The 72,089-nt window shown below is 36.0% G+C and overlaps 3 protein-coding genes across 9 annotated transcripts; 2 read left to right on the top strand and 1 right to left on the bottom strand.

Moving 5' to 3' along the window:
- Window positions 1–3,760: 3,760 nt before the first annotated feature.
- On the top strand, window positions 3,761–4,198 carry LOC116015867 (protein WUSCHEL-like). The gene has a single exon (XM_031256035.1). The coding sequence runs from the start codon at window positions 3,761–3,763 to the stop codon at window positions 4,196–4,198; it is 438 nt and encodes a 145-aa protein (XP_031111895.1).
- Window positions 4,199–9,647: 5,449 nt separating this feature from the next.
- On the bottom strand, window positions 9,648–12,675 carry LOC116017030 (nudix hydrolase 25-like). Its single transcript, XM_031257535.1, has 6 exons — window positions 12,569–12,675; window positions 12,108–12,158; window positions 11,604–11,711; window positions 11,187–11,281; window positions 10,112–10,223; window positions 9,648–10,005 (listed from the first exon to the last, which is right to left on the bottom strand). The coding sequence occupies exons 1-6, from the start codon at window positions 12,638–12,640 to the stop codon at window positions 9,922–9,924; spliced, it is 522 nt and encodes a 173-aa protein (XP_031113395.1). The 5' UTR covers window positions 12,641–12,675; the 3' UTR covers window positions 9,648–9,921.
- A 23,829-nt stretch (window positions 12,676–36,504) lies between these two features.
- On the top strand, window positions 36,505–59,260 carry LOC116015635. 7 transcript variants are annotated; one of them, XM_031255762.1, is made up of 26 exons: window positions 36,506–36,796; window positions 37,204–37,316; window positions 37,567–37,693; window positions 37,969–38,067; window positions 38,141–38,209; window positions 38,290–38,424; window positions 38,515–38,583; window positions 39,708–39,763; window positions 39,877–40,036; window positions 41,126–41,290; window positions 42,762–42,846; window positions 44,238–44,480; window positions 44,569–44,669; window positions 44,782–44,824; window positions 47,208–47,362; window positions 48,761–48,871; window positions 49,065–49,133; window positions 49,257–49,400; window positions 50,059–50,133; window positions 50,211–50,384; window positions 50,509–50,594; window positions 51,419–51,473; window positions 57,805–57,930; window positions 58,018–58,131; window positions 58,725–58,841; window positions 58,959–59,260. In XM_031255762.1, exons 1-26 carry the CDS (start codon window positions 36,680–36,682, stop codon window positions 59,022–59,024), a joined length of 2,874 nt encoding a protein of 957 aa, XP_031111622.1. In that variant the 5' UTR covers window positions 36,506–36,679; the 3' UTR covers window positions 59,025–59,260. The 7 variants fall into 7 exon arrangements, 5 of the variants coding, with proteins under 5 accessions (XP_031111622.1, XP_031111623.1, XP_031111624.1 ...); XM_031255763.1 differs by having other exon boundaries at window positions 36,507–36,796; window positions 44,575–44,669; XM_031255764.1 differs by having other exon boundaries at window positions 36,780–36,796; window positions 37,572–37,693.
- The last annotated feature ends 12,829 nt before the right edge of the window (window positions 59,261–72,089 follow it).

Below are 72,089 nucleotides of genomic sequence, written 5' to 3' on the forward strand. Positions count from 1 at the left end.
CCAAAGACAAGACCTTTCCCGTCAATTTTCCTGTTCCCCTCCTCAATTCTGAGTCGCTGGATCAAGTCCTCCAGGTTCATCTCCTTTCGCTTGTGCTTAAGGTAGTTTTTGAAGTCCTTCCATCCTAGAGGCAGCAAGTGGGTCATTGATGCCACTAGAAAGGACTCACTAATTTGCATGCCCTCGTCACGGATTTCATCAAAGATTAACTGTAAATCTTCAACCTGACTTAGCACGGTCTTGGAGATTAACTGTAAATCTTCAACCTGACTTAGCACGGTCTTGGAATCAACCATTTTAAAGTCGAGGAATCTTAGCACGGTCTTGGAATCAACCATTTTAAAGTCGAGGAATCGGCCAACCACAAATTTCTTTGCCATTTTAAAGTCGAGGAATCGGCCAACCACAAATTTCTTTGTGCCGGCATCCTCGCTTTTGTACTTATGATCCAAGGCTTCCCACAGCGCTTTTGCTATGCCAATTTTACGATATACATCGTAAAGACCATCACACAGTCCGTTCAGGATATAGTTGTGGCAAAGGAAGTCTAAATCCTTCCAAAACCCAACCGCCATCACGGATTGTGGATCATCTTGCTTCAACTCAGGCACTTTCTCGGTCAAGAACCTTGCCAGGCTGAGTGTAGCCAGGTAGAACAGCATCTTTTGCTGCCACCTCTTGAAGTTCGAACCAGTGAACTTCTCAGGCCTTTCGGCCAAACCACTTGGTACAGAATGTACCCGCATCGTAGGGATATACCCCTCAATGCCCACACCATTTTGTGAACCAACGTTCACTGGTGCCTGGGAATGTGCAACTTCGTTGCCGTTCCCACCACTATTGTTCTCAACAACATTCTCACCCTCATAAACTGGAAGTGCAGGATTCTCCATTTTTTCAAGATAAACAGAGAAATAAGGTTTTAAGCTTGTTAGGAAATATATTACGAAAATAATATTTCCAGAAAAAATAACAAGCACAAAAGCGAAAGGAATTTTTGGACAAGGGTAAGCTTGAGTCGTGTACTCACTACACTGTCCTTAAAACCTTATTTGCTACCTCTCACGGTGCTAGGAGCGTTGTAGCCTAGGTTTCCCAGGATAAAACAAGCTCCGATTTCTAGTTTGAGCACTCAAACTTCGAAACCCAGCGAACAAGAACAAAGGGCAAAACACAGTATGCTAAAAAGGGAGTAGAAGCAGATTTTCGAGAGAGAAAAAAAGATATTTCGTTGTGTGTAAATCTGCTGCTTTTACCATTAACTTATATAGGAGTTGCTGGAATTAATAGCATTTAATCATGGTAGTTAATCTGATCATAAACTCAGCCTTGTAACCCTTGTAACGGTTGACCACTACATGAGAATTGATTCAGATAATAAAAATTGGAATTAACCCGGTATTAATTCCGTAACAGATGATCACCACCCGAGGCGAGGAGTTACACCGAGGTGTACAGATTACACGACTAGACTAAGATTCGGCCGAGTCGTCCGAACGAGTCCTCACCGAGGACTAGAGATCACGGAGGCCGAATCCTGCTTTGTGTTGGAAAAAGTCTCGAAAATTTGGCATAACTTATGCTCGCAGGTGCCGGCGCACACGATTTCAGGCTTTTTCGAACTCATTTTGGGATTTGATTTGCACCCCCCCCCTGCGCGCGAAAGAGAGCCTCTATGCTATACAATTCACTAAGCCTAAGAAAGGCTCTTGTATAAATAGTGGTGCAAACCCACTTCCCAAACCAATGTGGGACAAAGCTTTATTCTAAAGCTTTCTCACAATTTTTTCCAACTCAAATGGGTCAACTTTGAGAACCAATTTCTCATTCACCCATTATCCGTTTTGTACGTACAATATATCAATCTCTTCGTCTAACTACGAAGAACCCGAATCCACTTTGACCCGACCAAAATCGGAAGTGGACCCCACATTTATTTGTACCACAAAATAGCCACTTAAATTGCCATTTTCATGCTATTTTCCAACAATGGGTTCCCTAGCCCAACTTCAAAGCTTTTATTGTTCACCCCAACCCTCCGACCCCACTTTTTTTTGTTAATTTATTTATTTTTAAAATTTTCACATTTTACTTTTTCTTTTTCAATTTCCAAAGCGTTGGCCAATAGCTTACAGCGAGGCATGGCGGTTTGGATGTTTTAGCGGCATGGTGGTTTGGATGTTTCGGCGGCAGGGTGGTTTGGATGTTTCAGTTGCAGGGTGGTTTAGAGGTTTCTTGGCCAACTAAAATTGAAGGTTGTGAACTAGCCCATTCCACTTGCCCGTTTTAATAATACTGCCTACATTATTACAACTCATATCGAAATTTCAGCTACCACCGTTGTAGATTGCCAGTTACCCCAACCGCCTTTGTTATAGATTGTAAGGTGCACATCACTTCATAGATTTAAATTAAAAGAACAAAAAATTTGCGAGCTCGAATTCCAACGTAACAACCCACCTCCCAAATTGACCAATAATATCCTTCATAGTGGCCACGTTGCAAATATTGCTCATCGAATCATCCGCCACCTTCATAGTGGCCACGTTGCAAATATTACTCATCGAATCATCCGCCACCATCTCCTATATATTACTACTACTCATATCAAAACCCAACACACCATTGTTGGTAGGCAATTGGTTTTTACTTCTTCCTCCATTGTTGTTTAGATTTTAACCTATAAGATTCATATTTGAGACGCCGAGAGTAAGAACTTCATGTCCCTAATGTACTTATAGTCTTCTCCATAATGCATAGCTTTTAAATCTCCAACCTTGTTCTATCAACTATCTCCTATATTATTATAGCTCACATTAGAAGTTGGCCAGTTGCTCTTCACCTCATTCATCCATTGTCATCAACTAGTATAATATAAGGTATATATCTTGCTTTTTATATGAATTTAACAAATTTAAATTTTTTTTAATGCTTGTGCTATATGTTTATGATTTAATTGAAGTTTCTAACTTGAGACTTTTTTTTGCGTTTATACTTGCTCTATTTTTCATTCATTTTTGTTAATTATTTATTTTGCATATGGATTCTAACATTTGAAATTTAGCCTTATGTACATGCATCAGACCAACTTCTAATTTTCTTTTACATTTTGTATATGAATGATTTTTTTTTAATTTCATTTTTTTACAAAAGCTTAATTTCTTAGATTCTCTAGAGAGACTGCAATAGTCATTTCTCAGTGTTTTTTAAAAATAATTTTACAAGTATTCCCCACCCCCACCCCAACCCCCCTCCCACCCCACCCCCCTTTCCTTTGTTCTCTCTCTTTGTTGGCGATTTTTAACGTTTGGGTTTGCTCTAAGTAGCTAGCTTTAGTTCTGATATTACTTCTTTAGTAAGTTAATAAGTTTTAGTTGATTTTGTCATTTTTGACTTCAACTCAAAAAATTTCAGCTTTTGCCCCTAATTTTTTTTGAAGATTTATTTCTTTCACAAGCTTTTATCTTCACCTCATACAAATTATAAGTTTGTTAGACTCTTTTGTTCTGCCACTGTTCATGACCATTTGTTATAGAATAATGGTCGTTTATGGAGAGTTACAAAGAATATTACTGTCATAGTTAATCTATAAATGTTAGCAATATTGTTTTTCTAATGGCTAAGCATGATGACTACTATGACCAAACCATTACGATGCAAGTGTTAGCAAGAAAGTTACAGTATTATCTCTATTTTAATTTGTAACTAATCATCATTATTCTCTAGCTCTTTTTCTCTCCCTTTATGTAGGTAACATAACATGGATGCTGAGTATACATATGTTAGTACAAGGTGGAACCCAACACAGGAGCAATTACAAATCTTGAGAGACTTATATTATAATAATGGGATGAGGAACCCATCTCCACAGGAGATAAGGGGTATAACACAAAGGTTAAGCCAGTATGGAAATATTGAGGAGAAGAATGTCTTCTACTGGTTTCAAAACCAGAGGGGTCGAGAGAAGCAGACAAAACGCCTGGCTAAACTTGCAACTGATGCAGCTGCCCCCCAGGATTTGCAACAACAAGCTACAGCAAGAGGGTTAGGTGGGCGTGATACAAAGCATCCAATGTTGGAAACCCTCCCTCTTTTTCCAATGCATAGCGACAGGGCGGACAAATCCAAGGCCGATATGAATAGCTCTCATCAACCTTCTCTTGAGCTTACCCTCCGTCCTTACTCTCCTACACCTTAGTTCATCCATGGTATTTGTTACCATGTCAGTGGGGCCGCAACAGTTATATATCTTTCGTGAAGATGCTAGGTCGAAATGTTGCGTTTGAGGGCTATAAGAAGGTGAAAGGAATAAGGAACAAGAAAGTGCAATAAAGGACTTATATTTCTGAAGGTTTAATGCTTGTATTTCTTAGTTGGATTCTATGTTTTTTATTTTTCAGTCTTTTATTTAATCAATTTTCTAATATTCATTCTCTATTTCTCTGATTTTTCATTTCTCCAAATTTCTTATTTCAGTTTCCAAATTTAATTTTTACATTGTATTTGAACTTCACTTTTTATCAAAAGGAATCATCATTATCTTAGGGGGATATTTCGTTACAAATTTTTACCCAACGCTTGGTGTGCATATCTGACACACATAGACAATTACTTATATGAGTTTCGTCAACAGTTGTAGTGCAAGCAAATGTGAACCTAATCATCTCCACAATAAAAAGAAGTAAATTCAATAAAAACAATCAAATAATTTAGGCAAAAAACATCTAAAATGCAAAAATTCTAAGATGGGAAAAATAATTAAACAAAAAGAAGAATATAAACTTAAATTTAAGAAGTAATTTCAAAAAAAAAAATTCAAATAATATAGTGAAAAGGTACCTAGAATGAATAAAGTGGGAAGAACGTAACTATGTTATTTTGTGTGAACTCTTGGCCTTGTGCTATTGTTCATCTATGTTTTTCACTTCACCATTAGAAAATTGTATTTATGAATTCTCCAAAAACAAGAAGAAGAAAAAACGATTAGAATGGAGGAAGTTTACAAATTTGGAGAAATTGCATTTAATAAACAAGTTTTCCATTTGATTACCAACTACGATATAGTGTGATGGTATTGTTACCATTCAAAATGGGTGGTCACAGAATCAAACCCTGGTAGTGGGGCATTGATTCTTCTCAAAAAGATAGATACTACCTTGTAAAGAATTAAGAATAAATTTTTTTTTAAAAAAAACAAGTTTTCTATTTTTCAAATTTCTAATTCTCCTAGTCATAGCTATTTTCATAGTACATCACTCTTTACCCTTTCAAAAAGTGTCTTTTTAAGGTGTAGAGAAGGATAAATGGAATCATACTTCTTGAGCGTGATCATGGCCTATGAGTGACTTACTCCATTGGGTTGCATCATCTTGGGAAGGCCAAGACTGGCGGATGTAAGGGTAATCTTGTCGATGAAATACCAATGGGGTTAGCAACACTTGCTAAGTAAGGGTTTACTCCACCCTGTAAAATAAGTTTTTAGATTTTTTTTTTAAAATAATACAGTAACTTTCTCAAAAGAGATTATTTTGTAACCTTACAAAATATTATAACTTTCAAAAATACATATGTGGAGATATACTTTTCAAAAATCAATTTTCGTACATACAAGAGAATTTAATATTTATACATGGAGAATTAACAATCTCTTCAAAATCCATTTAGAAACTGAACCAAAATCTATGTGCACACCCCCAATAGATTCCAAGCTATTGGGTAGTATATGATCTAAGTAGCTACTCTTGGCTACCTCACCCTTATAAATTTGGAAACTGGATCACAACCTATGTGATACGGCAAATTATTGTGTGGACAATGGTCCACACAGCTGTGTGGACCATAATAAAATGTGCATTTTTAATGTACTGAATGTACATTATTTTTATACTATAAAAATAATGCACATTCAGTACACAAATAATGTATATTCCCTGAATACAATGTACATTATTTTTATATTGAATGTACATTATTTTTATATTGAATGTACATTATTTGATAGTGTGGTCCACACAATAATGATTGATGTGATACACCCTCATGGGATTCTAAGCCCAGTGAGTGGTAGTTGGCCCAAGTGAACAGTAATTCACTTTTACTGAACACTCACAATATAATGGGTTCTCTAAAATAAATCATTTCTCCACAATAAATACTTCCTCCATGAAATACGGATTGTTATGCCGTGGACCCAGGTCCACCTTGCAAGGTGGACCTGGGTCTACATTCACATACACTATACTCTACATTCACATACACTATACTCTACATTCACACTTTGTAAACTCCACATTCACACATTACAAGATTATATGTTTAGTAACTATATTACCACTCTTATGCATTCACACATTCAAAACTCTATATTCACAAGTCTTGTACTCTATATTCACAACTTAAGAACTTCACATTCACACATTACAGGGCTATAAGTTGCTAGAACTTTTTAACTCTATTACAGATTCACACATGCATAACTCTACATTCACGATTTCTATACTCTACATTCACACTTTGAAACCTCTACATTCACACATTTCTAGGCAACTCTACATTCACAAAATCATAAGTCTACATTCACGATTTCTATATTCTACATTCACACTTTGAAACCTCTACATTCACATATTTTTGGGCAACTTTAATTCAACAATGTGTTTACTAATTTAATAATTAAAAAAAAAAAAGAAGAGACAAAACGACGTAGTTTTGGACCCAGGTCCACCTTGCAAGGTGGACCTGGGTCCACGGCATAATTTGCCATGAAATACAATTTTCTCCAAAATATTTTCCAAAACATTTTTTTCTCTACATAATTTATCCAAAATCATTTTTAGTCTACAATGTAGAGGTAATACAATTTCTTGCCGTACGGATTTATATATTACACAAAATCATTCCAAGCCAAATATTTGTACATACCATATACCATACCTTTACAAATATATATCCTAGGAATAATTTCATACTTAAAACACATCCCACCATTTTCAAATAACACCTTCCAAAAGAGTTTTCACAAAATGGTCACATACATGCCATACTATAAAATCCACTTAATCACATATTTTCATATCTTGATAGAAATACACCAAATATATTACAGACTTTAACATACTAAAATTTTACATTTACCACATAAACTATACATAAAATATATAAATATATATTTTTTAAAAATCTCTATACCACACGCATATACTATACATATATTATTTAAAACCATTTTTTTTTCAAAAATCTACGTACGTTCATGCATAGCCAAGATCATATATATATATATATATATATATACACACACACACAAATAAGCATGTACATACGCCATCCACATTCATGTATATATATTTTAAAAAGAAACAATCATATATATATATATATATATATATACACGGTTACATATACATATATAGTAAATAAATAAATAAACAAATGTATACATTTTTCTAGGAAGCATAAACGTAACACGGCAACCACAAGAAATTACAGAACACAAAATATACATATTAACTTTAGTTAATAATCACATAGGAGATTCCATACACAAGAATTTGTAGGAAAATTTTCACCAAATTAACATGGTCCATGAACAACATATTCATACTTTAAGAATTTTCATAACACATCATGTATACAATTTACGAGCAAAATAAAGTAGGGACATAATCCACTTACAAAAATATAAATTTTTATACCTTTAAAAACAAAAATTTCACAGAGTAGAATAAAGAAGTGGGCATAAACACTTACCGTTAAAACTTAATCTCCAAAATTCTTCTAACTTCAATTGTTTAAGGACTCCTCCTCTATCATCCATCATCCAACAATATACATAAGCATTTGATCAACTCAAAAATTCCATATCTAATCTATCCTTAAAAATAATAGCAATAATTGCACTTACTAGGCTTGGAGATGATTCCAACTCTGAAAGAAATAAGAAGATCATATGATAATAAATTTTTTTTTTTTGAAGTTGACGGCAATAGAAGAAGAAAGGAAGATGAATTTTTCTTTTCCTTGTGTATCTTGGCTAAGGGAAGAAAGAGGAAAGAAGAAGATCACCTCATCACATTAACAATTATATCCATAATATATAATTGTGATAAGATCAAATAGTATTTGTAACATATATAACTTCCAATCCAATCAAAATAAATTTTATTTAATTAACATTATATATATTACATATATCTTGTAACGTACATATATAATATATAATTGATGTGATTAAATTATATTTATATATATATATATATCAATGTTGCAAAAATCCCGCCTAGGCGCTAGGCGCCGGTCGACCGCCTAGCGTGTCACCTTAAATGGTGGTCTAGGCGCCTGGCAGGCTAGGCGAGCGCCTAGGCCGCCTAAGCTCCGCCGAGATCGCCTAACCACCGCCTAAGCGGCTTAGGCACTGACCACCTAGACCTTCTAGGCGCCGACTGGACCTTCTAGGCACCGACTAGACCGCCTAGTCGGCCAATTAACTATTGTTCTTTTTTCATTAATGGGTTATTTCACTCAAAACAACATTATTTTGAGTCAAATAACTATAAATTGTACAAACTCTAGATATTTTTAGGTTAATATTTAATATTTTAGTATTAACTATTAAAGTATTATATAATTTATACGGAGTAACCGAGTAATTATTAGTCTTTAAAAAATTAAAAATACTTAAACAAATTTTAAAAAAAAATAAAAATAAAATATAAAAATACACTGGCGCCGATTAATCCCCGCCTAGGCGTCCTAGGTGCTAGGGGCTCCCCGAGCGCCCGAGGAACGCCTAGCGATTTTTTCAACCATGATATCTATATACATACATATATATATACATACATACATACATACATACATACATACATACATACATACATACATACATACATACATATATATATATATATATATATATATATATATATATATATATATATATATTATTTGAGCACGAGGTGGGGTGGTATCCCCATCCTCAACAGGGAATTACATTTTTTTTCCTCAAAAATTTTACCCATTCCCGTTCTCGCCGGAGCAGGCAAATTGCCATCTCTAGTCAGGCTCTAGACAAATTTTGACTATATTAAAAATATAAATTTGAATAAAAATTGAATACTATAATAACCAACAACTATTAATGATAAATTATATTTTTTTTTAAAATGCAATAAAATTGATATTAATAAGCTACTCAAAATAGCTTTTTTCATTTTTTTTTATTATTGGCATTAATCTATCAAGCCAAAAAGTTATTTATAACAAACTAATTTTAGTTATTTAACCAATTCAAATAGCTATAGTTGTTCAAACAAGTCAACCTTTGATTTACACTCATTTTAGTTATTTAACCAATTCAAATAGCTATAGTTGTTCAAGCAAGTCAACCTTTGATATTTTTTGGTAAATTCACTAGGCCCAGGGAGAATCGGTCACTTGTGGGAATCAAACCTAAGTTGTCCTGAAATTCTTTTCCACAAAAAACCATTTTCCAAACACCCTGATTATTTTGATCTCTCATTTAGTTATGTTTAGCTTTATAGGGAGTATTAAACTTTACATATGTTGTTTATTCTCCATGTCACTCCTTCATTTTTACACAGGGAACAATAGACATTCGGAACTTAACAAAAAACTAACTAGTGTGATGACATGAAAAACTAAAATATTGTTATTTTAAGATACAATTAAAAATGACATTTACAGCGCAATATAATGTAAAGTAAATTGTTACTACTTTCCTATAAACTAAAAGTGAAATTTACTACATAACCAACAATACTATATAATGGCAAGAACTTCCCCTAATAGGATCACATTTAACATCATAAAGACTGGTCTTTGTTGCAAGCACCATTTTCATTTACAAAGAGACCAAACAAGCTCAGATCATGTCCACAACACTCACTTGGTTGATTGGCATTAAGCAGAGTTTCCATTATCATAGAAATGATGTCGGAAGTTTCTGAAAACTTCCTCATACGTTGGCCTTTTATATTCAACTACCTGTTATTTGGTCCCATTAGGTTCCAGCTTAGTGCATGCTTTGACAAATATATCACAATATCTTCTTAAGTTATCTATCTATTAAATGTTAATCTTTACTGAGTACCTTTTCAATGACTTCTTCAGGACTTGCCCATTTCCACTCTGAGAATTCTGGCTTTGCTTCACCGGTTGCTAAGTTAATCTCGCTCTCATCTTTAACAAGCCTCATAAGAAACCTATCTTTGGCAAAAAGCAGAAGCCTTTACTGAACAAATCATGGGTTTCCGTTAAAATTCTGACTTCAGAAAATAAAATCTCAACACAAGTGTTTGTTAATCACTTCCAGCACAAAAGGGGAAAAGACAACCACTATCCCTCAAGGAATCAGTCCTATATCTCTTTCTTCCCTATTTCTACATTTGTATGCACAGCTCAAACACTAGTGAACCAAATGTTACACAAGTGTCATTTGAATCTAAGTTAACAGATCCACTTAAAGATTAACTAGGAATGTTACCATTTGGACATTTTCGGTCAACTATCTCTCTTTTACTTGCACAACTTTTAGTGTCCTCAAGTGGCATTTATTTGTAAGTAATAGTTCAAATATAAGAAGTTCTAATTAGCACACGGCTAATTTAGTCTTTCGTTAAACACTAGAAGCAGGGTTAACTTTTGGCTTGTTTGATCATGATTCAACTTTCAAAAGAAAAAGGTGATGTCTTTTCTATTAAGCTTGTGTGACATGGGAAGGGAGGAAAGAAGTCAAGGATGGGGTATATATATAACATTGATGAGGATCGGGAGTAAGAAAGCAAGCAGGTAAACAATCAATAGAGTAGCACAAAATGTTCTATTTGATGCAAGAATATTACCTAGTTTATCTTACTCATTATTATAGAAAGTTCCGTAGACAATTGTGGTGGCCTGGGTAAATTATGAGCAATGAAATTACTTAAAGAGTGAAGGTACAGAATGGCCAGTCCAGTTTGAGGGAAACCCCACTAGAACATATGTGAAGTGTCACATATGAATAGCGCAACAGGATAACTAGTATTGTATAACAAGAGATCACTTCCATAATTTTCAAAAACAATCAAGATAGCTAAATGCCACATAGCTCATTAGCCTTGCCTTTACATAGAAAAGAGTAGCAATCTTGTGATTCTGTACAGATGTATTAAAGAGAGGAAGCATACCATTTCTGTGCCTGTCCATCCCATTCTTTGCCCCAAAGACGACTCACCTTGGCTTTCACAGCAGGTGGGAAGTCATAGTGCAACCACTGTGGAACCTGACAAGTCAAAAACACCGTTAAAATCAATGTATCCATCCCTTCTTTTCTAATAGAATTTTCAAGGCTTGTCACTTATTATGACCAATGGAATAATCATCTGACAAGCCCATGTTACAAGCTTCTTGAAGAGTAAAAAAGAGGACACCAGACTCATTTTGTTGGGGAGGAGAAGGCATCAAATATTTTTGGCAATTTCAAACCCGCTCATTCAGATTATGTCATTGCAAAATTTTTCTGAAAAATGTTATCTAAATCCAACTGACACTGCATATGTATTTATGTACAGGAAGGGGATAGAGAGATGTGATTGGAGAAATACAGAAACTTCAGTGACCTCTGCAATCACTTCAGCTGACACTACTCCAGTTTCTTCGCGCAATTCTCTAATTGCAGCAGATTGTGGATCTTCTCCATCTTCAATGCCTCCCTAATAACAATAACAATATAGATACTAGATGACATAGCAGATATAATTAACTCATATAAAAAGATTTTAAAATTAGAAAATAAATCTGACAATACTTCAGAACATGTGTGGCATAGCTGAAGACCTGAAGTCCTTCAAAACTCAGGTCTAACCATCTAACAGAATTACTTTAGTGATCAACTGAATGGAATTTTGAAGATTTTTCCAATCAGTTACTCAAAGAGGCTACAAGAGCTTGCAACTTTATGATGAGAGCATCGCTCCATAGTATAAAAAATGCAAAGTCACTGGATTGAAATGATTTTGTACACACACACACAGACACATTTCAAGCATAAATAACAAAGTAATCAGTTGAATGTTGAATGTATGAGAAAAGTTTAACAGTAGTCTCACCTGTGGCATTTGCCATGATCCATGAGCATTCAATCTTGAAGCCACAAACACCTGCAAGCATATCTCAAAGGATCACCATCACTTCAATGACCTAATACCATTTTAAAACCACAGCATTTATTAAAGTGATGTTTATAATCACTCATTACCTGCCATCCTCTTTCATCTCTCAAAAGAAAGGGGGAAAATGGAAAAGATCTATTAAAACTGTCACTAGCGAGGAAAGGTGAAGTTATGCTTATTACATGTACGAATTCCAAATACAGCCTTTCCCCAGCCCTATTTATCTTCAAATTATTCCTTTTACTACATCTACATCCTATTTAATTCCATATGTATAAAACGCATAACAGTATAATATCATGAGCTACGAATAACTAAACAAAAGTAAAATTAAAATGCTCATAAATTCAGATAACTACACCATAACGAAAAAATATTTTGAAAACGTATGCGTTTACCAGATTATCATCGTTGATTAGACAGATTCCAACGTTGGGACGGTAGCCCGAGGGTAAACCCTCCAATTCCATTGAAAGCTACTCAAAATAGCTCAGAAAGCTCAGAAACAGAGTTTAGTGAAAGAAATTTGGAAGATTTTGGCCCTGTTTGGTAAATGGCTGTTGGCTGGTTGGGTTGGCTGTTTGGGTTAGAAGATATGATTTATTGATAATATTAGCTGATTGTAGAAAGTTGTTTGATAAATTAGCTGTTAACTGTTAGCTGTTTGATATAATTTTTTTTTGCTTTGAGTAGCCTTTAAATTTTAGCATTTTGAAGTTACAAAAAACTTATTAACCAAACAACTAATAGTGGTTAAATAAGCCAAAATTGGCTGATAGGCTGATTATTTACCAAACAGGGCCTATGATAGAGTTGGTGATTATTGATCAATTTCTAAATCTTTAAAATAGTCCTTTATTTAGTCCATATTTTAATAATGAGTTTTACTAGGTAGATTCTTTCACTTTTATTTTATGACTAGTTTTTCTTATGGGAGATGCGCAAAAAATATGCGCCCAATATTAGTATTTTGTATTAAAATTTTAAATTTATTTAAATTTTAATATAGTAAAAAATAATAATAATAATCATAATCATAATAAAAAATTATGTATAATTAGATATTTATATTTAAAAAAATAACTAACATACAACTCTAATATTTATGTGTTTATATTATTATTATTATTGAAGAAGATAAGAAAACATATGGTGGATGCATGTGCATAGTAACAATAGTGGAAAAGATAACGGAAGTTATAACGGTAGGGGTATATTTGTCCAAAATATTATGTCGTACAACGTTTATAACATAATGTACAAAAAAAAAAAACTTAACGGAAAAAACATACATAAATGAGGGGTATAACTTTCATTCACATTTATTATGTTTTTAGATATGATGTGACAAGAAATAACAAATTATTCTGTGTGTTTTAAAAGAAAATATCAAATAAGCCCCTAAACTTTATCTAAAAAGTCAATTAGGCCCTTAACAGTCGTCGGTCGCATTCTGCCAGAGAAGACGACAAACTTGGTCGCCTTCTACAATAGCTTAAGAAGGCGACTAACTTGGTCCTCTTCTCCGGTAGAACGCGATCAACAACCGTCAGCAGTCATTGGTATTTGACCTATCTTCCAGAATTTGGTCATATGTTTATTAGAGGTTCACCAGAATTTGCCAGAACATTAATTGACCAGCAATTACAGGTCACCCACTTCTTGGATAAAGCTTAAGGGCTTATTTGATCATTTTTCCTAAAAAATGCTTTTTTTTTTTACTCAAACTTTGTGTATCATTAAAAATAAAAGAGTTCTGTACATGAGCCGGGCCTAAAAGTGACCCAACCCCTTAATAAAATGCAACTATACACCCAATGGCCATGAAGGCTAACAAGCATAAAGAAGATTCGGAAATTATAAACTATTAGGCTCCCTTTCCTCTAATCACTAATATCAAAAAACAACCACATACTCCAAATCAAACAAGCTTTTCAATCATATGCTTCTTGCCCCACACTACATGGTGGGATCGATGTCGAGATCAACTATTTATCATTCAAAACCCAAACCACCCTTAAGATTAGCATCAACCCCCGAGGTACAGAGCTCTGTATTTTGCCCCCAGGGGCCTTTGTGACACTCTCCTTAAGCAATGGCCCTCACCTCTTTCCACCCTTCCATCCCAGATCATCTCCAAGGTGTACGGATCTCCGCATTTTGCCACCTGGAGATATAACAACCTAGCATGCAAGCAATGGCTCCCTCACCCCCACCCTTAGCACACAAGTCAGCCACCTTGTACGGATCTCCGCATTTTGCCAGTTAGACCTTAGTGACCTATGTGCTAAGCAATGGAAACCTCCACACGTACCCATTCCCCTTCCCATTCATTTCAGTTTTCCATCCAAACAACCATATACATTCATTCAACCAATTCATTCATTGCAAACTGTCAATCTCAAGACACTCCCACCTATGAGTCTATGCTATGCAAGATTCAAAGATAATCAGCCCAGAAATATTAAACAACATAACCATTTCCAACAGATTAGGCAAAGGGAGGCTACTAGCTTAAAATAAAAGAATCTACTCTCATGCAAGCCACCCCCACCCCTGTCAACATTCAATTACTCAAAAATCAACCAATCTAACAAATCATTACAGAAGCAGCTCCAACTCCACACAGTTAGTCTCACTGTCAGAGCTGCTTCTTCCGTGTTCTCCCTCCCTGAATTGTGCCTCATATCCTGCAAATTGAACTTAATAAAATTACATCCTAAAAAAATGTTAACATCAAATTGAATTACATCCTGAATTACATCAAAAATGTTAACATCAAATTGAATCCCCATGATGCCAAGTCCCAAACTGGTTATGCTATATTTTTACCCCCCCAATGTCTCATATGTGGACAAATAAAGATTGTGTTGTCCAACCAAGTAATAGGTTTGTTAATGAGAACCTTATAAAAGATATTGCACCTAAGTTTTACTACCCACATGAACTCCAGAAGATTGGTAAAATTCTTGTTGAGAAAGTTCGCCCCTGTGAACAATCTGGTAGATATGTTCACCAAGTCTCTGCCTGCATCCAATTTTGAGTAAAATGTTTATAAAATTGCGATGCGCAGGCTTAGAAGATTGTTATCTTCAGGGGGAATTGCGATGCGCAGGCTTAGAAGATTGTTATCTTCAGGGGGAGCGACAACCTCTAGCTACACTAGAATGGAAAGTCTAGAAGACTTTTGAAATCCTAAAGATTATGCTCTGAAAGCATATGAAGACTTTTGAAATCCTAAAGATTATGCTCTGAAAGCATATGGTTGTATTTGAAATCCTAAAGATTATGCTCTGAAAGCATATGGTTGTACTCTTTTTTCTAAAGATTATGCTCTGAAAGCATATGGTTGTACTCTTTTTTCCTTACCTAAGTTTTTGAAAGCATATGGTTGTACTCTTTTTTCCTTACCTAAGTTTTTCCAACTGGGTTTTCTTAGACTAAGGTTTTTAATGAGGCAACTAATATAGGTGCACTTGAATGGATAGTCCTGAAGACCTTAGAAATCTTGAAGATTATGCCCGGAAGGCTTATGGTTGTACTCTTTTTCCCTTAGCTAAGTTTTTCTCCCACTGGGTTTTCTTAGGCTAAGGTTTTTAATGAGGCAGCCGCTGCAACACAATGGTTTAACATATTTCGTGTACTCTTTTCCTCGTCTAAATTTTTCCCAAAGGGTTTTTCTAGCGAGGTTTTTAACGAGGCATGAATATGATTAAATAATGGCCAAGGGGGAGTGTTATAAATATATTACTAATGGCCATTATTTTGAGACTTTTCATTTGCCACTTTCCAACTCCCTCATTATGTTGAGAAATGAAGAGTTGTACTATTGTATATAAATACATGTTGATGAATGAATAAAAGGTGGCTTTTGAGCTTTTGTGATCTTGTGTTCTTCTTCTTCTTCTTCTCCTTTGCCTTATCTACACTACATTATCATATATATAATCCTAAGCAATTACCGGGCAATCACCACGCGAGAACTAAGCTAATTGAGAAGCCAAATTACAACAGTTAGCTTTTGAAAAACTTTTTGTATACAATATTTATTGTCGAGAAGAATGTTACCGGAGTATATTTGATATAAGTGAAGTACAATGAATAATTAGTTTTAGTACAATAGTGTTTGTGTGTCCCCTCCTTCTACAACATGTCTACTACTTATACTACAAGTACAACGACTCTTCTGCTCTGAATGTAATGGTCTTCATGATGGCGAGCCTTAAATGTGAAGTGTAATGGAGCCGTTGGTAATAACTTATCTCCTCAAATGTAACGGGTGGTTGTTTAACTTCCTGATCATGTCTGTCTTCTTGTTGTTCGGGTTGGGTGTTGCTTGTAGACACGGAAAATTTGAATCGACAAATGGACCGGTTAAATTATTATTGGGCTCATTTTAAGATTGATTATTGGACCAATTTAATTAATTGGGTCATGATAATTAATTTAATTAGCCCAATTAAATTGATGTTGGGTAATTGATTAATGGGCCAAGCCCGATTCATATTTGAATTTAATAATAATTATAATTATAATTTAAATATAATTTTATTATATTTGAATTTAGTAATTATAATTAATTTGAATTTGAATTAGATGATAGAGTTTTGAACCTGGACTTGATTACGGCAATGTTCATTCCCTTAATTAATTAATTAATTATTTAATTAATTAATTAGGGAGTTTGTTGAGGGAAGTTGGTTGCACACTCCACTATAAATAGAGCCCCTCATTTCACATTCAAAACACACCTTGAGGATTGAAGACTTGAGAGCTTTTGAAGGCTTTGAAGGCATTCTGAAGCAGTTAGAAACTTGAAGTACTTTGACGGTTCCAGTTGAATATCACGCCCTTGAATCCCGGAAGGCCACGCCGTTTGAATCCCGGAAAGCTACGCCATTTGAATCCCGGAAGCTACGTCAGTTGAATCCCGGAGGCTACGCTATTTGAATCCCGGAGGCTACACCACTTGAAACCCGGAGGCACTTCAGTAGAACACGTCAGTGAAGAATCAGAGGACTATACAGAGATTTTGTACCTGCAACTTGAATTACACATACACTGTAACCCGATATTGTGAATATATACAATTTCGACTTTTTTTGTGTTTACAGATTTTGGCACGCCCAGTGGGACAACTCTGCCTCTCATCTCTTCACTTCCAAGCTATACAAAGAATCCAAATGGCATCAAGAAAGACTTACGCTCAAGCTACCGGCTCTAAGGCATCTTCTGTGGCCGGCTCCGACAGGCGCGAGGTGCAAGGTGCACTGACTCGGAGTCGAGTGAGGGACCTAGGGGTGGAGTTAACCGAGACCCGAAACATTGCTCGCAACGTCGTCCGAAGGCTTGGAGGCGTCTCCATCGGCTCAAAGAAAGCTACATATGATAGGGGTTCATCCTCAACAACAGAGATCGTTGGTAGCAAGAGTCCTATTCCCTCAAATGAAGCTACTCGAAGCGAAAGTCCTTCCCCTACCCCCTCAAGTACAACTACCAACAGCAAGGGCCCTGCGAGTCCTACTCCATCAGGCGAGCCCCTTAGCAGCGGAAGCTCATCTCCCATATCTCATCCATCACCGATGTGGAAACCAGCCTCGGAGTGGACCCACGTCTACACAGTCATACCCGCTATGGCAACAAATGCAGCTTCGGTGGAGGAATAGCTAGCAAACATCACCAAAGCTCTGGAGGGAATAAGCGGGCTTCTTCACAGTCAAGAAAGGAGGATTAATGATCTAAGTGAAAAGGTGGAAAGCGGAAAGAACNATGGAAGGATGAACGCGCAGGCGCTTACATTGAGAGATGGAGGGAATTGTGCCTCAACTGCAAGGAAAAGATATCACAAAGTTCAACAATTGAGATGTGTATCCAAGGCATGCACTTCGGGCTATCGTACATCCTGCAAGGTATCAAGCCCAGGACATTTGAGGAATTATCCAACCGTGCTCACGACATGGAGTTGAGCATTGAGAACAACGGAGGGCTTAATATGTCAAGTATGCCTAGCTCCTCTAAAGCACCTGCAAGGCAAGAAGTCAAGAAAGGGGGCAAACCCTTCCCAAAGCAAGAAAAGAAGGAAGCTATAAACGTGAAAACAACACCAGTGTGGGTTTTCACCAAAGTGACTGAGAAGCCTAGGCCTAGGTCATTCTTTGGGCCGTCAAGGGGAACTAGAATTATTGAAGAGATGCAGCAGAAACAGTATCCGTTCTTGGACTCTGACGTTTCGCCCATGTTTGATGAGTTATTAAAACTCAACTCTGACGTTTCGCCCATGTTTGATGAGTTATTAAAACTCAAGTTGATTGAATTGCCCATGTTTGATGAGTTATTAAAACTCAAGTTGATTGAATTACCCATGTTTGATGAGTTATTAAAACTCAAGTTGATTGAATTACCTGAGATGAAGCGCCCCGAAGAAGCTGCTAGGGTGGATGACCCCAAATATTGCAAATATCATCGCCTCCTCGGACACCCAATTGAGAAATGCTTTGTCTTTAAAGACAAGGTGATGGCGCTAGCTCGCGATGGAAAGATTGAACTCACTGATGCGACTGCAAGCTCTAACCAAATCTCATGTGGAATGTTTGCACCATTACTCATGGAGGATGGTGAGATTGATGGGGGCAAGCAATGCAAACGCCCGCTTCCCTTTATTGTGAAACATACTGGGGGGCAACACTCGAAGCCGCCACAAGTTGATTCCGTCTACGAGAGGGATTGGGTGCTTGTTACCCATAGAAAGCAAAGGAATGATGCTGGATTGAAGAGAATGACGAAGCGATGGATTAAGAAAAGGCCAGCAAGAGACCCTGTTTCTAACGTGAAGAAGAAGGGGCATCCCAACAAGCCGCGAACACCGGTTACCCTGGCTCAATACATGCCAAAGGTGTTTCATCAACATAGGACGAATATTCTTGGGGCTGGCCTGAACACTAAGGAAAAGCATGTTGAAGTTGAAGAATGTTCATTCCCTGTGGTCGAAGGAAGCGACGAGATCCAAGTCCACAAGGCTACATCTTTCACCCACCGAGATAACTTTCAAAGATGAAGATCTATTACTGGGTGGAACACCTCACAATCGCCCACTGTTTGTTGAAGGTTATGCTCGTGAACAAAAGATTAAAAGAATTTTGATTGATCAAGGATCGTCCGTGAATATTCTATCACTCCAAGCTATGAAAGAACTTGGTATTTCAACTGATGAGCTCTCGCAAAGCCGCTTGATGATTCAAGGATTTAATCAAGGCGGGCAAAGAGCCCTAGGTATTATTAGACTCGATCTCAGGATCAAATCTTTGAGTTCAAGTACTTTGTGTTATGTGATAGATGCAAGAACATCCCACAATCTGTTGTTGGGTCGACCTTGGATACATGAAAATGGAGTAGTTCCTTCATCATGGCACCAATGCTTAATGTTTGAGAAAGGCGGTGTGATAGAGAAGGNCTGACGTTTCGCCCATGTTTGATGAGTTATTAAAACTCAAGTTGATTGAATTACCTGAGATGAAGCGCCCCGAAGAAGCTGCTAGGGTGGATGACCCCAAATATTGCAAATATCATCGCCTCCTCGGACACCCAATTGAGAAATGCTTTGTCTTTAAAGACAAGGTGATGGCGCTAGCTCGCGATGGAAAGATTGAACTCACTGATGCGACTGCAAGCTCTAACCAAATCTCATGTGGAATGTTTGCACCATTACTCATGGAGGATGGTGAGATTGATGGGGGCAAGCAATGCAAACGCCCGCTTCCCTTTATTGTGAAACATACTGGGGGGCAACACTCGAAGCCGCCACAAGTTGATTCCGTCTACGAGAGGGATTGGGTGCTTGTTACCCATAGAAAGCAAAGGAATGATGCTGGATTGAAGAGAATGACGAAGCGATGGATTAAGAAAAGGCCAGCAAGAGACCCTGTTTCTAACGTGAAGAAGAAGGGGCATCCCAACAAGCCGCGAACACCGGTTACCCTGGCTCAATACATGCCAAAGGTGTTTCATCAACATAGGACGAATATTCTTGGGGCTGGCCTGAACACTAAGGAAAAGCATGTTGAAGTTGAAGAATGTTCATTCCCTGTGGTCGAAGGAAGCGACGAGATCCAAGTCCACAAGGCTACATCTTTCACCCACCGAGATAACTTTCAAAGATGAAGATCTATTACTGGGTGGAACACCTCACAATCGCCCACTGTTTGTTGAAGGTTATGCTCGTGAACAAAAGATTAAAAGAATTTTGATTGATCAAGGATCGTCCGTGAATATTCTATCACTCCAAGCTATGAAAGAACTTGGTATTTCAACTGATGAGCTCTCGCAAAGCCGCTTGATGATTCAAGGATTTAATCAAGGCGGGCAAAGAGCCCTAGGTATTATTAGACTCGATCTCAGGATCAAATCTTTGAGTTCAAGTACTTTGTGTTATGTGATAGATGCAAGAACATCCCACAATCTGTTGTTGGGTCGACCTTGGATACATGAAAATGGAGTAGTTCCTTCATCATGGCACCAATGCTTAATGTTTGAGAAAGGCGGTGTGATAGNAGTTCCTTCATCATGGCACCAATGCTTAATGTTTGAGAAAGGCGGTGTGATAGAGAAGGTCGTCGCTGATGAAATCCCATTCACCGATGCAGAGTCATACTTTGCAAATGCGAAATTTTACTTAAAGAAACAAGTCGTTGAAGGCGACGTTGATAAGAGCAGTAATGATACACCCCCCGATCCGAAATGGAAGGGCAAGCAAGTCGTAGACCAAAGTCATTGTGACCAGGAACTTGTTTTCCCATTGACAAGAATTGAACCATTAAAAGCTACCCCGGTCAACCCGTTGGAAGATCAAGTGCGGGTGGGAACAAGTCAGACATTGCCCGCAAAACGCACAGATGGTTTTGACCCCAATGCCTATAAACTCCTGTTTAAAGCAGGCTTCGACCCCAAGGAACCGCAGAAATTGGGTAGGCTCATTCCAAAAGCCGGTGGTAGAGGCAAGTCAAACCAGCAGAAGCCACATGCACGCAAAGGATTAGGCTATGTCCCTCCTAAACCTGTGCGAATTTTTATAAATAGAACTACAAGCAATTGTATATCTACAGATGAAGGTGAGTGTGATCCACAACTCACTCCTGCCAATGGCAAAAGGAAGTCAGTCTTCAAGAGAATGGGGAAAATAGAGTCTCAGCGCTCAGTCTTTGATAGATTGGGGTCAAACCCTTAAGCCCCCAAAAGAAAGTCAATCCATGATCGACTTGGAGTTGTCCAAGATGTGAAAAACAACGCAAGTCATCCTGTTGAAGCGGAACCTTCTAAAAGGCCTCGAAGCATGATTCCTTCTCGTATGAGACGAGAAACAGATATTCATATTTCATGCGGAGAAGTGCTGAAAGTCCAACCTAGGACCATTGTACACACTCGTGTACAGAAAGGGGAGAATGAGGAAAGCGTTGGCTCAAGTGATGACGTAACACCACCTCAAGGCGAGGAGGCGTCGTCTTTCCACATCACCCTATGTGATGAGATCCCGATTGAGGGAGAAGACGCAGAAGAGGCACCCCACGAGCTAGAGGAAGGGGTACGAGCTGCAATAGACGAATTAAAGGAAGTTGGTCTAGGAACTCCTGAGAATCCTCGGCCTATCTTCATTAGTACACTTCTTTCTGATGAAGATGAAGAAATATATGTCGAATTACTAAAAGAGTACATCGATGTCTTCGCATGGACGTACAAGAAAATGCCAGGGTTAGACCCAAAGGTGGCAGTACACCGCCTGGCAGTGAAAAAGGCATGCCGTCCAGTCAAGCAAGCTCAACGGTGCTTTCGCCCTGAACTTATTCCCTCAATTGAAGGAGAAGTCAACAAACTTATAGAGGTCAGATTTATTCGCGAAGTGAAATATCCAACTTGGATATCCAGCATTGTGCCCGTGCGCAAGAAGAATGGCCAAATTCGCGTATGTGTAGACTTTCGGGACCTTAATGTTGCATACCCAAAAGATGACTTTCCACTTCCCATCACAGAATTGATGATAGATGCTGTAACTGGGCATGAGATCATGTCATTCATGGATGGCTCCTCTGGTTACAATCAGATTCGCATGGCACCGGAAGATGAGGAGTTGACAGCGTTCCGAACGCCTAAAGGTATCTATTGCTACAAAGTGATGCCCTTTGGTTTGAAAAATGCAGGTGCTACATACCAAAGGGCTATGTAGAGAATATTTGATGACATGCTTCACAAAATGGTGGAATGCTACATCGATGACTTGGTTGTGAAGTCAAAACTTCGCACAGATCACTTGGGACATTTAAGAAAAATCTTTGATCGCTTGCGAAAGTTTCAACTTAAGATGAATCCCTTGAAATGTGCTTTTGGGGTTGCTGCTGGGAAGTTTCTTGGATTCACTATTCGACATAGGGGCATCGAGATCGAACAAGCTAAGATCGACGCTATAATGAAGATGCCCGAACCACGAAACCTTCATGAGCTTAAGAGCTTACAAGGGAAGTTAGCATACATCCGAAGGTTCATATCAAACCTGGCAGAAAGATGTCAACCCTTCAGTCGGCTGATGAAGAAGGGCACCCTGTTCGTATGGGACAAGGCGTGCAAGAACGCGTTTGAAAGTATCAAATCGTACTTGATGAAGCCGCCCGTGTTAACCGCTCCTGTTCACGGTCGCCCACTGATCCTTTATATCTCTGCCCAAGAAAGCTCTGTGGGTGCCCTGCTTGCTCAAGAAAATGACAACGGGAAAGAGAATGCCCTCTACTACCTCAGTAGAATGATGACCCCGAATGAGTTAAAATACTCTCCAATTGAGAAGCTATGTTTGGCACTCGTGTTCGCTATTAAAAAGCTTAAGCACTACTTTGAAGCTCATATCATTCGACTTGTGTCGAAGGCGAACCCAGTAAAGTTTGTTATGGCGAAGGTTGTTCTCTCTGACCGCCTGGCAAGGTGGTATTTATTGTTTCAACAGTTTGAAATCGTCTATGTGCCACAAAAGTCTGTCAAGGGGCAAGCTTTAGCCGATTTCTTAGCAGATCACCCGATACCGGCTGAATGGGAGTTATCTGATGACCTACCTGATGAGGATGTGCTTATCATTGAAGTCTTACCCCCATGGAAGATGTATTTTGATGGAGCTGCGCATAGAGGAGGGGCAGGAGCTGGAGTTGTGTTCATCACCCCGGAAGGTGAAGTGTTGCCATATTCATTCACCTTGACAGAGCCGTGTTCAAACAATGTTGCTGAGTATCAAGCATTGATACTTGGGCTAGAGATAGCGGTTGACATGAAACAACTAAGAATCAACATTTATGGAGATTCAAAGTTGGTCATTAACCAAGTGATGGATCTGTACGAAGTGAGGAAAACAGAGTTAATCCCGTACAACAACTACGCAAAGATACTCATACAATGGTTGGGGGACGTCACGATTGAACATGTACCAAGGAAAGAGAACAAGCAAGCTGACGCCTTAGCCGCATTGGCTTCAACTATTGCCCATCCTACTGCTCGAGTACAAGTATGTCAAAAGTGGGTAGTTCCACCTATCTTCAACGAAGATGGCTCAGTCGATGAAACTGTTGAACTCCCTACTGTTTCCATTTACGACATTGGCCAAGATGACTGGAGGCAGTCGTTGATTGATTACTTCACTAATGGGAAGTTACCAGAAGATCCTCGCAAGAGGGTGGATATAAAGCGCCGAGCTCCTCGTTTCATCCACTATAATGAGACGTTGTATCGTCGTTCATTCGATGGAGTCTGGCTCTGATGTCTAGGAGAAGAAGAGGCATTACAAGCCATGCAAGAAGCTCATTCTGGGGTTTGTGGTGCACATCAGTCCAGCCCTAAGTTGCATTTCCACATTAAACGAATGGGTTATTATTGGCCTACAATGGTAAAGGATTGCATAGATTATGCTCGAAGGTGCCAAGCTTGTCAAGTTCATGCAAACTTTATCCATCAACCACCAGAAACTCTACACCCAACAGTCGCATCTTGGTCGTTTGATGCTTGGGGACTTGATGTGGTTGGCCCAATTACGCCCAAGTCATCTGCAGGGCATACATACATATTGGCCGCCACCGACTACTTTTCAAAGTGGGTAGAAGCCGTGGCATTAAAAGAAGTAAAGAAGGAAAATGTGGCAGACTTCCTCCGTGTTCATATCATCTATCGGTTCGGCATCCCACGATATATCTTGACTGATAATGGGAAACCCTTTGACAATAAATTAATGGACAAGATCTGCAAGCTGTTCGACTTTCAGCAGCGGAACTCATCAGCATATTACGCAGTTGCGAATGGACTTGTGGAAGCTTTTAACAAGACCCTATGCAATCTATTGAAAAAAGTGGTCTCAAAATCGAAACGTGATTGGCATGACAGAATGGAAGAAGCGTTATGGGCATATAGAACCACATACCGCACACCTACTCAGAGCACTCCATATTCTCTGGTGTATGGTGTGGAAGCAGTCTTGCCTCTAGAGCGCCAAATACCTTCTTTAAGGTTGGCCATACAAGAGGATCTCACTGATGAGGAAAATGCCAAGTTACGTTTGGCTGAGCTAGAAGCCTTGGATGAAAAACGGCTGCAAGCTCAACAGAGCTTGGAATGCTATCAAGCTCGTATGTCAAGAGCCTTTAACAGAAGGGTGAGGACCCGTTCCTTTCAAATTGGTGACAAGGTACTAGCTGTTCGAAGACCAATCATTGTGACAAGGAAAACCGGCCACAAGTTCACTCCAAAATGGGATGGTCCCTATGTGGTTCAAGAAGTATACACCGGTGGGGCTTACAAGTTGGTTAGTGAAGATGGTTTGAAGGTTGGTCCAATCAATGGGAGATTCCTAAAGCTCTACTACCCTTAAACTTAGGGTATCAACACAAGTCATAAACGCTCCTGGCCCGCATGAGTTAAAATTGTGAACGGCTTTACTTATAAAAAAAATTAAAAAAAATCATTTGAACTACGTTTGACTTGATCTCCTTCGCAGGAATACGTAGGCAGCTTAGAAACACTTTCTCTTCTAAGTTCAGTCATAATTAAAATAAATCCTTTTATGTCAAGACCGTTCGAAACAACTTAGATTCATTGAAGTTTAGTCATTTCATTGTATGTTATGATTTAAAGTAGATTCTCTCGTTAGTTGATTTCGAAGTGACCCATTTGGGGTTTATTCAAGCTTGTGAAAAGAAAAGAAAGTATATTGAACTTAACTCATGTCGAAGTCTCGTTTCAAAAGAAAAAAACTCATACAAAGTCGAAATAAAACAGCATAAACTAAAGGAGTATGATACCTAAACATCAAAGATCTACACTATTCGAAAATTCATCAAATCTGCTTTGTCTGCTTCTAGATCTTTCTCCGCTAAGGAAAGCTTATCTTCATCTTCACTTGTCAACATGGGAGTCTCCTGAATGCGTTTCACTGTTTCTTCGGCAGAAGTCACAACCTCTTGTGATGTGTCGCGCAGTCCTTGAGCCTCAGTCACAAGTTCTTAGAGCTTTGGCCTTTCATCATGGATCCTTGTCAACTCCTCCCTTGAATCCTTTATGGTTTTCTCAGCCTCCTTTATGGTTTTCTCTGCTTCNTTACGCCCAAGTCATCTGCAGGGCATACATACATATTGGCCGCCACCGACTACTTTTCAAAGTGGGTAGAAGCCGTGGCATTAAAAGAAGTAAAGAAGGAAAATGTGGCAGACTTCCTCCGTGTTCATATCATCTATCGGTTCGGCATCCCACGATATATCTTGACTGATAATGGGAAACCCTTTGACAATAAATTAATGGACAAGATCTGCAAGCTGTTCGACTTTCAGCAGCGGAACTCATCAGCATATTACGCAGTTGCGAATGGACTTGTGGAAGCTTTTAACAAGACCCTATGCAATCTATTGAAAAAAGTGGTCTCAAAATCGAAACGTGATTGGCATGACAGAATGGAAGAAGCGTTATGGGCATATAGAACCACATACCGCACACCTACTCAGAGCACTCCATATTCTCTGGTGTATGGTGTGGAAGCAGTCTTGCCTCTAGAGCGCCAAATACCTTCTTTAAGGTTGGCCATACAAGAGGATCTCACTGATGAGGAAAATGCCAAGTTACGTTTGGCTGAGCTAGAAGCCTTGGATGAAAAACGGCTGCAAGCTCAACAGAGCTTGGAATGCTATCAAGCTCGTATGTCAAGAGCCTTTAACAGAAGGGTGAGGACCCGTTCCTTTCAAATTGGTGACAAGGTACTAGCTGTTCGAAGACCAATCATTGTGACAAGGAAAACCGGCCACAAGTTCACTCCAAAATGGGATGGTCCCTATGTGGTTCAAGAAGTATACACCGGTGGGGCTTACAAGTTGGTTAGTGAAGATGGTTTGAAGGTTGGTCCAATCAATGGGAGATTCCTAAAGCTCTACTACCCTTAAACTTAGGGTATCAACACAAGTCATAAACGCTCCTGGCCCGCATGAGTTAAAATTGTGAACGGCTTTACTTATAAAAAAAATTTTAAAAAAAATCATTTGAACTACGTTTGACTTGATCTCCTTCGCAGGAATACGTAGGCAGCTTAGAAACACTTTCTCTTCTAAGTTCAGTCATAATTAAAATAAATCCTTTTATGTCAAGACCGTTCGAAACAACTTAGATTCATTGAAGTTTAGTCATTTCATTGTATGTTATGATTTAAAGTAGATTCTCTCGTTAGTTGATTTCGAAGTGACCCATTTGGGGTTTATTCAAGCTTGTGAAAAGAAAAGAAAGTATATTGAACTTAACTCATGTCGAAGTCTCGTTTCAAAAGAAAAAAACTCATACAAAGTCGAAATAAAACAGCATAAACTAAAGGAGTATGATACCTAAACATCAAAGATCTACACTATTCGAAAATTCATCAAATCTGCTTTGTCTGCTTCTAGATCTTTCTCCGCTAAGGAAAGCTTATCTTCATCTTCACTTGTCAACATGGGAGTCTCCTGAATGCGTTTCACTGTTTCTTCGGCAGAAGTCACAACCTCTTGTGATGTGTCGCGCAGTCCTTGAGCCTCAGTCACAAGTTCTTAGAGCTTTGGCCTTTCATCATGGATCCTTGTCAACTCCTCCCTTGAATCCTTTATGGTTTTCTCAGCCTCCTTTATGGTTTTCTCTGCTTCNCCCGTCAGAATCCTCAAGGATCTTTTGCTTCTCCGATAGAAGGGCTTGAGTTTCAGAGAGCTTTTGTTGAGCATCCTTAAGTGCACTTTGCGCCAAACATAACTCCGCAACTTGAGTTTCAACTGGCATCGCTTCTGAGTGCTTGGATCGTATCTTATCATAATACTCAGCCTTCTTAAAGAAAACATCCACCCTGTTCTCTAATGATGACAGGTCTACCGCGTTATGTTTCATAAGTTGGATTTGTCTCTCAACACTTCCTTTGAAAGAAGAAACACTTTCAGATGGAATTTCCTTTAGCTTCTCGTAGATATCATTCCAAACGCCTGCGATCATGGCCATATACTTTGACATGAAGGAATCTGCACTAGGAAGAATAGAGACATGAGACGGTTCCGGTCGTGCTCCTTTGTGAGGTGGGTTTGAGGGCAACGGTGATTGCTGAGGTGCTGCCACTTGATTAAGGGATTCAGAACTGTCGCTATGTTTCACCTCGCCTATAGAAAAATGTTGATTCGACGACCGGGCGTCATTGTTGACATGTAACCCAGCAGAACCCTATAAAAGGAATACATATATCAATAAGACTAAGATTTTGAATCATGGTGAAAGGGAAAAATTTAGGAAAGTTTCCTAACCTCGTTCGACGGTCTTCTATTTCGTTTAAAATTGCGATCACTATCAACATCCTCGTCCGAGCTTCGGTGCCTCACTTGCTCCTCCCTCCTCTTTTGGGTTGCATGTTCTGGTACTTGATCGTGGGGGGCATCCTGTACTGGTGCTTTGCCTTTTCTCAAAGTATCCAGTTGATCCCTTTGTTCTTGAGTTATTCCCTCCCTAACGGTTACGTTTGGGTCACCATTAATGACTATGTCTTTGACGCGAGTCTCAAGGAGATTTGCATGCACATCAACCAACCAGGCTTTGTAGGTGTCTGACACATGTTTCTTTGGAAAAGTCCGGATCATGGGAAATGTGGCCCTAGACATAGAGTTGAAGTGTTCATACTGGCGATGGAGTTGAAATCCCTTAGCAAGTGTGACGTCGCGGTCATCCGTCAGTAACAAACTGGGGGCAGATGCTTGGTAGAATCCAAACTGACGACTGAAGCGATGGGGTACATAAGGCTCAGCCTTACATTGGTGTCCTTGGCGTAAAACAAGAAAACCAGGGCGCAAACATATGAAATATTCAAAATTATCTTTACTCCCTCTCTTGTCATCACAGAAAAAGAAGTCTCTACCATTTTGACGAGACGTGCAAAGCCAAGACGCGTGTTCGCCCTTAAAAATCCTCTTACGAGCATCAATTCTGTCGTAATGCTTAGCACCGCCTTCTCCGGAAGAAGTGACCATCTTTGGAGACAACAACATGAGGTTAGGGGTCTTGAAGTGAGTATTGAAGTAAGCTGCTTGTGAGCATAAATATAATATGTGCAGTCCAGCTATCAGCTTAGGCTTTTGGTTGAGATGGAGCACATGCTTTAATTTGGTATCAGAGCCATGCAAAAGATCATGGGTTCGAATCTTCGCGTCACCCTCAAAAAGAGACTTCCACGTGTTGCGCTTGGAATCCACCGCACACGTTGAGGGGGCGTGTGAGCATAAATATAATATGTGTAGTCCAGCTATCAGCTTAGGCTTTTGGTTGAGATGGAGCACATGCTTTAATTCTGCTAGCCATCCATATACATAATGGATGGGGAAGGGGGAGTTTAACCCATAGTAGATGCTGGCAAGGACTGGAGGTGCGAGGCATACCTTAATCCCTTTCGCCATTTTGCACGCCATATTAAAAGTCTCAGGACGAATGGTTGCCGTTGGGTTACCCGGTAGTGCGAACGTACAGAGCCAACACGCTAGAAATGCTGCTAAGTAGACTTCCTGTTCAAGATTTGGGGGGATGCTTAGTTCGACGAAGGGTGCTTCACTCACGTGCGACCATCTAGGAGCAGTTTCAAGGATCCCGCTTGGGTTGTGAGTAGCCTTTGGTCGAGATTTCTTATTCTCTTTTCGAGGTGGAGGAGCTGGATATCTTCGGGTTTTCCTGCACCAGAAGTCGATCCATCGGGATGCTTGAATAAAAGTGGTGTGATTTTCTTGTTGAGTCAAATGGAAAAACGCCTCGAATAAGTGCGCACAACATGTGTATGAACCCTTGTTCAAGTCCAAGGCGTTTGGGATGCGCTCATCGTAGATATCCCCAAGCAATGGCAACCCTCCAAGCATGTACAAATCTCGCAGCGATATGGACATCTCGCCGGAGGAGGTAATTAATGTGTTGGTTCGTGGGCACCACGCTTCGCAAAAAGCTTGGACAATGTCAATGTTGCGGTCATATGTGAATAATGACGCGAACACGGCATCATATATCATGCCTTCCCTTAGAGGTTTTCTGAAGAGGTTAAGTACATCTTCAGCCCATTCCCAGTATCCTGGAGTGTAAATGAATTCGCCTCTAAAATCGATGTCGTTACCCCACTTGACCTCATCATCAATTATGCGATTCCCCAGCGTGGGAAGGATGTCCGTGGAAGGTTCGTGTTTCAATCCTGGTTGCAAAGTCCACACTTTGGACCGTGGAATGTTATACTCAGGAGTCCAATTGCGTTCGTGATACGACACCGTGAGCTTTGGCGGTGAAGGGGATGCAAGGGGTTGATTGACGGCCAATGTGACTTTGTGGTCGCTCTTGGTGCTTGATATCACAAATTTCCTTTGTCCTTCGAACCATTGGTCTTGAAATTGCACCATCTTTGAGCCGCGTTGAGATTATGTCAAAATTGGGAAAAATTACTGCAAAAAAATAATGATGATAATGATTAAGGTTATTATTATTATTTTCATCATTGTTAACAAAGTTATTATTATTATTATTATTATTATTATTATTATTATTATTATTATTATTATGATCTAAGTATAATATAATAGTAATAAGTAACTTTGTTGTTACTTAGAGTTATGAAAGTATAAAAACAAAAAAAAAAAGCAAAAGAAAAAACGTGAAGAAAGAAAAATGAAACAGAAAAGAAAAAAGAAAAAGCAAAAAGAAAAAAAAAGAACAAACGAAAAAAAATACAAAATAAAAACAAAAGGAAAAGAAATTAAAAAAACGAAGCAGGAAAGGAAAAAAAAATGAAAAATCAAAGGGGAGTAAAAGGCTACATCAACTTTATCATAATGCATGATTATTATAATATAAGTTGCTGAGTGTTTGTGTAGTGTGTAGGCTAAAAGTTGACCGGTGTGACCCATGAATTAATGGCCTTTCATCATTTCCCATAAAAGCAGGCAGTAGTGTGTTTCAGTAGTGTTAATTGCTCCAAGGAAAGCATTTTCCAGTGCTATGTCTCCAATGCCAATATTGTTCCTAGTGCATAAAATTGGTAGAAATCTCCAGTAGGGCTACGATAGTGCAAACAACAGACTCCAGTAGTCTTGGCGTCAACGGCAAAGAGCTTCGGTGAGCTGCTTATTCATCGGCAGCCTCATCAATTCGACATCGGCGATTCACTATCGGCCTCTACGAAGAATAATTCCGGCGAAAACGCAGTAACATCATTATGTCAGGGCCATTGTCACCCACGGTTTCCGGCGACCCCTCCAGTGAGAAGCTCGGTTAACAACGGAAATTCGTCCACTCCGAGTAGAAACCCACTCTCGGGCAGTATCATTAACACCGCGCTCCGGTGGTTGTTCTACTCGGTAGACTTCCCGTTGCTCTTCGTTGTAGCAATTTGACGGTAGAGGAAGAAGACATTGGCAGTCCCAGATGAAAAGCTCCGTCAGCAACGAAGTCTGTGTACCCCAGGTAGGAACTCACTCTTCGGCAGTATCAGTGATACCACGCTCCGGTGATTGTCCTACCCGGGCAGATTTTCGATTGCTCTTCTTTATTGGGTTTGTAAACTCCATAGCTTCTTGATTTCTTGTTGTTTCTTGAATGCTCTTCCCACTTTGTAAATGAAGATGCGTATGGGAAAGACAAAAAAATAATAATAATAAAAAGCAAGAATAGAGAATATACCTGATTAAAAGCCGGCGAACGATTTCCCTTCACTGCTCACTGCTCTATTGTACGATATGACTGTGAATGGGGTTGTGTTGAAACCCCTATTTATAGTGTATCATAGGAAGAGTCATAGTTAGAGTTGGGTTGCAGTTCTTGAGTCCTATTGCAAGTAGGATTGAATTTTTTGCGGCTGGAATTTTGCATGAGATAGGCTTGGGTCTTGATTCAGTTATTGCGTTACATGGTTATTGGGAGTTTGGTTGTTACCTCTAACTTTTAATGGATTATTCCTATTTGCAGTCAATTTGACGTTAGTGTGGATCATCAACTGAATCAGGATGAAATATTCAGGAGCCCAATCTTAGTCCAATCTTACATAATTTTGGGCTCATGAAGAGGAAATATCAAGGTATTTGGATGCACTTTGCTTGGTGCCCTTAAATGTGTTGGGCATGTGATAATTCGGACATTTTGAGCATGGACTTGCATTTTCTAAATCCATAGTTTAAGATGGACTAATTAAAATTTAATACATATTTTTGTCCATTGATTAAAGACGTGTCAAATCCCTTGGTAATTTTCGAGACTTCCCCACTCCAAGCACATCAAGCAGCATGTCCCAGCAAGTCTCGAGGGGCAATTTGTAGACACGGAAAATTTGAATCGACAAATGGACCGGTTAAATTATTATTGGGCTCATTTTAAGATTGATTATTGGACCAATTTAATTAATTGGGTCATGATAATTAATTTAATTAGCCCAATTAAATTGATGTTGGGTAATTGATTAATGGGCCAAGCCCGATTCATATTTGAATTTAATAATAATTATAATTATAATTTAAATATAATTTTATTATATTTGAATTTAGTAATTATAATTAATTTGAATTTGAATTAGATGATAGAGTTTTGAACCTGGACTTGATTACGGCAATGTTCATTCCCTTAATTAATTAATTAATTATTTAATTAATTAATTAGGGAGTTTGTTGAGGGAAGTTGGTTGCACACTCCACTATAAATAGAGCCCCTCATTTCACATTCAAAACACACCTTGAGGATTGAAGACTTGAGAGCTTTTGAAGGCTTTGAAGGCATTCTGAAGCAGTTAGAAACTTGAAGTACTTTGACGGTTCCAGTTGAATATCACGCCCTTGAATCCCGGAAGGCCACGCCGTTTGAATCCCGGAAAGCTACGCCATTTGAATCCTGGAAGCTACGTCAGTTGAATCCCGGAGGTTACGCTATTTGAATCCCGGGGGCTACATCACTTGAAACCCGGAGGCACTTCAGTAGAACACGTCAGTGAAGAATCAGAGGACTATACAGAGATTTTGTACCTGCAACTTGAATTACACATACACTGTAACCCGATATTGTGAATATATACAATTTCGACTTTTTTTGTGTTTACAGATTTTCATTTGTTGACACTGAAAATTTAACAAATGCAATTAGTTTTTATTAGATTTGAATATATATTTGGATAATATTGATATTATCTAATTTGTTAATTAGATAATATCAAAAGAGTTTGAATTTATCAAAACTCTTCTATCCTACTCCTATAAATAGGAGTTTTTATTTCTACGTAAACATCCCGGGAAAATCATAATAAAAGAAGTAAAAGCCCCCCAAGCTCCTCCATGCCTATCATATTGATCAAAATCTCCAATTGAAGATCAAGTCATTTGAACCCGGAGGCCCTTTAGAAGAACAAACATATAAGTTCTTCTTTGAAGATCAAGCCACTAGAGATCTGGGGGGCCTTCAATGGAGCGTCAAGACATCAATTGAAGAATCAGAGGATCATCCAGAGATATTGTACCCACACCCCATATTGATACTTAACATGTAACAGGAATTTTGAATTCCAAAATATATATTTATTCAAAATTTCTTTGTTCTTGTCCAATTACTCTGTCACCAGTCCCCTCACTCCCTAACCAGCGAGAATGGTTGAGGTAGCTTGGAGTAATAATTTGTATTAAGCATAAATTTTTAATAGGATCAAATCCTGATATTATAAGGAAATCTCAAGATTTTCAAAATATTTCCTAATCTTCAAATATTCTTCAAATATTTTTCCTTCCTTTTATACTTCTTTTTTTTCATATAAGAACTCATCCAAAAAAAAAAAAAAAATTAGAATCCTCTCCGATCCTTCCTTCATACCATTACCATGGTGCGCTTCTTCCTCATTTTTTTTAAGGACGATAAGAACTGTGGCCGAGGTGGCCAAGGCCATTTTTTTTTGGAAAGAGAATTGTGGCCGAGATACGATCTCGGCTAAGATGTTTTATTTATTTTTGCTATTTTTTTAAAGGGATTTTTTAGGACTCATGGATCCAAAGAAGACAAGCAAGAAGATGAAGAGACGACGCTCAAGGCGCCTGGTGGAGCAGGCCTGACTCGAAAAGTTGAAGAATAGAAAGATTCTGCTAGGTAGTCATGATGTACTATAATTACCCCTGAAGACTCTTTGGCAGTTCTGTCTGACGGAGAGGAGGGGATCATTGTGCCCTATGAACCAAAACAGGAAGTTCCACTAGCAATTGTTTCCGACGGAGAGGAGGGGGTCATTGTCCCCTATGAACCCAGACAGAAAGATATAGGTGCCTCTCTAGCTGTGATTCCTTTCGATGATAGAGAGAGCCCTCTAGCATTTGAAGGTCCTACTCCAATTTCTCCTTGGGCAAAGTCTAAATCTGCCAAGAGTACTCCTCGTTGTTTAAAATAAAAGGGATGAAATGCCACATGAAACAAACTGTATGCCTTACGGCTAATTTTACGTGGGAATAAAATATTTTCTTCTGTTTTTTTTAAAAAGAATTGATCATGACGGGCCATAACCACTAGTTACATTTTTTCTTGAACGAATTTTTCAATGAATAACATGTTTTTTACGTTATGTTGGCTCCTCCTCTAACTCATTGTCTCTTTCTTTCATGACCTGGTCGTACCTTCTCTTCTTGATGATTGAAGCGGACGAGCTCATGGTCCTCTTTCTTTCGCCACACATTTCCGGATTGGCCTTGCTGTTGATACTGCTACTACCTTGGATACTTAACAAATTGAGTAAAATATCCGTTCTGAACTAGTTCCTCTATTTGTCCTTTTAAAACGTGATACTCGTCAGTGTCATGGCCAACCTGTCGGTGGAACCAACAGTATTTGGTCTGGTCCACGTTTGGAAAATTGTCATGCATTCTGACGGAAATTGCACGATTCCCATTTGGCTCAGGGTCAGCCCTCGGCCTAGCGGCGGGGTCTTTGGTCTTGGCGGGTCCAGGTCTCGCGGCGGTGGTTACGGTCCAAGGTTGTTGGAGGCGATTTCCCTTCGTTTTCTCCAGAGTTGTTGAGTTTAAATTAGTATAAAAGCATGTAATCTTGTCTCATTAAGACATCTGTTTTGTCCTAAACACCTTTTGTCTTGTTATTGCCTGAGTCTATCCTTTGTAATGGCATTTTATATTGACTTAATACAAGAATCTCTGTGATCATTTACCTTGATCCTTTTATTATTTCGTTCATTGTTCTGTCCTATATTGTCAACCCCCTTAAATCTTATCGGGTTTATTGATTCGGTATACTCGGGTTAATTAAATCCATCAAGTAGTACACAATATATAACATAATATGTATGGTATTCAGTTGTTATTATATCGTGGACCATGGTCCACAAAACTTTATGAAGCATGGTCCAAAAACGGCACCGTTTCTTTACTTAAAGAAACGGTTGCCGTCAAGTCTTAATGGAGCTCTGTAAATGAAACTACAGTTCATCTCAAATGGTACTGCGTCATTTGTTTTTATATTATCAAATGAAACTGTAATTATATCAAAATGAAATTGTAGTTGTGTTGAAAGGTAACTGCCGTCAAGTCGTTTTGATGCATGGACGTGGTCTACAGTAAAATTTTTGAGGTATAATTGGTATCATATAGTGCTAATAAATATTGTAGAATTTTTGTATATAATTTATTTAAAAATATTTGAAACAGAAAAACTCTAATTTCTATTTAAAAACAACTCGAAAAGATGTGGACCATTTTTAGACTCATATTTTGATGGCAAAGAATTGAGACGTGAAGACGTGAAGTTGAAGAATATATTGAGAGTAAAAAATTAGCGAAGGAATTTACTTTTCAGTTTTCATCAAGAAGCTTTTTTTTATTTTCCTCGCGTCTTACTCAAAACTCTTCCAACTTCTCTTTCAAAAAAAAAAAAAACTTTTAGTCCCTTAATTATTATATATATATTAAATTTAGTCTTTAACTATTAATATTTATAAATTAAGTGCATTAGAAAGTAATTTATACTATATTTGGTAATTAACTATTAATATTTTAAAATTATGTGCATAACTTTATAATTTGTATGCCAAAAACTTTGTGGTCTAGTGGCACCTGGTTGCACCACCACATGGGAGGGGGTGTGTTTGAGCTTTAGTGGAGTTGATATTGACTTTTTGTGCTTCATTTAGTTGAGAAACTAGCTATGAACATATACTACATTGTAACAGAATTTTAACGAGAAAAGTAATTTTTTCAGCAACAATTGTCCAACAATACTATTTTAATTAGAAGATATTATTTTTCTCATTGAAATTTTGACAATAGTTGACCAAAAACTTGGCCAAAAATTAGACAGAATGACCAAATGTAATACTCCCTCTATCGCATTTTATATGTCATATACTTACTATTCGTTAGTCAAACTAACTTTTTCTTCTTTATTTATTTTCTTTAGTATTTCTTTTTTTCATTTTTAAATTTATTTATTTGTGTTTAATAGTATTTTTAGTGTAGTTTCTAAATATATAAATTTTGTATACTAATACGAAACTTAATATTATGAAAATTGAATTAAAAATAACTTTAATCAAACTTTGTTAACCAAATCAGACACATAAAATGAGACGAAAAGAATATAAATTTTATAATCATGCACTTAATTTGAAAATACTAATACTCAAGAACAAAATGTAATACAAATTACATAATTATGCACCCTAACTTAAAAATATTAATAGTTAATAGTTAAATTTGATAATGTACCATAGTCAATGGACAAAAATTGAAATTAAAAAAAAAAAAAAAAAACTCTTCCAACTTTCTTGCATTTCTTGAAGACTCTTACAAGCAACAACAAAACGGGGAGGTTTGAATGCAGAATTACGCTAACAAATATATATATATATACTCCCACCCTGAAAGCAATCGAAGATTCCTTCTGCTTTCTCTCTCCTAAATCGATCAAAATCAAAGATATTCGTACGAAATTGATATACGCACACCGAAAGCTCGAAAATAAGCAGAGGTATGGACGATGAAGTGGTTCAGCGGGTTTTCCAAGAAGGTGGCCGCGATTTCTACCAGCAGCAGCCCTCTACTTCCTCTTCTTCATCATCCATTCTTCAATCACTTCCTCTTCATGTTGTATGTGGCCTTTCCTTCTCTATATCTGTTTTTGTACTTAAGGGACAACTTTTGTATTTTTTTTTTCCTGATATTATCGGTTTCTTATTTTTGACATGATTGAAAATGCATAAATATGAAATGGGAATACGTTTTGGTGGTAATTATGGCGTTTTTATGGAAATTTATTCTTGTTGCATTTAATTTTGGGACCGAATCTCTTGTACTTTATTTACTTGAATGCATTTCATTTGGGATTTGGAAACTAGAACCATGTAGTAAAAGATCAATTAGTCTAGAAAATGGGATTGGTAATGATCTGAACTTGGAGGGAGGGGGTCAGGGTGGTTATTGAAATGTATGCAATTTTTTGTGCTGACAAATATTATTTCAAAGTCCTGACATTGTTTTTTCCCTGAAATTTGCAGTCTTTTGATCACGGTTATTATTTGTTGGTAAAATCTATACAAGAACTTAGATCAAAGAAAGATGGCTTGGTAATGGTTGGTATTGGAGGGCCTAGTGGTTCTGGGAAATCGAGGTAACATTCCTTTTTATACAATTATACAGTAGTTTTTATTTTTACTTTTTCTTGGATAGAAATTAAAGATAAGGGACTGTAATTGTGTTATAAAGGTTATTTATAATTTATTTTTATTATTTATAAATTTTTATTTTAATTATTACTTCATGTTATATTAGACTTCACTTCTGGAGATCAATTTTCTAATCTATAAAGTGGATTTAAACTCAAATAAGAGTTCATAAAGCAAATTCAATGGTTTCTGAAGCTTAGCAGAGAAAGTAGCATCCGTGATTGGTTGTGCTGTCATATCAATGGAGAACTATCGCACTGGGATTGACGAAGGCAATGATTTGGATTTAATAGACTTTGATCTCCTTGTTCAGCATCTTGAGGTATGCTGTTAACCTTGTGTGACACTTTCTCTTGAAGTTGTACTAACTTGTATCACACATCTGTTACTGTAAAGTACCCAAAATAGGTGGATTTGTCTTTGTTAGTACTCTATAATTATAATTGCAGCATCTATGGCAATTATTTACAGCTTTGAGGGTTTGGTATATGCTGCCTATGTAATATATGAGATTTTTGCATGCAGGGATAGTTGCTTACAATTCATTAGTACTGATCTATTATTTGCACTTTTATAACTTGTTTACATTTTCTATAGGATCTGATAAATGGCCATGATGTATATACCCCAGTGTTTGATTTTCAAGGACGAAAACGCATCGGTACCAAAGAAGTAAAAAGTAGTTCATTTGGAGTGGTGAGAATGCTTGCTACTTGCTCTTTTTGCTTTAAAGCTTTTAAATTGTTCCATGCTGTAAGTTTCCTTGTAGGTTATAGTTGATGGTGCTTATGCTCTGCATGCAAGACTACGCTCCTTGCTAGATATACGAGTTGCTGTGGTAATGTAAAATTCTTCACATTTTAATTTTAAATTGCTCTTATTTGTTTGATATGAATTATATCACATATGCATTCTTAGGTTGGTGGCGTTCACTTTAGTCTTCTTTCCAAAGTGCAATATGATATTGGGGATTCTTGTTCACTGGATTCTCTGATTGACAGCATCTTCCCACTGTTTAGAAAACATATTGAACCGGACCTTCATCATGCACAGGTAAAGTTTCATGTGTCCAATGAACCAGTGCTACACTTTTATGTTACTTTTCCCTAATGGTTATAATTGATTTTCTGCATGTTTTGACAGATTAGAATTAACAACAGCTTTATTTCATCATTTCGAGAGCCAATCTACAAGCTAAAATGCAAAAGTGAGGTGCAAGAACTGAGAAATCAATGCCATTTAATTTTCAATTTGAATTTCTGAACGATTCATCTTTTTGTATGGAAATTGTTTCTTTTAATGATAGAATTTGTTTCATGTCATTACGTATTAAAGTAGCATGTAAAATGATTCTTGCTGTTCAATATGACATTTTCTCCTTTTTGTTTGGCATTATCTGGCTATAAATTTATTTGGCTGCTTGAAATGATATTGTAGAATAGTGTTCTCTTTATCCCCACAGCTCCTTATTTTGTAATTGTTTAAAGTTTTTCCTGACGAGGCTTGATTCAGAGAAATCTATGAGCAGTCTTTCTACTTTTATGGATAAGGTAAATGTTAAGATGCAGGAGCTCCAAATTTTTTATGAGAATCAGTGATCTTATATTTATTATAAAGGAGAATAAAATAATGGTTAATGCTTTACAATAAAATGATGCTTGATGAAGACGATGTCAACGTTTGTAGCACAGATAAATTAATCCTGTGGAAGCAGATTCTCTATTGGTTGTGCTGAGATATTTTGTTGTGATCTTATTTATTGTCTTTCTATTTTTCATGGAGAAGTTAAATGTTAAGATGTAGGAGCCCCAATTTTTTTTATGAGAATCAGTGATGTTATTTATTGTAAAGGAGAATAAGATAATAGTTAATGCTTTATAATAGATGTTGCTTGATGAAGACAATTTCAATATTTGTAGCAGATAAATAAATCCTGCAGAAGCAGATTCTCTGTTGGTTGTGCTGAGGTATTTTGTTGGACACATGAATGGTTATATGAAGAGTTCAAGTGTTACCATGCGTCTATGAGTCAAAGATTTTTCTAGTAACATGAAATTTTATGAATATAGATTACTTTCTGATGATCAAGATGATGGAATCATATTATCACAAGCATAATTCGTTTTCCCTAAATTATAATTGGATGGCTACATGGTACTGTATGATTCAGTTGTGTGACTACTGCCACCATGCTTTTCTCTTAATATTACCATCTGCATGATCCAAGATAATGTATGGCCCATTTCAACAGGCTTGTTGAGATCTTGTTTGTTTAATGCTAATGTAATGATAATCCTCTATCCTGGCTAAGTTACCTTCATTTCTACACATTACAGTCTGAAGATGAACTTGTGTTGCATATTTTTGGGGGAAAGGATGCTCAAGTAGATAAGTATGTTCTGTACTAAATCTTCTTTCTAATTATTAGGGGTGATCAATTATTTTTTTAGTTTTATTCTTCTATTTTTAGTGTAAAGATTACCACTTTTGGGAGTTTCCTTTCAGCTTCATTGAGATGTACCTTAGACCTCCATCTGCAAGTGAAGAAGCAAGAATAAATGATTGGATTAAGGTGCGACAATCGGGTATCAGATACTATCTGTCTCTAGGTGACCAAAGAATTGTTGACAAAAATTTCATTATACGGCCAAAAGCAGAATTTGAGGTTAGATATCTCTGGACAATTTATTTTAATCTTGCTTTTAGATAAGAATATTTTGGGTACATTTTATACCAACTATATACTAATCATTATGGGATACTCATTCATCATTTCTGCTGCTTTGAAATTGCTAGTGTTCTCATCTTTCGTGCCTCTGTTTCTGGTTTTTAAAGGAACATCTGGTTTTGAAATTGCTGTTTTTCAGTTTGTTATTTTTAATTTAGTTTCTTATCATTTCTATGTGAGTGCTTCAAATTCAAAAAGGTGTTTCATACACCTTTTAGGTAATATGCTTAAAGACCTGATGTTTGAGATTTAACATTCTGGGTTAGCACAACAGAATTTGTCCTTTTTATAGGTACAGTTTGATATTATTTTTCTTTTGTGGTTTTGCACTGTCTAAAGTAATTCTGCATTCAAGAAGTAACTTTAAATGGGGCATGTGTTAGTTACACAAATTTTTATTGAGTTGGGTGTCAATGGTGGCTCAATGCAGTGCTGGTGTTGAATTTATAAGCTAAATGACTAACTATTCTCCTAATATGAATTTAATAAAGCTATGGTGTTGCCGCAATTTCCCAAATTACAGCTTCTCTGCTGATTTTTTTATGCATCACAGTATGACAGGCTTTGCTGCAGGACTTAGTTGGCTATTTGCATTTGGTTCAAAGTCCTTGTAAATGTTGTTTGCTCTTTTTTCTTTTCTCCCACAAATCATAAAAATTTTGGCTTTAGCATCTGGGAACCAGCAGATTGAATTGGGTTTAATGTAACAGGAGAGTCTATTGTAGTATTGTGTACTTCCAGTTACTTGTTTACTGAGCATCAAACATTTATTCATTTATTTTTCTACCTTGGCGAGGATTCTTCTGTTTATATCTTTAGTCAGGTTATTGATTTAACAACTACTTGTTGCCCCCCTCCCCTCTCCCCACCCCCACCCACCCATTTATATTTCTCTTTGATGTCCAAAATCCTCCCTCCTTTTTGATCTTTTTGGACATTGACTGATGGCAAACTAAATTGAGCACAAAATCATTGTGTTTGACTTGCCTTGTTTGTCTTTTGCTGATCCTTTTGCAATTATAAAAGGTTGGACGGATGACTCTGGGTGGTTTGCTTGCCCTGGGGTATACTGTTGTAGTCAGTTATAAACGAGCATCAACCTCTGTCAGTGAGGGCAGTTTTTCTGTTTCATTGGAAACAATTGATACTCTTGGGGAGGCATACATGGTCTTGAGAGGGACAGATAGAAAGGTACAGACTTGTTTGCCTTGCTCTTAATGAATTTCTACCAGCTCTCTTATTCCTTGCTAATTCTTTTCACAAGACAGTAAAGATAATATCTTCTTTCTCCTCCTTTTTGGAGGGAACCTTCTTCTTTTTTTTTTTTTTTTGTTTTTTTGTTTTTTTGTTTTTTTTGTTTTCTAATTTTCCTTATGCATTTTTTGTTAAGTATTCCATATTCTTTAGGAACAAAAATTACTCTAAAGTTGTCATGCAAGAGCTTTGCTAATGCATCAAAAGCCGAAACCACCCACATTCTGTTCCTTAGTGACTCTACGAACTGTCAACATATCAGTGCATTGATCATGGCATTAACCTAGTTATTCCTCAACAGAAGAAAACACATGGCTAGATATCAACTCCCATTACCAAGTGAAAAAACAGATGGTTTTTCCACTCATTACCAGAACCTTATCCCTTCTCTGTAGGTTGTCTTTATTCAGATCTGACTAATAAGCTACTGTCCATGTTGAAAATGATAACCTTGGGTGATCCCTCCTTTTCCATATTCAGCATTTTTGCCTGGGACTATGAGCTTGCAGAAACATTTGACAGAGAATTCAGCATTCTTGTCATCCAATCAAAAGAATTCTTTTGGGGGTTCAGCCAAAGTTCACATAACAATGAAGCTTAAGCATTAAAGAAGATTGAGAAGAAGCATTTTGAATAAATAAACTCTCATTATATGGAAACTATATGTGTGGGTGGGATCTCGTGAGAATGGTGTCTCCTATGAGAAATGGGAATAAATCTTGTTCGTCCATTGCAAAACAATAGATGGATGATATCCATACTTGAATGAAATATGTGGTGACATTTTTCGTAAATATGTAGAACTTTCATTGCATCGTTTAAGAGAAAATAGTATTGTTTTGGGGAAAAATGGGTTTTAGACTTTTAGTTAAAACCTATTAACATATGCAGAAGTTTAAATTAAAGATGTGACATTTTTGTAGATATGTGGGAGTTTTTTCCTGCATCATTTTGAAGAAAATCCAGATTGTTTTAGACTAAATATGCACAGATAGATCAGGAAGCCTAAACACACATCATTTTGTGATACACATGGTTTTTTTTTTTTGCCTGCATTATTTTAGACTAAATACATACGTCTAAACATATTGTTTCAGTCAAAAGATGTACTGTTTTGGCCTAAATACACATGGGTATAAAGAAATCTAAACATGCATCGTTTTGGGACAAATATGTATTCAAAATTTTACTTATTTATAAAAATGCCACTGCCTTTTTTTAAGGATAGATTTTGGTCCTTACATTTGTTGTGATGGATGGATGAGATTTATTCTAGCTTGATCCTTTTCCAAAATATATGTTGGCCGCATTATGTGCTGTAACTGGTGACGGTGAGCTCATTTTTCTTGTTCATGAACATGGTCATTTTGTGTGATGGCTACATCATTGGCATACCTTTCTTTTGCAGATGGTTGGAGCTGAAGCATCAAGGATGGGTGTTAGTGGACCTTGGATTACTAAATCCTATCTTGAAATGGTTCTGGAGAGGAAAGGTGATATTTGAAAGCAACGCTTATGACATTGTTTTATTTTTTATCTTATTACATTGAGCCAGAATATTGGCATTTCTTTTCCCATGGTTAATTGAAGAATCCATCAACCTTTATCTTTTCTTATTCATTTTAAACAACAGTTTTTTTAGTTGCCCTTGTCAGGGCCAGGTCATATTTGATGGCTCAGTCTCTTGTTTGGTTTATGACTAGTAATTATCTGGTTGTACTACCAATACCCTAGAATCTTAATCTATGCTATTAATGCTGAGGTGCCATTAGGTAAGAACTAGCAACAAGTCTGTAAAAATTGGCACCTTCTGCTTTAGTGAATGGATCTTTTTCATCTTGAGGGTTTTCAGAGTTTCTTCGTTAGATTTAATTCCATATATCCTTGTTCTAAGCTGTCCCTATATTTGATTACTGTATTGGACTGTTGGACTGTAAAAGTATAAAAAAGTTTTGGAGTTGGTTTCTCACCTTGTTTGTTTACTATTTTTTCATGAACCATAATTGTGCGCAACATGTTCCTGTGTATAAAATATGCAAAGCATCACCAAAAAACATTCAGAAAAAAAATTCATTAACCAAAGTTGTAACTACATGCATTAATAATGTGTGAAGTACTGAAGTCCATCTTCATCTTTCATAAAGTAATTATTATGGAGTAATTTTGTAGCACCAATGAACGGTCAATTACATATCCTTTTGTTGTGTACTGTTCTAATTATTTTGTAGCATCATATACTTTGGATAATTTGAGATCTTAGTTTTCTCTGACTAGAGTGGCATTAAAGCTTAATTTAGTTGAGTTCTCACTTCCATTTACTTCTCAAATTTGCTTCACGTGATAGCCATTAGTTTTGGATAAAAACATTAACTATTATCGCTTGAGGGCAAAAGAAAATTTTATTTGTTGGGACAAGAAATAGATACAAGAATTTAGGGATGAGAAGTCATCTGAAAGAATGAGGAAAAGAGTAGGAAATCATCTAAATATTTCAATCTCTTTGGAGTTCTGTGTGGAAAATCACCATAAGGAATTTGTAAATGATAATTCTAATCCAATATTAGTAGTTTAAGCTCTTTTTCCCACTTTAAGGATGCATCTAGTATTACCTCACTAACATTCATCAATTAAATGGTATTCACATGCAGAAGATGCTAAATGACAATACTATTTCACATGTTATCTCCATTATGAATGAATACTGGTGTTGGTTTAAGTGATACCTTTCCTCAATGTTCCTACATGCATCTAGTACGCTCTGTCGGTATTAAGTTTTTATTTATATGCATATGTATTTACGAATATATATTCTTGCATATATATATGTACACACACACCCGTCATACATCTATTTTCACTGAGATAATCTAATCCATTTCTGTAGGTGTTCCTCGTCTTAATACACCCCCTCTTTTGGTTGATGGATCTAATGCTATTTTAACTAGCAACCAAGAAAAGTTGATTATTGCTCCAAAACCACTTCATGTTACCCCTAACCTCGTTAACAGGCTTGAGGATTTGTCTCAGCCTTGGACTCGGTCTCCAACCAAGTCGAAAATGGAACCTTTCTTGGCAACATGGCATTTCATCGCACCAGATCCTCCACTTACTCATGGCTCACTTGTTGGTGTGTATGCAGCATACAAAACTAGAAAAGTCTTTAATTTAATGCATTATCAATATTCTATGTTTTTCCAAGTCCTCTCTTGAAACAGCCACAGATTCATCTTGTTCCAGGGATGCTCTGCAGCTTGCTCCAATGCCTGATTCATATGATTTAGATAGAGGGCTACTTCTTTCTGTTCAGGCAATACAGGTTAGGACTGTATTTATATCCTTTAGACCTTTACATTTGTGCAATGAGAAGACAATATTGAAGAGTCTGCCATTTTGTTTGAATAATAAACATAAACTTTGGCTTGTTTCAGGCTTTATTGGAGAACAAGGGTCTCCCTGTCATAGTTGGAATTGGTAGAATATGCATCACACTCTTCATCTCTCTTTACCCCTGTTATGGAATATAGAAGTAATGTTATGGAATATATAAATAATGTGGAATCTATATATATTAGGCAGCCTGGAGTTTTAGGATTTTGAGTAGGTAGTCATAAGGAAGGCCTTATTAGAAGTCTTCTAGCATGTATTTATACGGCTGTTTATTCCCTTTCTAACACAGATTTATAAACCTTCTATTCACTTTCGTACAATCTATATTTTCTCATTCCTTGATTCTTCATCTCTGCTTCTGCCTAACTGGCGGGTGGCTGTTATTCTCCAACCGCTAGGCCTTTGGATCTTTCAAATACAACATGGTATAGGAGTCTTTATGATAATTTTTTTTCTCTGTTGTCCTCACACGCCGCCATACTCTGCTGCCACTCTCCCACGCGCCAGCACGTGAGGCTCTTCCAGCGATTGGAAAGCGTTTTGGTCAACTGCTCTTGGGTCGCCTGAGTCCGTTTGCCTCAGATCTGGACTTGGTTTGGACCATTGCGTTGTCACTGACTTTGTTTGTTGTGTGGTCTATTTCTTTTGGATATGGCTGAAAATAAGTCTGATGCATATGCGAAGTCGGTCTGTTGATGAGTTTGCTAATTTGGAGTCCGCTGCTTGTTTTGGTGTTGTCACCTCTTTCTGATGCTTATTATCGTTTGGGGCATGCTTCCCTTCTGTTGGTAAAGAAATTGTGTCCTCCTTTTCGGAGTTTATCTTCTTTACCTTGTGTGTCCAAACTTGTTTGGTCCACTTTGTGTTCACTTGGTGTTTGTTCGTGGTATTGGTGGCATCCAAGCTTCCGGTTTAGGGGAGGGTCCAATTCCAAGCTTGTTTGGTCTACTTTGAGTTTACCCGGTGTTTGCCCATAGTATTGGTGGCGTCCAAGCACCCGCTCGTTCGGTCCACTTTGGTGGCGTCCAAAGCTTTCATTTCGGAGTGTCCTAAATGGGATTTGAGTTAGTTATTTAGTTATTTTTGGGTTATTAGTTATTGTGTAACATGTTGGGCATGATTAATATCTTTGCTCCAACTTGAGGGGGAGTGTTATGGAGTATATAAGTAATATGGAATCTATATTATATTAGGCATCCTGGAGTTTTAGGGTTTTGAGTAGGTAGTCATAAGGAAACTTGCTTTCTTATTAGAAGTCTTCTAGCATGTATTTATAGGGCTGTGTATTCCCCTTTCTAACACAGATTTATAAACCTTCTATTCACTTTTGTACAGTATATTTTTTCTCATTCCTTGATTCTTCATTTATGCTTCCGTCTAACTGGTGGGTGGTTGTTATTCCACCAGCCAGGCCTTTGGATCTTTCAAATTCAACAACCCCTATACATTCTTTCTTTGCACCTACCTCCCCAAATAGTATTTCAATTTTCAAGTGCTTTAAAACCAAGTTGCTTCATTGAAGCAAGTTGTTCGTGGTGTAGAAAAGTTATCATTATAATTTTTGTTCAAGTCTCTTTTCATTCTCTTTCTTCGCTGAAACATGGTTCTTTTCATATTTTTTTTTAAAGGAAGGGTAAAATATTTGTTGAAAAATAAGGATTTGAAGAAGTTAGCCACCACCCGTTGGAGAGGTGGAAGCTAAAATATTAAAGCAAGTTAAGAGAGAATATAGTAATGTTGTAAATATTATTTTGTTGTTTTAGTACACTTTAGACTATAAGAGTACATGGCTTTGCATTTATTGAAGAGAGTCTTCCTAGGTTGATACACTCTAGATTGATTTACTCTTGGTTGGGATGGTAACTGTCCAACTTTTAGAGAATGAAATACATATGTAATCTGCTGCACCTTGAGATAGCCATATCCAGCTATGATGAATTAATGGGGAGCTTTATCACATCTGACTATTTACTGGTTGGCTCTACATCTTGATGTTACTAAATTTAACAATTCTCTACTTTCTGGACATTTACTATGTTTCTTACTAATATTTAATGCTTCGGCATGGGGATATGGGCATATGAACAGATGCTTTAGGGGGAGCACAAAATGCAATTAACATTTGTGCAACATTTTTCCGTGAATACAATTTTGCTAGCAAGTCATTGATGACTAACTATGCAAATGAAAAACTAAATTATAGGCCTGCTTCATGAATTGTTTTAAGTCCTCTCTGCCTAATTTTTAGTATTCTTGACAGTACTTTATGTGATGATATAGTATCTTGAGTGCTGATTTAAAGTACAAGAGGAATAGGGATGTATTAAGTAGGACCCCCTGCTGAAAGACTAAGTTTTTACTTGCTTTAAAATTATAGTATGGAATTGCTTTTGTATATACTTTGTATAATTAGGCGAATTTTGTAATAATTCTTGTGCATGGTTTCTGTTTCTTGTTGTCCATTTAGGTGGTCCTAGTGGATCTGGAAAAACAAGTTTGGCTCGTAAGATGGCTAATATTATTGGTTGTGAAGTTGTTTCCCTTGAAAGTTATTACAAAAGAGAAGTAAAGGACTTCAAATATGACGATTTTAGCTCTCTTGATCTTGCTTTTTTGTCAAAGGTAAGTATTATTTGTCTTGTGCCCCTTATGATCATATCTCCTGCTTCATAGTTATATCTTTTTGTGTGTGTGTGAATGAAGATAGAAAGTCAAACACTCTACAATTGGGAGGTGGATACTATTAAAAGCAACAATGTAATATATTAACCATCTAAATACTCAAGTACTGCAAGTTATATGTGGACCAAGTTCCACCTTGCATTGTGAACCTTGGTCTAAAACGATATTCAGATTATGTATCTACAGTTAACATATTATGTATTTTCAGTTAATAAATTATGTACCTGTAAATAAACTGAAGGTTCATAATATTTTAACTGTAGGTACAGTACATAATTTATTAACTACAGGTATATAATATGTTAATTGGAGGGACATACGGTGTGTTTAGTTCATGGGGTTAGACACAAGGGATGAGAATGAAAGTACAACTTTTTAAAACACGGGTATAGGATTTGATTACCCGTATAATTACAAAACCCATTACCTAATTTAAATCATGTATCGTTCCATTAATTAAACTTTATCCTTCCTCATTTCATCGCCTCCTCACTCATCTCTCCTCACTTCATCAACTTCCTCACTGCATTGCCTACTCATTTTATTGCCACTCTTAAGATCAATTGCCTTGGTTGGTAGTATCTTGCCTAGAAAGTCCGCCTTGATAACCATGCGATGGAGTACAGAAAATAATCCATTGCATATGGCATGACTTCCATTGGCTGGGATTAAATTGTCTGGTGTGAGATTTTTTCTCCAACTGCTCAACATGCCAAAGAAATAAATGGGATAATTTACATCTAGCAGGGGTGTAAGGGTGTTGTAACTGCTGCCCATTCCAGCTCATGTATGGACAAATATCTCCATGGATTTTATCGAGGGACTTCCAAAAGTTGGAGCAAAATTGGTGATTTTTTTGGGTGGTGGATAGATTCTTGAACTATGCTCATTTTATGACGTTACAACATCCATTCATGGCTGTCCTAGTGGCACATCATTTTTACATTAACGTCTTCAAACTACGTGGGTTGCCTAAATCAATAGTTAGTGATTGTGATGTGGTATGTATGAGCACATGGAGAGACTTACTTTGAGCGGGGCAATGTTGAATTTCTCTTCAGCTTACCATCCACCATCTGATGGCCACATTAAGGTTGTTAACTGGACCATAGGTAATAACAGCCTATGCACACATTTAATAATGGGCTAATGGCTCCTATACGGTGACACTTATGGTCAAATAACCTTAGCAGGGGAATACATTTAAAAATCTGTTTTGGCTGCTAAAAATCTAGCATCTGATGCCTGCTAGTTGTTGGATAAATTTAATGTGTTAATTTTTTGTAGAACATTTACCTATCATTGCACTCATTCTTTTTGTTTCACCTGCTTCTATAGAATATTGATGATATAAGAAAGTCATGTAGAACAAAAGTACCCATCTTTGACCTGGAAACTGGTGCTCGTAGTGGCTTGAAGGAGATTGAAGTTTCTGAAGAGTGTGGAGTGGTATGTGCATAGAATTTCTGTGTCTTTACTCCGTTCTTACAGTTGCACAATATCAACAAAAAAAAGATTCTGGTCTTGATGTTCTTCAACTGACAGCAGAGTTTAAATCTTAGATTGGCTATTGGATTGATCTGTTTATCCTTGTTTGATTGTAATTCCTAATTGGTATGTAAATTCTACTTTTGTTGTCTAGGTAATTTTTGAAGGCGTTTATGCTCTGCACCCTAACATTAGGAAATCATTGGACTTGTGGATTGCTGTTGTAAGTATGATTCATGCTATTTCTTTACTAGGGGAGAGTGAATGTTCGCTGACACTTCAATTTTGTCTGGTTTTGCAGTTAACACAATAACATCCTTTAATCTAATTTATTGTTCTGATACAGGTTGGGGGTGTTCATTCACATCTCATTTCTAGAGTTCAAAGGGACAAAAGTAGAGTTGGATGCTTCATGTCTCAAAATGAGATTATGACAACCGTTTTTCCAATGTTCCAGCAGCACATTGAACCGCATCTTGTTCATGCACATGTTAGCTTAAAAAAAAACTTTCTATTTTCTTCATTATATTCTTCTGTATTGAATAATTCAAGTTATGCTCTATATCGGTTCTGGGCAATTTAATGCTAATCAAACCAAAATCACTTGTAACTTCCAAAAGTATATTTACATGTCCCTACTCCCAATTTTCTGATTTGGATATTGTTTTTCTGTGTTCGCATGTTCACCACTGAGACTTGAGTAAAATGTTAGAGATGTATCCACTTTAAACATGTTTCGGGGCACAGATGAGTGAAAACATTGTGTAACTTCTGAATGAGCCAATGAAGGGTCAATATTAGATGTCAGATTTTATTCAATGAAACTTCATCAAGGGTTGTACTTGATCATTATAGGGAGGGAGGGAGGAAATGTATGCTTTTCCATGTCCTATGCTGTAAAGTGTCTGTGATGTAAATTGCCTTTACACTGAATTCTGTGGTAGCTATTTTGCTCTAGATTTGTAGAATCAAATTGAAGATAAAACTTTGCTACAATGTGGACACCATGAAGAAGTGTTGTGAAGGAAAATATCATATAAACATAGTTTTGTTTTGAGAATTCAGAAATGCTGTTTTCTATGTTTTCATTCTAGATGTGAGTTGTAAGTGGTAGTTATGCTGTTCTAAATTCGTTATTTATACTGCAGCTAAAAATTAGAAATGATTTTGACCCTGTGCTTTCCCCTGAGAGCTCGTTGTTTGTGTTGAAAAGTAATAAACAGGCAAGTAAAGTTAATTTCTGTTTCCGCCATGAATCTGTATTTACTTATTGTTTCTTAAGAGAGGACCTTCTTGACAGGTGGCATATCAAGATATTCTGAAAATTCTTGAACCTACCAAGATATGCAGTTCTGTTCAGAGTTTTATTGATATATATTTACGTCTTCCTGGAATACCTAATGGCCTGCTAACAGAAAGTGATTGCGTAAGAGTCAGAATATGTGAGGGAAGATTTGCATTGTTAATACGCGAGGTTTGTATCTTTAACCGAATTTGTGACACATTCTTTTTTTGTAAAGTACTCTGATAAATGCATGATGGGCATTCTCTCATGACTTCTTTTCCTTTTATTTTCTTTTGAATTTTTCCTTCTAAAGCCTATAAGAGAAGGGAACTTCATTGTTCAGCCAAAAGTGGACTTTGATATCAGCATTAGCACTGTTGCTGGTCTTCTTATCCTCGGGTATTATTCTTGGTGTTATTCTTCACTGTCTTACTTGTTTATACGTTTTGGTTATGCACCTCGTAATTCTATATGGATGGAAACATGTCCAATTATTCTGCACATAATTTCTGCTATTAGTAGTAGTTTTTTTTTTTTTTTTCCTGATTTTTAATCCTTGTTCAGATGTATTTAGATGATAATTGGTAAGTGAGTCCATTGCTAGATTGCAGTATACCTTTTTTTGACTTGACTTGACTTGACTTGAATGGCTTTTGTAATGAATTAAAGAAGAATAAGAGCCAAACATGATGTCACTGGCTTGGAAGTGTATGTAATGGGACATCTTTTGAAATGTGCTATGCAATTATGTCTCTAAATCAGTGATTTTCATTTATTTAGATGTATAGGCCTACTGAACTACTGAAGTGCAGGTTCATTAAATTTGAGTGAAGATTACCATTATGCAGTGAAGATTTATAGGTCAAATGATCAACTTGCTAATGGATTCTGAATAGCTGACTGAAAATTTTCTTAAATGTAATCTTGTTGACAAGATGCCTTTTTTTCACCTAAAATATTATCTTGCTCTATATTATCTCAACTGTGGTTAAGTACTTGGAGCTTTATCTGATTAGGCATATTGCCATCATTTTCTTTCTTTCTTTCATGCTTTCTTTCTTCTTCTTCTTCTTCTTCTCTCTCTTTTTTTGTTTTTTTTTTTTTTTTTTNTTTTTTTTTTTTTTTTTTTTTTTTTTTTTTTTTTTTTTTTTTTTTTTGGGCTAACTTGCGGGTTTATTTTCTTTTGATCAGAATTTTTTTATGATTGATCTTCAATGAATCAGGTATCAAGCAGTAGCATATATTGAAGCATCCGCATATATCTACCAAGATGGGAAGGTAAGGTCACTATTGTGTAAGTTTTAAGAATTGGGATTGTTTATCTAAATTCTATATATTTTACATTGTCTATTGTTGAAAGAGGAAAAAGAACTGAACAATCTGTCTTATACATCTAAAACCTCCTGGTTACATATCAATATATATAGGCATAAAAGAGCATTGGGAAGGGACATAATAAAGGACTAGTCTGCCCAAGAAAAAACTACTCCTCTCCTCAAGGCCTTAATTGCAAGAGTAAATAAGGCTGGAGAGGAGGCTGCTCAAGATAAGTATTTCCAACAAATATGTATTCCAACACTCCCCTTCAAGCTGGAGCATATGAATCAAATGCTCCCAGCTTGCTACAAATGTATTCAATCCTAGGTCCACAAAGAGATTTAGTGAGGACATTAGCAAGTTGATCATTTGACCCAACAAATGTGGTAGCAATGTCTCAAGATCGCCACCAAAGTGGACCGAACAAGTGGGGCTTACGAATGCTTGGAAGCCACCAATACCAAGCTTTTAAAAAGCGTAGGCGTGCCTCGATGCGTTTTGTAATGCTAAGGTGAGGCGTAAGCCTCGAGGCGCATTGATGCGTAAGCCTCAATTTTTATACAAAATATATTAATAAATTGTAAACAATATTCACTATTCTTATATACAATCAACCTACACACACACATACACTTTACACAGCAAACAGCACTATAAATCTATAATAATACACAGAAAAATTACTTCCGAAAAGAACCTGGAGGTCGCCGCCGCTTCTCTTGCAGGATGCGCAGGTTTTCGCAAATAGAGTTTGAGTCTTCCTCCTTAGATTTCTACACTTCTCTTAATTTTAATCTAATTAGGGTTGGGTCTTTCCTATTGACTGGGATTCATTATATTCTCAATAAGAACTGTACAGATATCTCTTATTTGTACAAGAATAGACTATTAAACTACTGGGCCCATTCCTAAAATGGTTTAGGGTTTCAACACTCCCCTCAAGCTGGAGAGTATAAATCATATGCTCCAAGTTTGTTACAAATATATTCAACTGTAGGAGCTCTAAGAGATTTTGTTAGGATATCAGCTAACTGATCTGCAGAATTGACAAAGTTGGTCTTAATACACCTTGACACAATCTTCTCCCTGATGAAGTGGCAATCAACCTCGATGTGTTTTGTCCTCTCATGATAAACTGGATTTGAGGCAATGTGTAGAGCTGCTTGGTTGTCACATATCAGTGTTATTTGAGCAACATTGTCACATTGCAATTCTTGAAGTAAATGCTTCAACCACATGAGCTCACACTTGACAAGGGCCATGGCCCGATATTCAGCTTCAGCACTGGACTTGGCAACAACATCTTGCTTCTTACTTTTCCAAGATATGTGATTACCACCAATGAGTACACAATAACTCGAAGTAGAACGTCTGTCAAATGGACATCCAGCCGAATCTGCATCAGAATATCCAACAACTTGAGCATGTCCTCTATTTTCATATAACAATCCTTGCCCTGGTGCTCTCTTGATATACCTTAGAACCCGAACAGCAGCATCCCAATGGGTATCACAAGGGTTCTCAAGAAACTGACTCAAAACACTCACTGCAAATGAGATATTTGGTCTTGTGATTGTAAGATAATTCAATTTTCCAATTAACCTCATGTATCGTTCTCAGTCAGGCAATTGCTCCCCCTGTCCTGGTAGAAGTTTTACATTTGGATCCATTGGATTATCCACAAGTCTACAATCCAACATACCAGTTTCTTCTAAAATATCCAAGGTATACTTTCTTTGAGAAATGACTATACCACTGCTAGACTGCGCCACTTCAATTCTGAGAAATTAGCTTGCCCAAATCCTTGGTCTGGAACCGACTGAAGAGATACTCTTTCAGTTGAGATATGCCCTCTTGATCACTCTCTGTAATAACAATGTCATTCACATACACTACGAGGTATATGCATTTCCCATTAGAATGACGATAGAAAACAGAATGATCAACTTCACTCCTAGTCATACCAAACTCACACACAGAGCTAAATCTCCCAAACCAAGCCCGTGGAGATTGTTTTAAGCCATATAAGGAGCAATGAAGTTTACATAGCAACAAACCCAGGTGTTTGCTCCATATAAACCTCTTCTTGAAGATCGCCATGTAGAAAAGCATTCTTGATATCCAGCTGATGTAAGGCCCAATGATTTAGATAAAAGTAATTGAATTGATGCAATTTTAGCTACAGGAGAAAAAGTGTCGGTGTAATCCAAACCAAAAATTTGAGTGTAGCCTTTTGCCACCAGCCGTGCCTTAAGGCGATTAATCTTTCCATCAGGGCCCACCTTCGCAGTATAAATCAACCTACAACCAACAACAGTTTTACCAGGAGGAAGGGGAACCAACTCCCATGTGTCACTAGAGGGCCTCACGAGTTGATTTAGGTATAGATACAGAAGAAAGGTGAGAAAGAAAGGCAAAGTAAGGGGAAGATACATGATGATAACTCAAAAAGTGGACCAGGATGAGGGTTACGAGTAGAACGTGCCTTTCCGGATAACAATGGGTGCACCAGTGGGATCAGTGTCAAATTGCTGTTGAAGTGGTGGAATTGCAGCCGGAGGATCGGGTGGCACAGGTGAGTCAACAGGGACCTCAATAGGCACATGGCAAGGACGGCGTTGATAGACTTGAAGAGGACGGTCAAGAGTAGTTGGAGGATTAGGATCCTAGGCAAGATAAAGTGGACCAAGATAAGGAAGAGGGAGAACCTCCGAAATAGAGACTGGGTCACCTGATGAAGGCTGGAAAAAAGGGGTAGATTCAATAAAAGTGACATCTGCAGACACAAAACGACGGTTAAGCTCTAGAGAAAAACATCGATAACCCTTTTGGAGCCGAGAATAACCCAAGAAGACACACTTGACTGCTTTAGGGGCCAATTTCGAACGCCTAGGAGTCATGTCATGAACAAAACAAACACACCCAAATACCCGAGGTGGAAGAGGAAAAAGATCAACCGAAGGATACACAATGGAATATGGGGTATCATTGTTTAGTACTGAAGATGGCATGCGAGTGATCAAGTAACATGCAGTAAGGATAGCATTAGCCCAAAAATGAAGATGAACATTAGAGTGTACTAACAGAGTGCGAGCAATTTCAACCAAATGTCGATTTTTACGTTCAGCCACCCCATTTTGTTGAGGTGTGTAGACACACGACCGTTGGTGTAACATACCCAAGAGGTCATTTAAGACTGAAAGGGATTAGAGAGAGATTCCTTAGCATTGTCACTACGCAAAACCACTGTTGCAAAAATCCCCGCCTAGACCGCCTAGGCACCCGCCTAGGCGCTAGGCGCTAGGCTCTCCTAGACCGAGGCGAATTGCTCCCTAGGCGTCCGCCTAGGTGGCCGGCCGCCTAGGAGGCCGCCTAGCGCCTAACTCGGCCGACTAGGCCGAATTTGGCCGAGTTAACTCGCCTAACTCGGCAAAGTTAGCCAAGTTAACTCGAGCGAGTCGGCCTTGTTAATTTTATTATTATATTTATATATATTTAAATTTATTTATTTATATAAGTAAGAGAAGTAACAGATATATATATATATATATATAATATAATATAATATATGACAAACACCCACACACATGAATTAATTTTTTATTTTTATAGGTCGCCGCCTAGAACCACCTAGATACTGCCTAGACCGCTTAGGCGCTAGGCGCTAGTCTACCGCCCGACAAGCATGAATGGGTTTACTGAATTGAGTTTGTATTTCAACACAAAAGTTTTGAAAAATCTGGAATAACTCAGAATGATCTTTCTTAAGGAAAACCCAAGTACACCTAGAATAATCATCAGTAAACGTGACAAAGTAACGAAATCCCAAAATAAAATTGATACGACATGGACCCCAGACATCAGTGTGAACTAAATCAAAGAGAGACGCAATCCGATTATTGATTCTCCGGGGAAAGGACTTACGTGATTGCTTTCAAAGGTGACATGACTCACAGTCTAATGACTGTAAAGACAGACCTGGAACCATCCGTCTAAGTTTGGAGAGACTAGGATGGCCCAAACGATTATGGAGAAGCATATGAGAGTCTGCCGATGCTCATGCAACAAGATCACCACCACGGAGGTAATAGAGGCCTTGTGACTCAATCCCGGTACCAATCACCTTCCCCGTACTACGATCCTGCACAACAAATGAATCAGGTACGAGTAATTTTACTCACAGAAATAAGGTTGAAAAGACTATTAGGAACATATAACACTGACTGTAACGAGAAATATGGCATAGGATAAGCCTGACCGACACCGGCAGCAGGTGTTTGATGACCATTAGCAAAGGTAACCATGGGCAAAGTCTTAGACTTTGTGACATTATTCATAAGAGATAGATTGCCCGAAATGTGGTTTGAGGCCCCGGTGTCTAGGATCCAAGTACTAGTGGGACTAGCTTGAGAGAGACACAACAGAGAGGAGGTACCAATAGTGAGAGAGGCAGCCATAATATTATTCAGAAACGAACAAGAAAATCTTCCTCAAGAAAATTTGACCGGCGTTGACCGTTGACCGGCAGAGATGGAGGATCTGAAAACACTGCTAGGTGCGTTTCTTCAAGACGAATCCAATGGAGGCAGCGGCGTCTTGATCGGAGACCGGAGGAAGGAGATCTGGCAGGAAAAGAGTGGAGCTCCTTGGCGACGGCAGTGGCGCGTGCGGCGGGGGACAGCGACTGGACTTCAGCTCTTGGCTCGCGACGAGGTTCCAAGACGCCTGTGGTGTAGGTTTGGGAGAAAAACCACAAGGCAAACGTGGGAACAAAAAATAGGGCTGGTGGGACTTCGGTGGCAGCGGCGGGAAAGAAAATAGGGTTTTGGCTCTGATACCATGTTAAGAATAAAGGGATTCAATATATTCTAAATAAGAACTGTACAGATATCTCCTATTTATACAAGAATAGACTATTAAACTAATGGGCCCATTCCTAAAAGGGCTTAGGGTTTCAACAACTATAAAAATTATATTGGGCCTAAATTATCTGAAAAGTTTTTTCGGCTAAACCAATTTTGGCTCAAAAATACACCTCAGACACGCCCGTACGCCTCTATTTCTGTGTAAGAGGCGTACGTCTCATTATAAGGTCATGAATTAGACTAGCTAATTAATTGGATTCAATCTTTTAGTGTGATTTGACCCATGTGCATTACAACCCAGTTGAGTGACTTCAGCCCAATCTTAGATTCTAATAGTGTTTTCCTCTTTATATATCTTCTATAAATGGAAACATGCTAAAGAAAAAAACTAGAATGCAAGGAATTTTTATAATGTTATGAAGTATTTCACTACCGATTTAACCTTTCTCATTATATGCAGTGTTGTAAAAATCCCTAGGCATTCATTGGACATTTGATAGGCGCCTAGCACCTACTAAAACGAAAAACCTGATTGAGGCCTTAATGATTCATCCACTCCTACAGCATCACCAAGATCTTGCCAATCCAATCTACCCCCTACTCAACTTTATGATTCTCAACATTCCAATCTTGTGCTAGGCTTGCATCACTAGCAAGTAACATTTCAATATTCTTCTCTTTGTCTTCCTTTTTGTGCTTATTCATCAAATAAACATTAAATTGCACAAAAACTAGATTCTTGAGTCAATTTAATTCAAGCCTTTTTCTTCTTCTTTGTATGTATCTACAATTCAAAGCATTGAGTGCTTCAAAATTTCAAATTATATAAGAATATATCAATCTAACTAAGTATCAAACTAATTAAAAATTTTTAAGTTATTAACCCCTTCAAATGTGCTCTAATTTCATTACTACGCTGAAGTTAAATAAAGGATCCTCATAGCTATTCTTTTCAAGAGGGGGGTTGTGGCAACAAAGTTTCACGACTAATTTGCTACATTAAATAATAAATTATATTTGTGATTCATTAATTTAAGGATTGAACTTAATAAAAATTTATTTTAAAGATTTAGTTACTTGGATCAAAGTTCTCATCATTCACCTCACATGCTTTCCCGACCACAAAATTGGTGACTTTTTGATTATTATCTTTGGCTTAGGGGTACCTAGGATAATTTTTACAATACTGATTAGATACTTGGAAACATCACTTCAATATTGGTTCTCTCTCCACCTTCTCCCTTTTCCCTCATTTAATTTATTTTTCCTTGTTTCTCTAAGAAATTATCCGGTTTGAGTCTAAAATATTCACTTGCTTGTATCTTGGATGTTTGATAGCTCTATTACATTTGTTAAGGCTTCAATGTCTTTCATGCATAAATTCCTTAATATAAGCTGCTTCTGAAAATTAAGAATATTATCTTTAGATTCTTATTGAGGTTGATCATCTACAAGATGTGCCTACTCCTTACATACAAATTAAAGGGGTAAATAAAGAGATCGTGGAAGCTGCTGGTTGTGCACTTAAGCTGGATGGTTCATACACAACAAAGGTTTGATCCTTATGTCCGTTGCCTTCTTAATTGGAAATGCTATTGTTCTCAATCTGCACTTAACTGTTCAGTGATATTCTACTTCAGAGTTATCTTCAAATAGTTCTAGAAAGACTACCTGTGCATGAGGGGAGTTCAAGTGGGATTCCTTCTCAACAAGCTGCTAAGTTGCAAGAACTAGTAGAATATATACAGTCTCAGGTAACCTTGCCTTGTGATAAGTTGACTTGTTTACATTTCATGATGAGTTAAATAATAGATTTAATGGTTTGTCAGATTGGTGTAGAAAACAGCTTTAGTAGTTTCCACCACATTGCAAGGTTTAATTTAGTTTTCCTGATGCAACCAAAAAATGTTGGGGGGCTGGTTATATACTATTAATATTTTGCCAATGGCGTGAGCCATTTGGTATTAGAAAGCAACTCTAATAGCTTTCACCAAATTGCAGGGTGAGGGAGAAAGATTGAAACCTTCATTTTTCATTTATTGATGCAACTGAAATATTAACTTATTAAGGGCTGATTATATAGATTAATGTTCTGCGTTGATATTGTTACAAATAAAAAAATAAATAATTAAATAAAAGGGCAAGCTAGCCTTTTTAGATATACCTTTGGGGATCAATTTCACTTTCTGCGATTGATGTAGCTAGTAATGCTAATAGAAGCAGACTGTTCCATTCCACATATATATATATATATATATATATATATATATATATATATATATATATATATATATATGCAAGCCTCATGAAATGCTAGTTTATAAAATTGATTCATGTTGGAAAGCAGGGTAGCAGTTCATCATCAGAGTCGTCACCGAGCAGGGAGGTTTCTCCATTAAATGGCGTAATTGAAGACATGCAGTCAAGAATCAAGAGACTCGAAAGATGGCATATTATCAATACTGTTTGTCCATTACTCTCCACTCAAAGTTTCTTTACTTCGATTATACCTCTATTTCCTTAGGCATTACATTCCTCGACTTGAATATGTTTTACTCACCAGCTCAATCATTTTTAACAGGTGCTATGGACATTTTTTATGTCCGCGTTTGTTGGTTATTCGCTTTACCAGAGAAAACGCCAGTAGTGTGCAGTGGTATAACTAACCGTTGCTGTAAGTTAAAACTATTCTTTCATGTCACTGATGGCTTCTCTCTTCAATCATGACATTTATTTATCCAGTCTATGGATCTAATCCTGAGTGACTTGAAGATGTTTTTGTTCTTGGATATATTACTGGAACTTGATAACTGAATATTACTTTTAGAATAGCCTTATAGTCTCATACATCATACATAAAAGAAAAAATCATTAGACCGAGTAGTCTATCGAGTATGGACCAGACCAATTTGGCTATAATAAAGAAAAGAAAAGAAAAGAAAAAGAAACTCCACTTACAGCTCAGAATTGAACATAGATCTCTTTTATTGCTTAGTTTCAGAATTTCTTGAGACAAAGTGACTATAGAAAACTGTTTTTTTATGTTTATTTTTATTGGTGTTTCTTAATGAAGTACAATGATGCTTGATGCCAAACACTGAAAGCCATGTTTGTATGAAAGTTTAGGACCACAAATTTCAGCCCGGACTGCTTTTGGTTTGCTCTTTCTCTCCCTAATAATTCTACTTTCTATCCATCTTTTCAAATTTAAACAATAAAGGATAGAAATGACATTTAGAGGGCATTTAGTAGGCAGGAAATTTCAAACTTTTTCTGAGAATTTAAAATGTGAGAAAATTATTTCCACGTCAATGAGAATTTATGATGTCAATGAAAGTAAATCTTACTTTGGGGAGGTAGGACTCTTTTCCGGGTGATTGAAAATCTACTAAATTTATTCAATTACATATTTTTTCTTTTTAGCATTAGGTGGAAAGTCTCTTATAAATATAAGAAATTTGTTCCTCCCAACATTACAAGTGATAACAACACTATTTATCGAATAAATTTATTTATTTTTTGTTGTTTTTCTTGTTTTGTTTATATTTTTTTTACATGCATACTGTTTTGAATTTTGGATATTTTTGTTGCATATTAAAATCTTTTGGCATGCGATTTATTAATTTAAAGTGATTTATTGAACTTTTAATTATTTGTTATGTTTTTTTCTTTTTAATGTTTGTATTTAGTAAGGATATATTAGAGATTTAAAAAATGTCATAAGAAAATTTAAACAAACCGAACATCTTAATTAATTTCTTAAGTGATTTAATTCTCATGTTTTTGAGTATCTTCAAACATTTCTCCTACAAAATTATTCCAACAAAGACATTTATATATAAGATGTGTCCTAATTTCACCCATCTATCTAGGATAAAACTGGAGCATGTGAAAGGATCCCATGCGAACAACATTATAAGACAGAAATAATAATCAATCTCAGTTTTATATTTGTAAAAACTTGACGAATTTGATCAGATTTTTTTTTTTAAAAATCCGATAATATTTTTGTAATTATCATCAATTTTACTATGCAAACTTAAATACTTAAATATGTAATCCTTAACGACTAAATTACTAAATATGAAAATCTTGTAAATTTTATAAAATTGAAGAAAAAAACTAAATTTTAAATCTAAATCTTAAAGCATTAAAAAGTGAATCATTAAACCAAATAAAATAAGAAATTAAGCCATAAATTCTAAAATCAAAACTCTAAGTTTAATGGTATTTTTGTAAGTGTAATATTTTAATATTAAATATGTAAAATGTTAATGTTAAATGTGCAAAATGTTAATTGTAAATGTGCAAATTTGAAAATTTTGAGAATTGCAGATTTTCTTTGAGAATGGTAGATTTTAGTATTCAAGTTTGTATAGTAAAATTGGTGATAATTACGAAAATGTCATTATTTTTTCTTTTTAATTTTTTTATATGATCAATCCGATTTTTTAAGCTGTAAGGTTGAGATTTTTTTATTTTTTTTCTTTGAAACAAGTTGAGATTGGTTTTTATTTCTCTCTTAAGGATTTATTCTCATTTGATCATATATATATATATATATATATATATATATATATAGGATCGTGTTCAAATGCGTACTGGCCGCCTAGGAGAGAAATGCGGACGAATCACAGCGCGCCACGTGTCCGGAATATAGTTGCACATAACGTTATAATTAGGTGCACGTATAGTTATAACTAGATGCACTTAGGTGCACCCAGATGCTACAAGGTAAATTACTTGCATTTTTAAGTGAAGATAGGTGCACACGTGCAAGTAAAATGTATTACAAGTGCAAGTGAATTGTACACTGAACATCAATACTAAGTGCACCTAATGTTATAACTAGGTGCACATTGGTTGCACCTAGGTGCATGAATGTTACCAAAGTAAATTACTTGCACAAGTGCAAGTAAAATGTATTGCAGATGCAAGTAAAATGTATTACAGGTGCAAGTGAATTGTACATTTAGTATCAATACTAAGTGCACCTACTGTTATAACTAGGTGCACCTAGTTATAACATTAGGTGCACCTAGGTTGCACCCAGGTACACGAATATTAACAACGTAAATTACTTGCATTTGTAAGTGAAAGTATTTGTGAAAGTAGGTGCATGAATATTAACAAGGTAAATTACTTGCACTTGTAAGTGAAAATATGTGCGAAAATATATGCACTTGCAAGTGAAACTAGGTGCACTTTTAAGTGAAACTAGGTGCACCAAAGTTCCAGTTATTTATGAAAATGCCACCGCGCCATTTTTTCAAAATTGCATCTGATTCGTTGATCTGGACACGTGGACGGTTGTAGAGCGTTCTCATTTCTTACCTGGGCGACGGTTCGCATGCGAGTGCAACCCTATATATATATATATATATATATATATATATATATATATAATTAGAATTAACTGAGAACTAGTAGTTTCGCGAGAACATGTGTGCTAATTTCACCTATCTATCTAAGATGATTAAGGGTTTAAATTTTTTGTTTTAAATGGTGACATTTATACAATCATTGACAATGTACTCATGATTTATAAGTCTAATAATAGCGCACTCACACGTGTAGATTATTAATTATTTGTAGATACACTATCCAACGTTTTCAAATGCTCCATTGTAATTACAAATATGTCACAATTTTCAACCATTGATCATCCTAGAATGAAATTAGACGTTAATTAATATTTATATGGAGGAGTCTTATTATGTGTATTCTTATTTTATTTTCTAATAATGTTTGATATATTGATCAATTATTGGTTCTAAATTAGAGAATACTTCCTAGTAGGTTACCCATCTTGTGATTGATGTAAGTCAAGCACGTTTAATCATAGAGTTATTTGGTTATTTGGTTGTTGTATCATAATTCAAACCAATTGGTAATAAGTAGGCGGACCGTGGACATTAATCATTTAACTACATTCCTCTATGGTAAATCACAACGTCATGTCTCGAATCGAGCAGGGGTTAAACTTGACTAACTCGGCTGACGCCCAACAGTTACATACCACATAATAGGGGTCTACATTTCCAAAAAGCATTAGTATTTTCATTTAATAGTATTATCATGTTATTTTCAAGTTGTCCTTGAAGAACAAGAATCCATTTTGTGTCAGTTGCACTCAAAAAATGTAGTAAACTCTTTCCTTTATTTATTGCTGAGTCTAAGAATTTTTTGAGACAGAATGTGACAATAGGAAACTATTGCTTTTTATTTTTATTTTTATCTTTTTGGTGTTTCTTAGTGAAGTACTGAAAGCCATGTTCATATAAAGTGGAGGACCACAAAATTTTAGCCCGGAGTGCATTTTGGTTTGCTCTTCCTGTCTAATAATTCTTCTATCATCTTGAAACCTTTCTTCATAAGGATGGCAAATTTACAAAATAAAAATAAATGCATGTTAACAAAATAGATGATAAAAGAGGGCAAGGAAACATAGTCGAGTTTGACAATTGCATTCTGAGAGTTTCACCTAATGTTCTTTGAGGGGCTAGGGCACTATACATTAGTCCTCTTAACTAATGAGTTGTTAAGTGATTGTAATTTATTTATCCACTATTTTGTCGAGTTGAGATATGGGGCTCTGGGACGAAGAAATTTCACCCTTTAGGCGAGAGATGATAAAAGAGACATTTTAGTTGACTTTTGATGTGCATGATATATTTAATGAAGACACGAAATTAAGAGGCTTTAAATGTGTTTTAGTAATAAATGGGTGGGCATTACTCGTTTATGATTAATAAGTTGCAAATGTACATGACAAGTTTATCAAAAAAAGAATAAGTTGCCAAGTAAACACATTTTAGTTGACTTTTGACGTGTATGATATATTTAATGAAGACACGAAATTAAGAGGCTTTAAATGTGTTCTAGTACTAAATGAGTGGACACTACTCGTTTATGAATAATAAGTTGCAAATGTACCTGAGAGGTTTATCAGAGAATTAGTTGCCAAGTAGACACATTTTAGTTCACTTTTGATGTGTATGATATATTTAATGAAGACACGAAATTAAGAGGCTTTAAATGTGTTCTAGTACTAAATGAGTGGACATTGCTCGTTTATGAATAACAAGTTGCAAATGTACCTGAGAGATTTATCAAATAATTTGTTGCCAAGTTGATACATTTTAGTTCACTTTTGACGTGTATGATATATTTAATGAAGACACGAAATTAAGAGTGTTTAAATGTGTTCTAGTAGTAAATGGGTGGATGATGCTCGTTTATGAATAACAAGATGCAAATGTACTTGAGAGGTAGCTCAATGACACTTCTGTGACTCTCTCAAATAAAAGGTCACGAGTTTGAATCTTAGTGAGGACATTGATTTTATTTTTCATGTTTTTTAATTTTTTAAATTTCCCCACTGGGGTACTTAAAAAAAAAAAAAAGATTAGCTAGTTTGATAGGTTACTGTTGTATTGCTATTAAGACATTTATATGACCAACATCGTACGTAGTTGGGGGGAAATAGATTTACAGTTGTTAACCTTCGCATGCTTTAATTTTATTGGTTCTTTACTTTAATCATATTGCCTCTAAACAATTAAATAAATAAATCAAATTTAGAAATTACTAAATGATTCATTCTTTTGTTTTAGTTTTGTTTTGTTTGTTTAAAAAAAATAATAATTTACGTACTTTCAGCTAAAAATATTCAGAAAATATTACTCCGTAATATTAGTTTTACTTAAATATTACTGTTTCTGGAGAAAAGAAGTAATAACTCATTAGAATTGAAATTTAATCTTCAATTATTGATCATATACAACTTGTTTTTAGGGAGTTTCACAACAGTTTATCATATCAATGTAAACAGCTATTACAACCACCTAGGACTGTCAAAGCGGGCCGGCCCGTCCCACTGTGGGCCTAAATTTTGGCGGGCTTTTGCGGGCCGGCCCACCAAGTCCGCGGGCTAGGATTACTACAACCTTAGCCCGTCCCATGCGGGTTGGCGGGCCATGGCCCGCGGGTCGGCCCGCGAGCTTTTAAAAAATATAAATAAATAAAATAAAAATTAAATATATATTATAATATATATATATATATATATATATATATATATATATATATATATATTATGTTAGGTTAGTATATAATATAGTATATATACATATAAACTTAGTGTTCTGTGCGTGTGTTCTGTGTATGCACAGAACACTAAGTTTGTATATTATATATTAGATATATATATAAATATTATATTATATATTATATATATTTTATAATAATAATAATTATTACTATTATTATTACACGTTGACACATGAAAAGTCTATTATGCCGATTGTTACCAGTATCTCCTGTATCAAGTGTTGTGGTGACAATACTTAAAGCCTTCTCCATTCACTTTGGGATTGTAATGAGTATAAAAAGATATTACTACGACACCTTAAAATTTTTTAAAAATAAATAAATAAATAGACGCACACACAAACACATAAATCTTAGCAATTGATCTAGTTCAAATCAATAGTCTAGAATGAAGAAATTTTTTTTAAGACGCGATAGTATTATTGTAATTTTGTTTAAGTTCATATGTTTCTTTTGGTCTTTGGGTGTATTATTTTTATTTTTCGAGTGCATATTTTTCAATTTTTCCTTCTAAACTTTTAAAAGTGTCAATTAAACCCTCAAACATGTCAAATTGAGGCAATGAAGTCCCAAAACAGGTAAATGACCTGTTATTATAGGTCATTTGTATCAGTTCGGCGACCGACAACAACTTCAGGCATTCGACGACGACTTCTTGTGACCGGCGACAACTGGTCGCCATCTCCGGCGGAAGGCAAGCAAAAGGTCGCCTTATATAGATTTCGTAAACTAACCAAAAACAAGAATCTATATATATATTAAAACAGAAGTGCTAGCTTTCCCGCTCATTTTAGTCCAAAAAATTTGAAATCGGTCAACATAATATTATATGATAATTCCTTATCAGAAATTCTAACTTTCCTTATCATTCCTTATTTATGGTTAAAATTGACAAAATATTAAAAATATGATTCAATTCCTTATTATAAATGGAAATTAATGAAATATTTTATTCAATTCCATTCCTGTATGGAAAGTAATAATTATTAAACAAAATTATAGTTATTATACCATGCAATTCAATTATGGTTCAAAATATTTTAATCTTGCGTATTTTTAATATATATATATATATATATATATATATATATATATATATATATATATATATCTATATATATATATATGGATTACTATATGATGTATATTATAGTATTCAAAAAAAATATTACTATATTATGTAAATGTACATAACTAAATTCCTCTCATGATAATATTCAAAAAAAATTCCAACAATCAAATTAATTACTATATTGTGTATATTATTGTATTCAAAAAAAGTATTACTATATTATGTTAATTTACGTAATTAAATTCCTCTCATGATAATATACCATGCAATTCAATTATGGTTCAAAATAGTGTCTCACATTTAAATATAATGTTATTAAATTAATTGAAATTCACATATTTAAGAATGATGCAGCACCTCGGGATCTATCAATTTAAAATGAAGAAGAAAAATATATAATAGAACTAAAAGAAATAACCTTTCAATAAATTAGTTAAAAACATATCAAAGACCTACAAATATTGAACCACAAAGTCTATTATGGACCGATTATTTAAATGATCGATGATCTAGAGGTTTTGATTGTGCTACATTTATGGGTTGGAAAATATTTAGAAACAAAACTAAATGATTCCATACATCTATTTACTATTTATGATAACAAACAAAAGTTTAAGGCAAAAACTTGTGTTGAGACCATCTCATAGGTCTCAATCCGTGAGACGTGTCAGATCTTTAATTAACAATGTCAAAGATCAAATTACTATATGATATATATATTATAGTATTAAAAAATATTACTATATTATGTTAATGTATGTAATTAAATTCCTCTCATGATAATATTTTAAAAAAAAAACTAAAAACTCGAACAATCAAATTACTATATGATGTATATAGTATTCAAAAAAAAAATATTACTATATTATGTTAATGTACAATAAAAAATCAAGCATTAGTTGAGATTGAGAAATTGTTGGAAAGATGTGGGAAGAGCCTACATGATTACAAACAAATGCCAATTCCAGATCTTGACTGTTTGGCCAGTTTGATGAATAGGTTGGTGTATGATGAGATGTGTTACGACAAAGTAGAACTTAAAGAAGAGCACAAAAAGTTGGTATCAAATCTAACACCTGAGCAACATGATGTCTACAACACAATAATGAATGATGTAAATTCAAATCAAGGAGGAGTTTTTTGTCTACGGTTATGGAGGAACTGGAAAGACATTTGTTTGGAGAACTCTGTCGGCAGCATTGAGATCAAAGGGAGAAATAATTCTTAATGTTGCTCCAAGTGGTATAGCTTCTCTATTATTACCCGGCGGAAGGACTGCGCATTCAAGGTTTGCGATTTCCCTAAACCTAAATGTGGATTCAACATGTAATATCAAACAAGGTAGCCATCTTGCAGAACTCATTATCAAGTGCAAACTTATAATTTGGGATGAAGCACCAATGATGCATAAGCATTGTTTTGAAGCACTTGATAGAAGTATGCGTGATGTATTGCGTTTTTGCAATCCAAAAAGTTTAGAGATGCTTTTAGGAGGGAAAACTATTGTATTTGGCAGAGACTTTCGACAAATTTTGCCAGTTATCCCAAAAGGAAGTAGACATGATATTGTTCATACAACAATAAATGCATATTACTTGTGGTCGTACTGTAAAGTGTTACGTCTGACAAAAAATATGCCACTTCAAAGCTCATCCTCAAATAGTGATTATGAAAAGCTAAAGCAATTTTCAGAATGAATTGCGAACATAGGAGATGGAGAAATTCGGGGCAAACAATTGGATGTGAAAACATTACTATTCCAAAAGAAAATTTGTTGAAATGTTCTGGAGATCCCATTGCAACTATTGTGGAAAGTACATATCCATCATACTCCAATATTTTTTATGATCCAACATACTTGGAAAAAAGGGCAATATTGGCTCCAACATTTGATGTGGTTGACTCTATCAATGAATATATGACTTCTTTAAACACATACGAAGGAAATACATATTTCAGCTTTGATAGTGCTTGCAAATCAGATTCAAATGTTGATCTATTAGCTGATGTGCACACGCTTGAATTTTTGAATGGGATCAAATGTTCTGGTGTGCCTAATCATGAACTCAGGCTGAATGTAGGTACTCCGGTTATTCTCTTGAGAAAATATTGACCACTCAGTTGGTTTGTGTAATGGGACAATGATGGTTATTACTAAACTTGGAAGTCATCTTTTAGAAGCAAAGGTCTTATTTGGAAGTAGTGCATGTCATAAAATCTTGATTCCAAGAATGTCATTAACTCCTTCAGATTTGAGACTGCCTTTTAAATTTCAAAGAAGATAATTCCCTCTAATCTCTCTTATGCAATGACAATTAATAAGAGTCAATGTCTATCACTTTCTCACGTAGGCCTCTTTTTGAAAAGACATGTATTTAGTCATGGACAATTATATGTTGCTGCTTCAAGAGTCATCAACTCAAATGGATTGAAAATTTTGATTTGTGATAAGGAGAACACCCAAAGTAATTCCACAACAAACATTGTATACAAAGAGGTTTTCCAAAATTTGTAAAATGTTATTATAATATTTCATCATAGTTTCATTCATACAATTCTACAATGATTTTTCATTTTGTAAATTTCTCCCTTAATTCATCATATCATAATTGTTGCCGTGCATCGCATGGGTAAAACACTAGTATAATTCTTGAAATCTATGCATTTTGCAAACCAAATACTTCTGGACTATTGTATTTTCTAGATAATGAGATTCCTATTCCTCTAAAATTCATTCTATGAACTAATTAAGCGTGTAATAAGTTATGAATTATTAATTTGATTTATAATTTATTAGATCCCTTAAAACAAATATGTAGAAAGTGAATTAGTTATGGTATTTGACAATTAACTGATAGTTGATAGCTAATACGAAGTACTTTATTGTGTTATCTGACAGTTGATAACTAATTGTATTAATTGTTTTGACCTGTTGGTAGCAGTAGCATAGAAAGATATTTGGTAAGTTAGCTACTTAATGTTAGCTAGTAACATGTAAAATAACTTATAAGATTATGGATCTATTGTTTTATTTATTTACCTATTGTTAAATTATTTTTGAGAAAATGACTTTTTTAGTCCTTTAATTGTGTCATAATGGTAAACTCGGTCCTTTAATTATTAGGGTGACCCCATTTAGTCCTTGCATTGTTTGTATAGTGGGAATTTTAGTCCCGCATAGGTATCTATTAAAATCTAATGTTGATCCAATAACAACATGAAATTATAGAGAAGATAAAAAAAAAAAAGGAAAATAATATATATTACATTCATGTGCAAAAAAAGGAAAAAGAAAAAGTTACAACTTCAACTACAACAAATTGTATTCAAATATCATAACTGGAATTGGTGCGGCTTAGAAGTCAGACGTTGTGAAGAAACTCAGAAAAATGAGCCAACATGGATGCATTTCAAGAATTTAAACACGGGAATCATATCCACACGTACAAGAACAAAATGTGTAATATTTAACATTAGAGGAGAAGTTTCCCTAACCGGTACATACATTCTTAACGTTTGCTATGCGAGAGGCCCATGACATTTCTTCATTGTTGTTCATACAAGAAAAAAGATGAGGATGAAAGAATGGCGCTTTTGGATGATTAGATTTAGGTTGAGAGTTGTCAGGTTGGCTATAGCTAGACTGGTCAGAAAATTCTGTGTTGAAAATCTTAAAGGTAAGAGAGTTTGGGAAATGGATAAATTCATGGGTACCATTTGGATTGATGAGAGTAGAATGCCTTGCGCAATTACCACAATAGCTGTTCCAATACTAAAGAATCCAACTTTTTAGTACTATAATATTTTTCTTTAAAATTTTTGTGTAGCACAAATACTCACAACATATTCTATAGGAAAAATGGCGGTTTTAGTCCATTAATTATACCTATATTGTAGACTCGACCCATGAATTATTAACATACACAAATTTTCACCTTTAATTATGTGTAAAGTGGCAATTTTAGTCCACCATTAACAAATCTATACTATTAATAAAAACAATATCCTCAGTTTTAACTTCCCGCCCAAAACAGACCTATAATATTATGGTTTGCGTAATATTATAAAATATAGTAATACAGTTCCTATCCCTAATAGGATTGTAAATTAAAATAGAATTTATAATAAAATATATTATTCCTTACGTTCCTATTCTTAATACAATTCTAGACTAGAATTACTAATGGTAGTAATTCAGTATATATATTTCTCTGCAATGCAATCTATACTATTAATAAAAACAATATCCTCAGCTGCAATGCAATCTATACTATTAATAAAAACAATATCCTCAGTTTTAACTCAATCTATACTATTAATAAAAACAATATCCTCAGTTTTAACTCCCGCCCAAAACAGACCTATAATATTATGGTTTGCGTAATATTATAAAATATGGTAATACAGTTCCTATCCCTAATACAATTGTAAATTAAAATAGTAATACAGTTCCTATCCCTAATACAATTGTAAATTAAAATAGAAATACAGTTCCTATCCCTAATACAATTGTAAATTAAAATAGAACTCCTAATAAAATATAATATTCCCTACGTTCCTATTCGTAATACAATTCTAGACTAGAATTACTAATGATAATAATTCAGTATATATATTTCTCTGCAATGCAATCTATACTATTAATAAAAACAATATCCTCAGTTTTAACTTCCCGCCCAAAACAGACCTATAATATTATGGTTTGCGTAATATTATAAAATATGGTAATACAGTTCCTATCCCTAATACAATTGTAAATTAAAATAGAATTCCTAATAAAATATATTATTCCCTACGTTCCTATTCGTAATACAATTCTTTCCTAATAAAATATATTATTCCCTACGTTCCTATTCGTAATACAATTCTAGACTACAATTACTAAGCGTAATAATTCAGTATATATATTTCTCTGCAATGCTATCTATACTATTAATAAAAACAATATCCTCAGTTTTAACTTCCCGCCCAAAACAGACCTATAATATTATGGTTTGCGTATTGTAAAATATGGTAATACAATTCCTATCCCTAATACAATTGTAAACTAAAATAGAATTCCTAATAAAATATATTATTCCCTACGTTCCTATTCGTAATACAATTCTAGACTACAATTACTAAGCGTAATAGTTCAGTATATATATTTCTCTGCAATGCTATCTATACTATTAATAAAAACAATATCCTCAGTTTTAACTTCCCGCCCAAAACAGACCTATAATATTATGGTTTGCGTATTGTAAAATATGGTAATACAATTCCTATCCCTAATACAATTGTAAACTAAAATAGAATTCCTAATAAAATATATTCTTCCCTACGTTCCTATTCGTAATACTATTCTAGACTAGAATTAGTAATGGTAATAATCCAGTATATATATTTATCTGCAATGCAATCTATACTATTAATAAAAACAATATCCTCAGTTTTAACTTGTATTATGGTATGGTGCGTAATATTGTACAAAATATGAAAATTTGGCATAATTCAACCCGCAAGGCCAACCAATTTTCTGAACGACATTCGTGCATGCAGGTGTCGGCACACGAGTCAAGCCTTTTTAAGTTCATTTTGGGATTTCATTTGCACTCCCTCCCCCCTTGTGTGCGAGAGAGAGCTTCTATGTTATACAATTCAATAAGCCTTAGAAAAACTCTTGTATAAGTAGTGGTGCAAACCAATTTCGAGAACCAATTTCTCATTCACCCATTATCAGTTTTGAGCGTACAATATATCAATCTTTTCGTCTAACTACGAAGAACACGAATCCACGTTGACCCGACCCAAATCGAAAGTGGACCCCACATATATTTGTACCACAATATTGCCAGTAAAATGCCATTTTATGCTAATTTTTTTCCAACAGTTATTTGTCCAGAGAATATCAACGTGTTGAAGGAAGAAGATGATATATAGTGAAGGGCAATATCATCTTCACTATATATCATCTTCTTCCTCCAACACAACGCTCTACGGCCAACCAACAATTACTCAACTGATTATCCCATTATTCCCATGTAAATTTTTTCTCTAATATAGTTATACTTACTGAATATCAAAATATAAGTGTACCTAATATAGTTATACTTACTGAATATCAAAATATAAGTGTACCTCATATAGTTATACTTACTGAATATCAAAATATAAGTGTACCTCAGGATCTTGCAATAACTAACCGACAAATAATTAAATTAATGAATATGATGCAATAATGTAAATTATCTACCTATTGCATTTATACACTTATTTTAGAACACTGACTTTTTGTGATATTTGTTGCATGCAAGGAAGACTCATACTATAATTGCATTTATACACTTATTTTAGACCACTGAATTTTTGTGATATTTGTTGCATGCAAGGAAGACTCATACTATAATTGCATTTATACACTTATTTTAGACCACTGAATTTTTGTGATATTTGTTGCATGCAAGGAAGACTCATACTATAATTGCATTTATACACTTATTTTAGACCACTGAATTTTTGTGATATTTGTTGCATGCAAGGAAGACT

The sequence above is a fragment of the Ipomoea triloba genome, chromosome 4 (assembly GCF_003576645.1).
Source record: "Ipomoea triloba cultivar NCNSP0323 chromosome 4, ASM357664v1".
Lineage (NCBI taxonomy): Eukaryota > Viridiplantae > Streptophyta > Magnoliopsida > Solanales > Convolvulaceae > Ipomoea > Ipomoea triloba.

Bases quoted from the DNA above. Each gene is read 5' to 3' on its own strand.
- LOC116015867 (XM_031256035.1), top strand. From the start codon at position 3,761: ATGGATGCTGAGTATACATATGTTAGTACAAGGTGGAACCCAACACAG.
- LOC116017030 (XM_031257535.1), bottom strand. From the start codon at position 12,640: ATGGAATTGGAGGGTTTACCCTCGGGCTACCGTCCCAACGTTGGAATC. The intron at 11,282-11,603 runs GTATTTCTCCAA...TTGACTTGTCAG, and splicing joins CAGAGGTCACTGAAGTTTCT to GTTCCACAGTGGTTGCACTA. The intron at 10,224-11,186 runs GTATGCTTCCTC...TGCCAAAGATAG, and splicing joins GATGGACAGGCACAGAAATG to GTTTCTTATGAGGCTTGTTA.
- LOC116015635 (XM_031255762.1), top strand. From the start codon at position 36,680: ATGGACGATGAAGTGGTTCAGCGGGTTTTCCAAGAAGGTGGCCGCGAT. The intron at 51,474-57,804 runs GTAAGGTCACTA...TATTATCTTTAG, and splicing joins ATATCTACCAAGATGGGAAG to ATTCTTATTGAGGTTGATCA. The intron at 58,132-58,724 runs GTAACCTTGCCT...GTTGGAAAGCAG, and splicing joins TAGAATATATACAGTCTCAG to GGTAGCAGTTCATCATCAGA.